This window comes from Mya arenaria, chromosome 17, assembly GCF_026914265.1.
Source record: "Mya arenaria isolate MELC-2E11 chromosome 17, ASM2691426v1".
Classification (NCBI taxonomy): Eukaryota; Metazoa; Mollusca; class Bivalvia; order Myida; family Myidae; genus Mya; species Mya arenaria.
Genome location: NC_069138.1, coordinates 55,963,235 through 56,035,323, shown reverse-complemented (window position 1 = coordinate 56,035,323; position 72,089 = coordinate 55,963,235). Strand labels below are relative to the sequence as shown.

Here is a 72,089-nt window from a genome sequence, read left to right as displayed (position 1 = left end):
TGTTGTAATGGAGGCATAAGCGGACATAGACACATCATACGTCAAAAGAAACTCGTCCTTATTTTACAAGCTAGCAAACTAAAGAACGCGGGTTCGATTCCTCAAACGAGCTAGAATTGTCTTTTTCTTCTATACATTTAGTAATTAATACTTCATATCTTACTTACTAAGTAGTTATCAACAACAGTGTTAATGATATAAGAGATATTCATCCTTTATGCACCAGTCAATTGTAACCACGCCCCCTCGGCCCAGGTCCGGGGAATAGCGGGGACTTTGACTTTCGCTCCAGCCAAGCCCGGGTAAGACGGGGACGAACTGTTGGTCAAATCCCCGCCAAATGCCCCCGAAAACCCAGGGACCATAGTAAAGGCCCATTCCCCGCTATTTATGGCATGAAGACAAAACCACCGCATTCACTCGGCACTGCGGGGCCACCTGGAAGGTAAAAACATTGCCCATTTTCCCGGCTATTCCCGGTATACCTCCGGACCTGGGAGTATTGTGGTTCAATTGACTGGTGCACTACATGTAATATGAAACCAAGTTCTGTCCATATAACTTCGAAATTTTAAATGGATGAATTACAAAACTCGCAAATGAAATGTTGAATACTTTTTTGTTGCATCAGATACAAAATTAATAAATATATTATAAATACACATCCATTGAATATGTTTGTTCTTCCTCTTGCAAAGTTTGTCTAGTCAGAAGTGTTTTGGTATTGAAAGAATCACGAGTACGCATTCTGATCGGTTGATACCTTTTCAATTGTTTGTAATTTTGAATTGCATTATTGAGTGTTGTCTGTGAACAAGTTCGAAAGTCAAGGGCCAGTAACATTTTTCCTCTCGCATCAAGTTCTAAAATATTTTTATTGAAATATACGTTGTCAATAAAGAAATTGATGTAATAAGATATTCTGAACTCTATAAATAACTGCGATGAATGACTTGTTAGTTGTTTATAGGGGAATACCTGTTCTTTCAGGTTTAATGTATGACTTGTATTCAAAACATGTAAAAATATTTCTTTAAAGTTGCTCTCTCACAGATTGAACGTTTTGACAAATTTTAATTGTTTGTCTTGGAACATGCCAATTTTTGCGAAAATCCATGGCAACCAGTTTTGAAGACTGCTGCCAAAAAAATAGATCCAAGATTTTTATATCTTGGTTCAAAAAATGATGTTTTATGCAATTTTCTTAAACCGTTAGCCATAAAACATTATTTTTTGAACGGAAATATGAAAATCTACGATCTGATTTTTTGCCAGCAATCTTATGTCTTTGGTTTGCAGATATTTATGCAACAATTTGCTCTTTCCAAGACAAAGGTTGTAAAAATTGTATATCTCTGAGAGTGCAGCTTTAAAGGGACACAATATATATTTACATTGGATGGATGCACAGAAGTAACGTATTAATTTTAAATGATTTATCATGTTTAACTCATTTGACTTTAATGATCAAAACGAAAAAAAAACAGCAAAGGATTTGTGTACAGATATTTATTTTATAAAAACAGTGCCAAAGTAACACTTATATATATATTCATCTGTACACAAAACGTATGTTTTAAAAAAAAAGTCAAATGAGTTATGCCTCAAAATTAGTACATTGCCTTTGTACATCTATCAATACTTTTAGTGTCTATATCGTCTGTACCTGAAAACCTACAAATGATTACATAAGGAGCAAAATAAAAATGTATTGTTAGTTTGAATAGAAGCAATGAGATTGTAATTTTAAGCCTGTATAATGGTATTTTGAAAAACATGGTTAAGTACCAAAAAACATCGACAATGCAGTGTAATTTGTTTGTTAAAATGAAGACACATCTAACCAGCATGAGCTGTTTGAAGAATTAAAAGCAGAAATATCAGATGTCAGCAAATTGTAGTTGGTATTTCCATTTAAAGATCCAGCCCTTTGCCCTAGCTAGCCCTACATCATTGCTTTTACAAAAAAATATTGGGCTGCTTTTAAACAATTGAGACTGCAAAATGCAAGTGAACAATGTGTTCTCAATGCCAAGTCTGTTTATATTTAATTTTAATATGTTTACTTTTTTTCATTTTCCCATGGATGTAGTTGAAGGAAAAAGAAGCGGGATCGAACTTCTCCGACCCTAAAAGGTTGCCCTGGTAATTTGGAGTATTACACAGACTTCAAGAAACCTTCTTCACCCAGTGTTACCTGGGGAACGATAACTGCATACGATGACAAGGATGGACATGTCAGGTGACCAATACTTCTATGACTATTTTTTTGCTTTTCATTGTGGTATGCTGCTGCTGCTGATGCTGATAATGAGGATGGCGATGGTGGTGGTGGTTGTCGTCGGGATAATGATGATGATGATGATGATGATGATAATGATGATGATGATAATGATGATGATGATGATGATGATGACGACGACGACGAAGACGACGACGACGATGATGATGATGATGATGATGATGATGATGATGATAATGATGATGATGCTGATGATGATGATGATGATGATGATGATGATGAAGACGATAATGATGATTATTATTATAATTATGTTGCTGCTGCTGCTGCTGATTGGTGATGATGATGATGATGATGATGATGATGATAATGATGATGATGATGATGATGATGATGATGATGATGATGATGATGATGATGATGATAATGATGGTGCTGGCGATGAAGATGCTGCTGCTGCTGCTGATGATGATGATGATGGTTGTGCCGGTGGAGGTGCCGGTGGAGGTGCTGGTTGTGCTGGCGTTGATGATGATGATGATGATGATTTTTTAAATTGTTATACAGTTTCTATTATGTTCTATAACTACCAAGTGCGGTGCGATCAATGGGCATTGGTCCAGTGTTTGTATGATCTAAAATTTACATATTTTGTTTTTACAGGATTGCACTGTTCCTTTAAAGTTGTAGCACTAAAATTGTGACAGTCACTTAAACCAGAGTCAAAATTTATGGTATTGCAAAGAAGATTTGAGTGATTGGTAAGAATACCATCTAGATTTGAAGGCTCAGCAATTTTTGTATAGCATGTTGAACCCTTGACAACATTTTTAAGGTTGTAAGTGTCACAGATTTGTGAAATTGGTTTACATTTAGCTGGCTTATTCAGGTCAAAATTCAGATCTCCAATAACTAATATATGGTCATAGTTTATTAACATTTTATCAAGTGAAATTGAGATTTCTTCTAAAAATATGGTGTCTTTCGTAGTAGGGGGCTTATACAGTGCTAAAATACCCCATTTTCTATTAGACATGGACATTTCAAAACACATATTCTAAATGTTAACATTCATAATCAGTTCTTCTTCTAAAAGGGAGATCAACTCTTATGTATAAAAAAAAATTCCCCCGCCAAACCTATTTCTGTCCTTTCTTTCCATTTTGAAACCTTTAAAAGTATACAAGTTATTGTTAAAAGATACATCTAACTTTGTTTCTGATAGTACAAGCATGTCTACAAGATTTTCACTCAAAATTTGATGTATTTCAGAAAATTTATTTTTCAGACTGTTGATATTTAAATGTCCAATCAGAGGTCGCTTGAGATTACCTTTTCGCAAAATTTTAAGTTCTTTATAAAAGTTGAAGTTCACTGAGCTGGTGTATGAAGTGTCCAAAGTGTCCGAAGATGACTGGTTGTTGCTGCATATGCTTTGGTCTGGAGAGTTGAAGCTATCCGTCAAGGCATCAGATATGTCCGAAATGTTGGAAAAAATCATCTGAAACTAGTACAGATAGGTGTTCATTTGTATTTGGAATGTTTTGCTGGGTGGTATCGCCAGATGAATTATTCGAATTGCTCTGTTTTGATATCAGTAGTCATTGAAGATTTCATGCAAGGATTGCAGTTGAAAGGTGAACAGCAACTGTCAATTTGTATTGTTTATAGAAACTTTCAGATAAGTTTGAACATTTTTATGTGTCCATTGTTTACATAAACCACAGAGTAAAACCTGGTGGTTTTTATACACAAGTCTGTCACACACACTGTTACTGTTACTGTTACTGAATGCTACAAGTACGTACATATATATATCAAACATTTAAACAAAATATTTAAGATAATTCCTGTACTGTAAGAATGTGTTGATGTTTGTTACCTTGTGCTTAAAATGCAAAAATGATTTGACTTGAAGGTAGCTTACGAAAAGCCAAACGGCCGCAAACTCGACTTTTGTCTGTTCAGTCATATTTTTCTTTACATTCTATTATGTCGTTCAATATTTAACAGTAGAGTTCATAAAATGTTTGTTACCAGATCAAAATCTTCAAACATCATCTATTTATTCTTTTTTCTCCATACACACATTCGAGAAACCAATTGTTACATAGCTATCTCTGTCACTAACACGCATATTTGGCAGTTAGACAATGCGACGAATTACAAATGATATCGAACGGTTGGTATACTTGCGAAGAAACACTCCGCATGTACGTTGGAACTCGCTGCACGTTCGATTGCCATGCAAGGTTTCAACTGAACACTGGTGAATGTAGAAGAGGGACGTTTCACAGACCTGAAAGTAACCGATGTGAAATTTGTCCTCGCGGCATGTTTCAGCCAATGCCAGGGCAAACTAAGTGTGATTATTGTCCTCTTAACAAAACAACAAAACGGACAGGAGCTGTGCACTTTGAAGAGTGCATCGGTATGATAATTATTATAGCCTAAATTTTATTAACAAAAACAGTATTACGAAGTGCCACTTATCAATTTTCTACAGATTTAGAGTATATATGTTTCAAAATATAATGGTAAAATAAGTCATTATATGAAATGTAAATAGCCAACCACAACAAAGCTTACTTACCTTATTCAAATGATATTGTCGAATGACAGCAAACGATTTGACATCAATATTTGCTTAATACATTTAGCATTAACCGTATTTATTTTCTAATGTCTTCGAAGGGACTTCAAAATGGTGGAGTACCACAAGGACTCTTAACCAATAATACAAAATAAGCAACATTAAGACAAAACGTATCCAGGCAAAACGGTTAACCACACAAGTTTAATAAAAAATATACTTAACAATATACGTAAGTATTTCAAGAAATAAAAAAAAAACATTTGTGCATCAGAGCTGTTTATGAAAAAGGACTGCTCAATGACTGTTTAATTTGAAATAGTGTGCATATCTAGAGACTGTTAACCTTTGATGTAAACAGTTTACGTCACATTATCACGTTGACTTCATAGTTTATTACTACTTTTAAATTTGCATTCATTATACGCGATACATGTAAGCATACATGTATTCTAAAAAGAGAAAGGTTATGTATTGCATTTTTGATCATGGAACTTGTTTTGTATTCAGTTGTTAGGTTGTTTTTGCTTATTTTTTAAAACTAGTCGACTTAAAAGTTTATCAATACAATACGTGTTAGGGAGGGGAATGAAAAGAAGGGGAGAATATTAACCACATACCTAACTAGTAAACCTCAGTTTTACTAAATTGTGTCTTTTTTCAGTGTTATAACTCTTAATGAAGACCTTATTTTGCTTATATTGTATTCGTTTGATTCAGCATCTATTTTAGAGTTTAAATGTATTTTCTTTTTATTAAATATTGATAAAGAAGTATTCCTATTATTTCACATATTTGCATTGTTTGTAGTTAGAATGAATTGGTGATTTAAACTTTAGTTAGATTTCTCTATAAGGATAGCTAGTTTAGTTATACAGAAGTTACTTTTATACTGCTGATTAATTGTGTTCATAAGCAATCATACTTTTGTGATTGGCCTAGTTTATCATCCTTTGGTAGATATCCAGCTTTTTTTGTTGATTGGACCCTGTGTACATTAACCATTTTACTGTTTGAGGTTAAGTTTATTTTCCTTGGAATGATGTATTTATTGAACTATTCATTTTGATGTCAATGTAGGTTCAAATAATAAAACATGAGTTAAGTTGGATTACTGTATTCTAAGAAACTGAAAAAAAGATATTTAATTGATCAAAATACACATGCACATGAACTATTTGAATACTAATTAATACTATTCATTATTTGAATTGGAAACATAAAATATTGGTTTGCTTTAATAGCTGAACATGCACGCTTACAGTGAGCTGTTGGGAGTGATCTTTGTCTGGTGTAGTGGTCACTTTGAAGTCTCTGACATTCATTTGTGATGACGTTTTGCTTTCATTTAAACCACGAGTCAGTTTGTGTTCCGAAATAAAGTAATGGTATTGTATAGACACTTTTTTATGTTCATGTGGCATTTGTGTCATGTTTAGATACAAATATATGTTGTGTTTTTACCAGATCACTTGTCGCTCGCTCCAATTCAGTAGGAAAATGAAACATTTTTTTTTGTTTTCGTTCGCTTGCCTCATGTCTTTTCTGAAAAAAATCCGATGTCCTAGAAATCCATTTGGTGTTGCTTTAGCTAGAAATGTTATGCTAGGTGGACTTAAATGTCCAAATCAAATTCGAACTCTGACATTACAATAGTATTCAACTGAATTTTCCGATCTTACGATTTTTGGTTTTATGCTCGTTGATAACATGACCCCACTATCAGTATGGTAAGATTTAGTAAGTTTCCGATATAGGGAGTTACAGATTTCTTCATGCCAAGTCTCATAACTATACTTCACTCTTAACTTAAGTTATTTAGCGTATACATTGTTTTCTATTTTAGGTAACAACGTCATTGACCCCACATACCCAAATTGAGTTCCAAACGTTAAATGTAATCTAAGCTTTGTACATTCGAAGCTTTATCATTAAAACGTTTTGGAAATTGTAATCACACATTCGGGTCAATGTTAATATGATTCATGGTCGAATAGACAACATTTCGATGTTCAATTTCTTTTTTTTTCTTTTCTTAATTGTCCTAAATTTATATATATGATATTTGTCGGTGTCGAGGATGACATTCTAAAATGGCCTCGGCCTATCGGCCTCGGGTAAATATACAAATGACATCCCTATCATCTCGGGATAACAGTTTTGACCGTTACAAAAATAACAATGATATAACTTATACTGTTACTATCACTTACCACAATCAATACCACACACGACTCTTACCTTCATGTACTACTTTTACTTCCACCTTTTACCATTTCAATAGTATATACATGTTTTACATCTTTCAATATATCTACTTTTATCATATTTATTTTTATTCAAAACAGACCAACTCTTACACCAGCAAAAGCTTAAAAGTATACCAGAAGTTAAACACAGGATACGCTTCTACAATTTTTATCTCAATTCTGTGGTCATCATTTTATTTTTTGCACGCATATACATAAATCATCTCGTTGTTGTCCATGTTAAACTACAATGTGATATCAAAATGATCAAAATTATATGTAAGCTTATTTTGAAAAAAAGTAAAATTTAAAACAAACGTTTACTAGATAATTGTATAAAATCGCCTCTTAAAAGTTTGATGCTCGGGCCGATTATCGTTTTGCATGTGCGCCTTAGTGCAATTTTAAATTTAAATCAAAATGGAGAGCGACGAAATCGTGAAGTGCAAAATTAACTTGAAAGGTTAACTGGCATCACTTAGTTGTTTGCGTTTTGTTTTTGTTTTCGACTCGGCTTACTCTCAAACTACTATATTTATTTTGAGAGTAGATAACTCAGTATCGTCAAGCTTAAAGGTGATAGAAATATAACAGACTGAAGTGGAGGTAGGCTTTAAAAAGTACAAAAGAGGAAAATCTATATGTATTAAATAGAGTTTAGTGCATGACAAAGCTGGGCGTACCGTGATAACTGGCCCGAGGTGAATTCAAGGGCCGTTGCTAGGGTCGGATTTCTTTTTAAAGATATTCTACGGTAAAATATCCGGATACCATTATAACTCTTATTAACATCGCAATTTCGTCTGGGTCAATGTTTACCAGTGTGATTTACTCTTCTGTCCGGTGTAATCGAAAAATGTACACGACTATTGAAATGAACTTCTTGAATTCAATAAAAAGCATTTCACATTGGCTTGAAAATGACAACAACACAACACATAACAACCTATTTAAAAAATAAATTTTATTACTAAGGTTTCCGTTTACAAATATTACACTCTTTAAATATAAGCAGCTCGAAATACGTATTTTCCTTTATTATTGTCCATTAGTCTTCATAATATGTCCAATATAATCATTGAGCTTTGGGAACAAGCGAAATCAATTTGTAACATTATCCTATCAATTTCCGGTGCCTGAACGTTTTTGTTAGCATACATCTACTTTATTAAACACTGCTAAAACTATACACTGCATAGCAAACATAAAAGTGAGTTCTTTCATTTTTACATAATACTTTTATTTAAAAAATATCTTTATTGTACAGGTGGAGGCGATCCATGTCTTTAAGTGATATCCCAGACACATCTGATCTGATCCTATTTTCCACAACATAAGTAGCTTGTATCTCTGGGCTGACTTGGTTGAGACTAGCCTTACTTCCTCTTTGTTCCGCCCTGCTCTTCCGCCTGTCAAAGGAAAAACGACTGAGGATTGAGTTTTGTGGGAATCTTTCTATGAATATACTGTTTAAAAAGGCAAACACAGACACACAGATTCATTCCAATAGGGTGACACATGTTAAGAATGTATTATGATATATGTTTTTGTAACAGTAACCTTGACATTGCAATCCTATGAAAGGCTTACATAAACTATTTCTATATACCACGTTTGGTAGCAATATGTCAACCGTAACTCAAGTTTCAGTACCAATCATTATTTTATTTGAACTAACAGTGACTTGACCTTGACACAAGGGGCCCAAAATGCACTCACATGGAAGGTTTCCATAAACTCTTCCTATAAACCCAGTTTGGTCGCAATCTGGCAACCCTAACTTACGTGTTTTAGTTTTAGCCGTTTGTCTTTTTTTTAGAAACGGAGACATTGACCTTGGTCCTAGGGGACACAAACACAATTCTACGAAAGGTCTCCATTAACCCTTCCCATATATCAAGTACGTCGTGAAAACATGGTTAATCAACAAACTATAGGTAAATATCAAAGAGGCATTACTCTAGTTTTACGCAGATTTTTCATTAGACGTCTGGCAAACTGGACTTAGACACTTCGCCCAAATACATTGTCACTAAGTGTCGTGGAGATTGGATAATTACTACTAAATTTAGTGTGTAGCTGATACCGATGACGCAGGACGCTACCGACAATAAAAACACTAACCCTGCATTGTTCTTGTAGAGAAAGCAGCTAGCAGCAACCACTGCGATAACCAGGACAAAACAGCTCAGCACAATCGCTACAATTACACCCCCTGTAATTTTGAACAAGAATAGAAATACGTTAAGTTTAGTTGAAACCGATGCTTTGAAAGACAATGAGAGAAATTCGAGTAAAACGATTCGGTGTATGCTTTAATAGTGTTTGATCGGTTAACTAGATATGTGTCTCTAAACGTTAAGCATACATGAACACATTGTTTTGCCAATAAATAAAGGACAGATATATGAACGGAGTTTCATAGGTAATGAAACTGATCTAAAAATGTCATTATCTATATGTAGTTAAAATACCTAAATTCGTTTGCTCGTCGTTGATACCAAAGACGCATGTAATGTGTATATGCATATAAATTGAATCATAATTGAATCATGTGGATGAAAACATACCAAGAAGTTGCTACTTATGCATAACCGCGTGAAAAGTAAAATTGCCCTAATGAAAAGAGTGTATACAAAGACAAACTGTCAGGTTGTGCATCGCTTTCAAAGCCTCAAGGACGTTCAATGGAATATTGTATACTGAGAAACATTCGCTGATAAGGTAGCACAGAGAAGATGGTAACAGCGATTATCGTCTATATTCTTAATTATAATGTGACATGCGTTGCATTGCGACTGATTTACTATAAGTTTTGGCCATTCCAATGTTTTCTTTTATGCTATTATGCTTTTATGTCATTACGTTTCCTTTTGATGCTGAATTTGAGACTTAGATCGTTGGAAGTATTAATGACGCACTTAGAATTTAAAAGGAATAAGGAATTGGTTTGTTATAATGGATGATGAAGTATTGCAAATAATGTTATCATTTTCAATATTATTATTTCTGATGAAAAAGGTTCCATTCTTTAAAATGTCTCTAAAGTTAAAGGTAAAAAATGTCTTTGGTAGAATGGTGTCGCATTGTAAGCATTCAAAACAAGTTTGAAATAAAGGTGAAAAACATTACATTAGGTCAATTAATTTGAAGCAGCTATTAAACAAATACAATCAAATGTTAAATGTATACACGATTGTGCATGCATCCGCAATAATAACCGTGGTTTAATTTAAGAAATACATAGCGATGTGCCAAACAACAAGAAAAAAATACTCGTATCCTTTTGTTGCATGGAAAGTTCATATGACGTTCAGAAAATATCACTGAACACTGGACACAATGGTTACGGTGACATATGTTGCCTTGTATCCAAACTTGTATTTATGTGACATTGTCTTTGTATTGACTTTGAAAACCATTTTCCTAATATAACGTTACGGTAATAAAACAAATTGCATTTGATGATTTCGAGGGGGTTTTGCCTAAATTGGAGTTATCATAAAACAAAATAAAAAGATGTATTTGATATATGGAATAAATATAATGGTTATTGTTTTTCTACACATTTAAAGATACACTCTTACTCTCAAATTAGATTTACCAGAATTATTATAATTGTTTTTATTTAACAAAAAGGATGAATAAATGTCGAAAACAATGGTTTACCGTGGATACCGTGTTTATTTGAAAGAAAGGTGCAGAAAACACTGTATATCTCCATTATGAGACGATAGTAGATCGCAGATAATTTTTTTAGCACTCACCAATCATTTAATATGTTTGCGCGTTCAGCTATTTAATACACGGTAACAATCTTGTTATGAGTAATTAATATTTTCCGTAAATGCATTATTTAGGAAGTAGTTACAGGTTTATCACTCAATTTCAATTAAACGTTCGAAGTATAATTGGAAATATAATGAAACATATAACAATTTTTACTTTTATTAAATGCTAATACTGAGATAAAATTAATCATGCACATTTTACCAGCATAACAAACAACGAAGAAACGAAAAGAGCAAAGATATACGCACATTTGACACTTTGCGGCTGACTGTGGAAATTGGTTTGATCATCACCTGTATCACCTGTATCAACGTTTGGGTTCACCTTTACTGTAACAGGATAAAATAAAATAGCAAACTACAGGTACAAGCATAGTACCAACACATTACGCTGTTTTCGGACACAATGCTCTAGATCCATCAAAAACAAGGCGTCATAATTCAATTGTGATATATGCAATGCTGAATGCGCCTCACAGCAAATAGCATAGCCACTATTCAATGCATTTAAACAAAAAGAAGAGTGTTTTCTTTGTATTCGTTTTTACATAAATAGAGTATGATACAAAACATGAACAATGGTTTTTGTGAATGCGTTGCATAGCAATACGTATAGCCAAAAGAAAATGAGCAATTTGTTTTCGTTTAAAAATTATTTATCATAATATCATAAAAACTGTTCCCAATTGGAGTAGCCTTACGTGCTAGCGTTCAATAAGTAGCGTGCAGTATATTAAACTAAAACTGTCATTTATCCACAAGTTAGGTACTACACCGTAGTTTTTCTTTGGTTTCTTTTTTTGCATAAGAGTTGGAAGGAAAACGAAATATTGTTTTGTATTCTATAAGGAGGAATACCAGTATACGGAAACAATACAAACACTTAAGCATATATACACTTGAAAGTAATGATCAACAAAAGACAAAACACACACACAAACCTTGAAGATCGAACGTCATTGTATCGATAAATAAACTAATATAAACAGTAACTTAAAAGAAACACGTCATAATTGTAAACAATACAAAACGCCGTTCACTGGAAAACCCTGAATTGTTTGAACTGGTATGGTGAGTAGTGCAGCCAGAAAGTAGTTTGAATAAGATTATTGCCAGTGAATCTAAACGGCCGGTTGTTTTAGTTCCTTTATGGCATTTAGACGCAACACTTCAGTAAGTTTTGGTACGTTGCGATCGTTCAAAAGATTCCCTCTGATGTTAATATTGTGTGGTCCTTCACCTTTAATTCTCGAGTGTGATCGTTCGTATATATTTTACGATTTCTTTCAAAAGCATAATTTTGCCCTGCAAAGGTTCTACTGAGCTTGTTTCTGTAGTTTTTCAAGTAAGTATTTAGGTTATTTTGTCCACCGAATTTTCTTATAAGCTATGTGATTGTAGTTTGTACAAGTACTTTTTCTAACCTGAACAGTCTGAGACATCCGTAGACATGTCGGTTGCGGTTGTGAAATCATCGGGACATACAATGCAATTTGTTTGACCTTTCGACGACTGATACATTCCAAGGTCACAGCTTCGACACACTGACAGGTGTTCGTAAGTGCCCTCCGAGCATTGGACTGGGTATACGAAAGAGAGTTATGTATATACTAATTTTGTATATTCATAATACAACATCACAAAGCATACATTTGGAGCAGTTCGTTTGACCTTTCTCTGACTGATGCGTTGCAACGTCACAGCTACGACAAAATTTATCTCGTATGCACACTCGGACCATTAAACTGTGTTTTGACTTAAAAAACGAAACAATAATTGGATAGAAAATGGTTAGTTTAAAAGCGAATGTTAAAGTTAAACAACTAGATTAGACAAATGCTTCTGCATTGATAATGTAATTTAGTTGTTGATTACTCTCTGTCCCTGTCTGATTTTGTTTAAATTCAATCTAATTTACAAACACATTTACGACTGACATTGAAAAAATAAAAATCATACCACACATTCCGTCCGTTGCAGCATAACCTGACGGGCACGTTACTGACAAGCGGGACTGAACGGAGCTCTCATCCAGTGAATAGACTGTTCCGTCTACATCGACAGTAAAAATGACGGCACTGTTGTTTTCGAGGCGTTCAGACAATTCTTGTAGGTCAGAAAATGTGGAAAGTAGTTCGTTTAGATCAGAGCTTACTGGAAATAAAAGTTTATCATTGAAATGGTGCATTAGTGTTGTTGCAAAATCATTGCATTATTAAAATTTGATGATCATAAGAAGTCGTCCAATAATTATACATATTTAAAAAGATACCACAGTTGAAAACAAAATAATACTTGTGAAAGTAAAATGCGTCTCTTTGGAAATATTGTTTTCTAAAATAGTTCGAGATCCCTTAAAGTATTTTGTTATTAAATTTAAATACTTTTCTTCATGAACTATAGGGCTTCGGTAAAATTTATACTTCACATATTTAACTCAACCAATCAAAATATTATCGTAAAGTAAGACATAGCAACGGGTTCAAGATGATTTGAAAACGCTTTTTGGTTTACGAAAAATAAACAAAATCCATGTTTTAATGACTTTGTGAATAAGTCGATCTCTTATATATTGCATTTTATCCACTTTGCTAATATTTTCCTTTTTATCAGAGTATAAGAGCATTGCAGAAATACACTTCAACAAAATGTTATACAATGCCACATCAATATGTTTATATGAATTCAAACTTTATAGATTATATACTGCATATAATGTTTATAATATTTCTTAAAGACGAAATTGGAAAAATGGAAATAAACTGTATGAGTAATTCAAAAATCTTTGTACAGTGGAACATGGTTAATTGATTGTATATTCAATTAATTGCACCATTTGCATATTAATTCTGCATAGTTTGGCTTTCCAACAAATGTGTAAACCTGTTCCGTCCGTCAGATACTGCGTGATATTCATGTCATCTAATCCTTCAAAAGAGCTTGAAAACACAAGTCTTAAAGATGTTCCCGTAGCTGCTCTTTCCTGCCTTTCAGATGCGTTGTTATCCCAGTCAACTGTCATCTGACACTTGCTTGTCTTAATGCAGTTAACCATATTTGTTTCAGATTCAATGTTTGATGCGACTGCATCTCTTCCTGTGATAGGTAAGTCACTATTGAATTCGCCTTCCAGCATAAATCCCAAAGTTGTTGGTGGATCGTAATCTGAAAACAGTGCTGGCATGTGTGAAAGTAATCCAAGTACTAATATATGGTAATCGACATCAACAAGATACCATGATGTTTTATGGTGTGTGTTACTATCAAATAATGTTGTCAGCTATTTTTCATCATTTATTCTTAAAAGACAATGACAATTACAGACACACGCACATAAGTCAAAACTAGAGGCAGAAGCCAAACAATGTGCATTATTTATGTTGTGTATTCCAAAACACAAACTACAACGGGTAGCTTCGTGCACATCGTACAACTCAAATAACTAAGGTGTACTCATACGTAAGGTAATATATAAATTGCCTTTGGTCTTATAGCTGGATAAATTGAACATCCTTACGTATATTGACAATGCTTAAGTATGACTGGAATATCTATAATGTTCTGTTAATAAGGGCTAATATGTATGTATGACAACGTCTAATATCGACCTTCACAATTAGGAAGTACGTCAAATGGTTCCCAAACGTAGCCTGTTGTCCTTCCGCAAGTATATGACTCATACGGTCTCTGGCCAGACGGAAATGTGGTCCCAATAACACAAGTAAGATTGCAGATTATCTCTTCTGTTACTTCATTTGTCTCACAGTGTTTTCGTGTTCCAGCCCCTCTTTTGAGCGAAGGACATTCTGCAAATAAACGTTAAAATTTAGTAATAAGCATTACACTACGATCTTTCAATGTAGCCATATCGAATAAGTATCGTGAATGGGGAAAAACTCCTCAGATACCGCTGTCAGATTGGACAATATTTTGCTTTGACAAGTAAACAAGAATATGTCTGAAGGCATGATGTCTATTTTCTGTAAAAAAATAATTAATATTTGATTATGTTAATACCTTTTGATCGAGACGGGAAATTAGATTTCTTGCTATATTAAGCCTTATTACACATAAACATTGTCTGCTAGTTATTTATTATATTAGAAATTAAAATCACGTTAAGGCAGTTTGTGACTAACTTAAAACGAGAGAGAGAGAGAGAGAGAGAGAGAGAGAGAGAGAGAGAGAGAGAGAGAGGGAGAGAGAGATGCAACAATTAAATCATAGAAAGTCAATAAACAAAATATTCAGCAATCATTTTAACTTTATGCTTTCTGCTTAAAAACTAACATGCCGTTTTCGAAACGGAAACGTATCCCGCTATCTATGTTTACCTGGACATTTTTCAGGATTACAATGCCTAGTTTCATTGGCCAGTCCAGGACAAAATGACCCAGGAATGCCGTCTCCTTGGTAAATACACTGCCGATGTCTTTGCTTCGTTCCACCACCGCATGTAGCATCACAGCTTGACCAATCATTCCACATTGACCATACTCCATTCACTTTACATAAAAAAAGATAAAATCAATAAATACACTTCCACAGCGCGTTTTTATACAAAACAAAACGCGTTGCCACCGCGGAAGGGATTGTGTCATCGCGGAAAATGACGTTGATACGCAGTGGTGCGCGTCATCGCCGCGTTTGTCTGCTACTTTCGCGTACGACTTCCGAAATCATGCACGCGATACCGCATACCGCGATATTCAGGGATTTTACCGGTAAAGATGGTACAGTTAGAAAACATAAGTATCTCAGTTATCATATGATACAATAACTTAATACTATCTGAAATACATTTGAAATTTGTATTGGTTTGATTGTTCTTTGAATCCCTGGTCCATCAAACTTCTGAACTTTCCAAACCATGTCATGAGCCAAACACAATGACTTACCTAATTAAAAAAATCAAAAGGTTATATGCAAAAGCTCAAACTTCAACATTAAATCAAACTTTTATATCACAGTTCTAACAGGACAGGCTTGTTTAAAATATCTTAAAGCTCTTCTACCTAGAGTACCAATCTGTCTCTAATATGGTGTATTGTTAACCAATTATTTAATACCTGGTGGTGTGTGGCAGAAGATTCCCGAGTAATTGTCAGTGCAGTTGCATTTGTATGAAGTGTGTATATTGACACAAACGCTGTGCGTTCCACATTCATGTTGATGACAAAAGTCTGGAGGAATCTTACAAGTATCTCCAGACCAACCCGCTTGGCAGATACATTCAAAATCATCCATTTTGTTGATACATGTGTGGTTTCCACACGGCAATTCACTGCATTCATCTATAGCTGAATGAAACGTAATCAAATAAGTAACGACACCATTAAATAATTGAATACAAGTATACAGCACAAACACAATCATGTACAATTTACGCTAATGTACGAACACCTTGGCGTATTGAATAGATCTGAGGCTCTGCTGGTGTTTTTTAAACTGACGTTGACTATGATACATTACGTGTTTTAACGAGGAAATGACGTTCGTTAACATGGAAATTAAAGTATCTTTTCAATCAAGAGTTTCAACTTACGATCACATTCAGATGGCATTACAACGCTTATACCATCAATAAAATCGTTTAACAGCGCGCTAAAAGAAGAAACCTGGTCATCGTTATGGACGGTACAAGATTTTGTAAGTTCTTCTCTTTCCTGAACTGATAATGTCCTGTTAAATACTTTAAAATTCGACAGTTGCATTTCTAGAATAAAGCAATATATAATGAGTAAGTAATTTTTAGTTATTATTTTAGAAAAGAAATCACACAAATAATGAGTACATGAATCTTGTCGAAAACAATATTTAAGACACAGTTTGTATGTAAAATAAATTTTAAACGTTTCCAATAACAACATGTCATACTTTGAGGTGAAATCCAAGCTTTTGTTTAATGATTTGCATGCTTATTGGGTTTAAGACGACACAACAGTAGATGCAAAACATATAAGGAATGAAATGGTTAGCAAATTACCAGAAAGTCAATGCCTAACGTTAGTTCTTATAGTATTTATCATCCGAAATACTTCTTATTTTAGATTTGGTATAGTAAATGATCAAGGCCAAAATTTTCATTGACTGGCTGCCATATTGAATGTCATTTTTGCTTTATAAGTTATTGAAGAAATTGCACGAATTATGTCATTTGCTTTGATTTTGAGGATAAGACATTGCTTAATGTCATGAATCAAAAGCCGTTTGTATACCACAGTGGTACACACAAGTGCAGTTTTTTAATTCTTTAAGTTTAGCTTTCTGGCTGCTCATAAACCGTTAATGCACTAAAACATCTTATTTCCAAAGCTTATAACCGTATTAGTATTTCTTTTCAAAACATCGGTGAGATATCCTTACTATTGTTAAAAATACACAAAACAATCCTAATATTAAACGGCTGATCGATAACTAGGTCATTCGAAATGAGATAACGTTTTTATTTGACCAAGGGCTTAACAAGTATCATTAATGTTCGTAATCTACATACTTTGCAGAATTTAATGACACTATGACAATGCGAATGCATTTGAACGTGTTCCTATGAATAAATACGACGATAACTATAATACGGGGCTTTCATGTGGACGCAATAAAAGGAATAATTTGAGCGATGAGTGTGAAATGTGCTGACCCTGATGCAATAGAAGGATTTAAGTTGGGAAGGAACACAAGCTGACAGGTTACTACATGTTCCAGTAAGTGTAGTTTCATTTGTAAAATAATTCTTATGAAAAATCTTTTATAAAGAAATTAAGAATTTATATTTTAAGCTAACCTCCAGATGATTCCAGAAACAGTTTTGTGTCACTTGACGTCATTGCTGTTAAAACTGTTTTTTGCACAATGGTGATATTGTTCACGTATGCTCTCATTTCGTAGGTGGAAAAGTCGAACTCAATCATGAAGTTTGTCCAATACCGGCTCGACAATTTTGAGGGTATTTCAATTTTAGTTGACCTAGTAATAAAAAGAAACAATAAGTCGATGTTTGTAAAATGCCACATTGAGCAAAACATAAGCCATGGTTCAAATGACATTTAAGCTAAATCAAACTAATGACTTTCCCTTAATCTTTTACATGGAGAAATTTGGCGTCGATACTGTATTTCCAGCAAAGGGTTATTTAGTCATATTTTTTAGCATAATAGCACTAAAGTTGATCAGCACGACGCCTTATTACCACTAGCACATCCTAATACAAATATCGTCTTCAATCGGCTTTATTTTCAAAAGACACAGACGAACGCTTGATGGGTGCTAAGGCTACCCCTCTTGTGCTAATATATCATGAACACTCGAACAACTGCGATTATTACTTAACATGTAAATAAGATTATGTTTCCTTAATGATAATAATGATAATATCTTTGTTTTGAAAAGGTATAAACACATTATGACATAATTACAGGTTCAGCCATAACAACATCATATTTACAATGTGGCCTTCTATGAAGAAAAAACAAACAAACAAAAACAAAATGAAATTGGTAAATCATAAAACATCTGCATCGCACTTATACATTCGTATACAAGAACTATTGATGTTTTGAATATAATTATTCTATACAAATCATGTTTAATTAACATAACAATTTAAGTTATTTCAATATACATCATGTGCACCCCGACAGACACTCAATAAAACACAACAATTTATAAAATAACAGTTATTTCAATCTTTAAGATAATGAAAAGATGAAAAACATTTTTGTAACTATTGATTGCACATTTCAAGAGGTGCAATTTGAATTTATGCTTAAATGTGTTTAACTTTTTTGCATTTCGTATTTCGTCGGGAATAAACCTTCATACTGTAGTACGAAAAAGAATCCATGAAATAGTTAGTTCGCGGTGTTTGTATCAAAACTAAATCTTGTTTTGAAGTTGATCTTAGAGAAAAGCGTTCATTATTTGCAAAGATTAGCAATTCAGACATATACCTCGGGGCTTTTCCATTGAGGGTATTATAGACAAGGGTTGCACAGTGATATTTACATCTGTCTGGAAACGTTAGCCACTGAAGTTCTTGTAACGATCAGTTTGAAAATGATCGTTTAGGAATTTTAAGAATGAGTTTTGCAGCCCTATTTTGCAAGGATTTAACTTTATGTAAGTAGCTTGAGTTTCCTTTGCCCCAAATATGACAACAATAATCTAAAATTGGAAGGATATATGCATTGTTAAACAAACGTTTCATCTCATCATTGAGGTAGAACAATAGACGATTCAAAAATGAGATTCTACAGTTGATTTTTTTGCAAACAATTTCTATTTGTGGGCGCTATTTTGGGTTATTATCTATATAGATTCCAAGTAGTTTTTGCACAGTCACATTTTCTCATGCTGTTCCATCGATTGTAAGAATTAATTTACTAACTTGTTTTATGTATAGTTCCGATACCCATACACTTGGATTTAGATGGATGCAATGACATGTTATTTATTTTGCACCAGTTGACAACGAGATTAAGATGTCGTTGTAGTTAACTTTCAATGTTGTCTATATTACTACCGGTTGCAATGTTGAGTCATATGCAAATATGTCGATGTTTATATTCGTATTATAAAGCGCAATGTCATTGATATATATAAGAAACAGTAGTGGACCAAGAATGGATCCCTGAGGTACTCCTGATGATATTGGAAGCAAGCTAGACTGTATATTTCCGACTTTTACTAATTGTTTTCTATTAGTTAAGTAGGAATTAAAAAACGTTATCGAATGTTCAGAAAAATGATACAAGTTTAATTTATGTAGTAGAATTTCATGATCCACTAAATCAAATACTTTTATTAGGTCTAGAAAGACAGCACCAACAATTTTGCCACTGTCAATATCTTTTTCCCATGTAACTATTAAATTTGTTAACGCTGTGCAACAGGAATGGTTTTTCCTTAATCCAGACTGTTTAGTGTGTATAATGTTTGTAGAATGGACGTAACCTTGAACTTGGTTTGCAATGTGCCTTTTAAATATTTTTGATATGGTTGGCAATATCGATATTGGACGATAATTACTTGGATCATTTTTGTATCCTAATTAAAACAATGGTAATACACGTGCAGAGAGTCTTGAAATATTCCGTTCATGATACTGTTATTTATAATAGACGCAATGCATGGTGTGATGAAGTCACCGCAATGTTTAATTACTCTTAGGCCAATCTCATTTATCCCGATTTACTTATATCAAGTTTATGAATAATCTGTTTTACCCCAAGTGGTGTTATATAATTCAATTCGAAAGTTTTGTGCCCTAATTTAACGTTTAGGTCATATTTAAGTTTACTAAAACTTTCAGGTTTAAAGTGCATTTTTTATATTATATTTGATATATTGGTAAAATGAGTGTTAAGTTCATTAACAAAATTGAGTCCTCCAGAAACTTCTATATCATCAACTTGTAGTTGCTCCGATAAAATTATCTTGCTATTCTTTTTCAAATGAGATAATATCCTTTAAATTCTTACAGATAAAGCTTGGATCCTTTTTATCCTTCACCGCTTGATTAAAAATTGCCTTCTTACTTTTTTAAATTAACGCGGTAATTTTATTTCTTAATGTCTTATATTTGTTGTGATTACCATTTCTATGGTACTAGTCTCTTTCAAATATCATTATTTTTATTTCATCAGTAAACCAGTTAGGTTGAAAATCATGTTTCACTCTTTTTTGCTTAATAGGAGCATGTTTAAGTAATACTTGATTTACAATAGAATAAAATACATTTAAAGCATCATTCGGATTGACTATTGTTTCAATCATATCAACTCCTGATAAAATAAGATCATTTTGAAATGATTGCTCATTGAAATTCTTAAAACATCGGTAAGATATCGATTTGAGATCAAATCAAAACATTCCTTCAAAATAGGTTTCAAATATAACACTTTATAATGCGATGCATGCGTGAATTTAAGATGCTGGGTGACCCCATATTATTTGGGTATCATTTTATAGAGCAAAAACAATAACATGTAAAACAAACCGAAACAAATATAATAAAAATGTATTTTTGACCTTAAGAATGCAAAATAAGTCATTTTACGTCCAATTTCATTTTAGTTTAGGAATTAATATACAAGCTGTAATAACTTTATGTACAATTCATTTTTAATAATTTATTTTACATAATAGCTATAAGCGAGCAATTTCCGTTCAAATAATGCCATATTAAATGATCAAAATTAAACACACATAACGGTTAATTAAACTATCACAGTACTAGCTTTGTTGTGGATTTGATTCTATAAAACAAAACAAAATATTCGATTGCTTAAACATGGAATATATGAAAATCATTAGTTTAGTCCCTATCGTCCTCGAGGTACTAAAATATTATTTGAGTGCAATATACAAGTATATTTTTTAGTGCAATTATAAATATAAGGAAATATATCGGAAGCATATATATGACTTGATAAAACATGAGGAAATGTTACGCATGCGTACTCTTCACTCATAAGAATGGTAACACATTAAATGCAAAAACTAGCATTTAAGCATAAACTACTTAGTATTATATACGCGGAAAATTGTTGAAAATCATACTGGGTTTGCACCACAACGGTTTCCTGCATATTCACATAAATGAAATCATTATCTCCATCCGATATTGCAAGCGACGTATTTGGACCTAACCCGTGAACCAGTTTCACCCAGAATGATAAAACAAACACTGGTTCTGCAATCCGAGAAGACCACTTTGAAACCTCATGTCGGCCGATAAATTGAGTTAACTGTAAAATTTGCAATGTGATAGTTAGCATATTATTACCTGTGATATATTATATCGTATTCTAATAAAGTCCAATTGTAACGTTCACGGTTCATATAACAACATCAATTATAAAATGCCAAACCTGTATATCATAGGGCTGACACACTGCCGATGATGTATTGTTTCTACTAGATGTCGTTGTTCCGGGTGGACATGGAACACAAGTCGTCTGCCCTTTGTCAGACTGGAAGGATCCCTGGGGGCAAGCAGTACAAGGTATCATCGTTGTTCCAGATACAAAACCAGGTTCGCATAATCCTGAAAACAAATGTATTCTTGCCTAACATAAATATGATATTATAAATATGTCGAGACTTCGCACCGTTTGATTTATGGAATGGACAACAAACTTGAAAGGGACGGGAAAAGGCAAATATATGCAAATAGACTAATCAATCGGGTATAACATTTGCATACAGTTCAAAAAGGGGGTATGTCTAAAAAGTTCGTATAAGTTCAATAATAACTTATGAGGTTTTTAAGGATTAAGATCATTGATGGGCAGGATAAACGACGAATTTCACCTAACATGAGCGAAATGTTATTAACTATATTCTCGGATAAAAACGGATAATTGATTTGTAAGCAAATTAACACAATTCTGGTGCGTGTTTGTGGTCAAAAGTTTAATTCACTGCTTATTTGCGTATAGGAAAATTATACTTTTAATATTTACTGCGCCGCCCAATCGTCCGATGGAAACCTTCTTTTGTTAACTTCTTTTAATGAAAACACTGTAAATTGCTTTCTTTCTTTTCCTTCAGTTAAACGTCTGGCACATTATTTTGCAACATATCTTGTCAAGATTATTTAACAATCGGACAACATCAAAACTGCCGTTAAAAGGCTTTTACATGTAATAGGAAACTATAATCCGATGCTAATGGACAGAGGTGACAAAGCTGTGAGTGATTTGTGATTAACAAACACGTTGTTGTGGGTTCTTATTTAGGCCTACGAACACCTCCAATAATAAATTTAAAATTTTGAAAAGAATGCTTTTCAGTCTTTGAAAAGTACATATTAGTTTGACGGCATCAGTGGATGCTCTACCTGGACTCACAAAATTTAAAAAAAAATGAACATCGGAAAAGGGAGTAGACAATTTGCCTTTGATTCATGTCTTTAAATAAAATTCCATCCAATATAAAGCTCATAAAAATATTAACGAACTTCTTGAACAGTCCTCAAAATTGTACAACGTTATGATTATTCTTTCCTTACCATTATTGTTCACCCCATGATGACAACAGTATAGAACTTCATCCATAGATTGTGATATTATAATGTAGTACATACATAAGCTTGCAGTTAAGAATGCATCGATACACTTACTTGTACAGTTTGAATGGAATTTTGATCCTGTCTTCAACGTGCTATGATCGGGAGGACATGAATCACATTCAGATTTCCCGGAATTTTCAACATACTTGCCGATCGGACAGAGTTCACAAGTCTTCGATGATGCATTAAAGTAAGTACCGGCAGGACAAGCCTCTAAAATATCGTTTTAAGTCAAGTAATTATTCTAATATTCTCCTTTAACGGCAATTATTATCTTTGACTACAATATTGGCCTTCATTTTGAACTCGCTATAAATTAGAATTAAGTTTAAAATGTAAATGATATTTGAAGATAAACAAAATTGCATAAGGGACTTTATACTATAGACTTACTGCAAATGAATCCATCCAGGATATATCCTTCGGGGCAAACCTTTGCAATTCCATTAGAAACTATAAACGCATCGTTATCCAGCACAAATCCTGTTATATCAAGACGTCCAGCAGCTACATCAGTTGTTATTCTGTTTCCGATCATTTGCAGCTTTGGTAGTAAATCCTCATACACCTCATTAACATCTCTGTTTGAAGTATTAAAGACAGCACCAATGTGGAAGCGAACCAGTGCGAACCCGAACTCCCGCTTTTTCCGTTCAGTCTCTCTCCGCTTTCGTGATTCACCACAAATCACCCCAAGATTGTCGACTGAGCAGCTTTCGCCGGGACATATCGAACTTTCAATATCTTCTTGAATCGATGCTAAGTATCCAAGCACTGCGTTCTTAATCATTTCTTTCGTAGCATCATCATTGCAGTCGCCTTCGTAATACAGTTCTGCTGGTAAGGCCATGGTGAAGAAACTAGGTTCTACAATCAAGAAATGAACAAATGCATGTTATGGTAAATGCATGCATTTATATTGCATTTGTCATTCTAAAGGTAACAGTGTTTAGAATAACATTTATAACGTTTATTGTATGTGGCATTGGAGATCCATCTATTCTTTATACTTTGGTATGATCATAAAAAATAAAGGTGTTGTTGCATACCGACGCAATCCGGAAATTCCTCCAAAGGAAACCACTGTCCACTGTCTTGGCAAGAAAGCCGACCGGTAAATACTTCAACGATGGGCACTTCTAAGCCTTTTTTACATGACATTACGTACAGCGGTCTGGCGTTTATCGTATCGTAGGTCAATGCTCCGTTTTTCGGCGGAGAAAGTGGCGGACAGCTAACAACTAATACAGTGTTGTTTAAGTTTAAGTGTCCCGGAACAATTATACCAAAATGGATTGACGTAGTTTGTACATGTTATAGGTTTGATTGATCATTATCGAGATATGGAAACATATTAATTATACTGTGCTTATTCAAAAAGTGTTTTTTTATCCTGTACATATTGCTATATATATATATATTTAGTTTGCTATAAATCCATACCTATACAGTGTGGCTCGAAAACAGATTGCCATTGCCAAACACCAACGTTTGTGTTTTCTTTTGTCTCACAAGTCATTATCGAGGAACCATTTCGGTCAAGGCTCAGCTCGCACCCAACTTCACATTGAACCCCATAATAATATGTCTCGCCAGAGCAGTTAAATGTCATAAATCTTGAATTGGATAGAGCATCGGCCGGACTTTTATCGCACCGAATCACTGCAATGATGGTTACACAAAATACCTTTTACTGTGAAATTTACATATGCTGTTTCTGTAGGCAATTTAGACAACAAACTTAGTTCATTACCTTTTACTTCGAGCACAACATTGCATTCGGAAAGGGCAAAATATGTGTTCCCAGCTGTATCGGTTGCTCGGTAACTCACTTCATATGTCCCCTGACTAAGGACATCTCCTTGGTTGATACCATTAGAGACTTTAGTTGCTTCAATATCCGTATCGACGTTGTCTGTTACTGTCGGCTCTTCCCAATACACATGTGTGGAAAAACTTCCTCTGTCGGCATAAAATGTTTGTCGGAGACATGTTATAACCGGTGGATCGTTGTCTGGAAAACAATGAAATAAAATATACATAAAGTATACGAAAAAGGTTACAGTTACATAACAATGTCTTGTAGTTCACATGAACTATAACAAGATATGTTCGTCAAACAAAATATTTCCTGAACGCGGCTTTGTCGGAAAGTTTGTAAGGTTGACTATTTGTGTCTCAAGATAAAAATGCATTAAGTATTAACTATTGCACAACATTTACAGGAAAGTGAATACAAATATCTCTAATCTGCAAGCAAAGTTTTCATATTACTGTAAAAAATAAAACTTAATTTTGGTCATAGGTTGCAACGTTTTTTTTTTTATAAAAGTGTTTACCTTAATGGTGACATTTAATCAACTCGCCTCAAAATGATGATCAACAGGTAAATAGTAACCTACCACTGAAGTTTAAATGTCCCATTTGAAAACCGTTCGGACAACGTTTTAATACGACTAAGTTTGACCATTGACCTACTAATCTCAAAATCATTAACGGTTATGTACTGGTCAAGACAAATCAACACTGAATTTTCATGGACCTTGGTCAATTTTATTTCTTGAGTTTATATGTGGACACAAGACTGTCTCACGACTGGTATACACCACCTACAGTTTGACTTACCTACCAACATGTGCGAAGCTAAACGACCTTTTCATTAGGGATAAAAAAAAAGAAATATACCTTCGCAGCTGATATCTGTTGGTGACTTCGACCAATTTTCATTTTCCATGCAGTACATAGATGAAGCTCCTTCTAGTTTATATCCTTCGTTACAAGTGAATACACACGTTTCATCGTACAAGTACTGTGCACTTATGCAGGAAACTTCACCGTTGACTAGTGCGAATGGCGGCTGACAATTTTTCTCTGTTAAAGACTTTATATATAAGTTTTTTTTCAATATCTCAAATATAATGTAATGCACAACTAATTATTACACTGAATGCATTTCAAATTTGAACATTAAACCTAGTATACTCTCACCGTATTTAGGGAAAAGCAATGTCATTAATGCTTAATTGTTTAACTATTTGTGTCACTTGTCGAGCTCTGTCATTAAATAGTTACATACTTATCTTGCCATTATCCCTATCTGCACCTTAAGTGACTTCATCTAGTACAAACAAATATTAAAACCCCACAATTCTCGTACTTTGGCATTTCGGAAACGTTGTCCAGTAAGCTTTCGATGCCTTAGAACGTAAGCATGTCGATTTAGTGGGTCCATTGGAACCAAATTTATACCCCTCAACACATCTGAAGTGGCAAATGCTTCCTTCGTTGTTTCCATCCGAGCAGTTGGTCTTCGTAGTATGATCGTCTACGTATGGTTCGGAGCAGGCTAAATCTTTTCAAATATATAATCTATTCTATAAATCGCAATCTATCAATTTATTTTTGCAGTGGAATGTTTTATGGTCAAATGTAAAAAAGTTTTTTTCTGCATTTTAGTTATGTCAAGTGATGAACAATCTGGGATAAGAATAATCCTCCAAGCTAGAACCTTATTTGAATTGTTCAGTATATGCATTGAAAATATATATGCGTCTAATATTTGTACAATCCCTTGCAATGGAAGAATGTTAACACTAAAATAATGCTATGAAATTATCAAAGGAAATACTATATAGGTCACCCTACCTTAGTGATATTTAGAGAATTGTCAGTGGGCTTTACATCTCGTATTTTATTCGTCCGAATATTTGCTTTACAACACGCTTTTAACACGTCTGAATTTGGTTGAAAATGTTAGTAATCATCAAGAAAAAATGTTTAAAGGTAGCACACCCCTAATGAAAACCTCCACTTGAAACTCTTCAATTTTAATGCTTTAGCCTATCTTGTTAAGCCAAGGACTACACATTTTGGGGGTTTCAAGGTAGTGGTTCGAATCCAGCCAGAAGCACAAATATTTTTGTTTCTTCTTTGTTTTCATTAGCTTACATGTTTTTACAGAAGTTGATATTTGATTTTCATTAAAAAGTCATACATTTCTACACATAAATATTAGCTTCTGTGAAGATTTTATAACTTGCAGGCATGGCTGAAAAAGGTGGTTGGGAATTACAAACTTTTTTTTAAATGAGACTGTAAAACATTTTGACTTTTGGCATAATGTTCCAAAAATATTAAAGGTAATCTAACGATGTATTATCTAGCACTCGATGACGAGACGACCCCTTTGTCCTTGTAACAACAACATTTATTGAAAATGCTATTTAAATATTTAGTAAGCCGTTAATTGTGAAGGCTCAAACACATTGTAAATAAGCAAATAAACAATATGATATCTTACAGAATACAGTAAATTTAAACGAGCATGAATCGATTCTGCCATTGTCATCTTTTACTGTGTACGTGATGTAGTGAGTGGTTCCATCGATAGATCCAGGAAACTTGTCCCCATTTTTATATGGTCCACAGCAGGTTTGAGAGCTGTAATATGGTAATTCATATTACAGTTACATCTGTGTAGGTACGTTCAATTGCGTTTTATTTAAATATTTTTTTTCAGTTTGGTCTTAGTTATCCAAAATGTTTATAGACTGTTCAATATACATATATGCAATGATTACAACTTGCCATTCAAATCGTATAGATTTTAACTTGTCAAAAGATAGCCTGTTGAAAACGTATCAACGTTTAATATAAATTGCCTGCTGGTATTAATCCAAGAAATGGTCTCAAGTGTGGTTTAAATCAGCTTTCATGTGTCTTCACAAGAAATAAATGAAATAAGCACAAACTAAATTAGGGTTTTAAGCATGTTTTATCCCCTGTTCAAATTCTGTTTCTCCTGTTAACACTTATTATTAAATATGGTTTGATGCGTATTGGGTCTGTCTGTGTTGTTTTGTCTATTGTGTGTCTCTTATTTTAGTGTTTGTTGGGTCTTAACCTTATGCCTTAAAACTTGGCATTCTTTTGATTGGTTTCAATTGTTGTGCACTGAAACTATATATTTTTTTCAATTCACACAACTATGGTCATTTAACAGCATCATGCATATTGTCAAACTTTTGCGTGTGAATGCAAACAAATTGAAGAAACATCTCTTACAGAAATATCGTAAAACTTGCTTAACTCAAAATCATAAAATCATTAGTAGAGAACGATAAATACATCATACGGTCTCTTAAACAAACAAAGACGTTCTGGAGAATGTTCCGAGTTTCTCAATGAACTTTGTGTTTTATGACAGTGGAAACGACGTAAAAAATTATATCGAATTAGCCATAACTTAGTCGAAGTAACTTGCTGTATAATACATTATATAAGCATCAACCAACCTTTTCTGATTGTCTACTTCTGAAACAATCGGTTCGGTCCACTGAACGAGAGCTTGTTTCTCTCCTTGGGGTGCTGTGTATTCATGTTTAATGTCCGAAGAGGGGCAGTAAGTGTATTCTGGAGGAGCCTTATTGTCATTGGCCTCGCTCCCGCTTCCGCACCACCACCAGCACCAGCCCCAAGCCCAGAACCGTTTTTTCCGTCGGCGTCCTGAAATTAAAAACAATGTTTTAGGTTCAAATCAATATATGATAAGTTGCAGTTACATACAAATTAAAAGATAGATTTTATATGACAATTTAAAATCCATTTACCGTGTCTACAACGCCAATGCCAAATGAAGACAACAAATTTGTGACATTCTGTATTAACATTGAATGTGCATCTTTAATTAGTAATACATGATTACTTATATGCATATATTTACTAATTCATGAAAAAGGACTATAATATACGTTGTTTAGGTATTCTTTAGTTCCAAATTATACATTAAATTATTTTTTTAATGCAATTATTTAAAAATAGCATACAAAATATATATTTAATTATTGCACCATTTCTATTCGTGTTATCTCGAAACCAGTGCGCATGGTGACAACGATAGTCAACACTTGTTACGACCCGATTCTGTGTAATCTTCATAGAGCATATATCTCCATCAAGCGCAGTTGTCCCTTCGTTAAAACCTCTCGCACAGTAGATAGTGGCACTGTCATCGTTTACCAGTTCCACACTGTCTAATAAAGCTGTTTTGTTACAAACCCCATTCAGAAGAAGCCTTGGCTGATTTGCGAATACCTGTAAGAGTAAGTGTCACATGCAGTTCCACCACCACTACTGCTACTGCTACTCTTACTACTAACTACTGCTACTGCTGCTGCCACTGTCACTGCTATTCCCACCACCACTGCCACTGCTATTCCCACCACCACCACCACCACCACCACCACCACCACCATCACCACCACCACTACTACTACTACTACTACTACTACTACTACTACTACTACTACTACTACTACTACTACTACTACTACTACTACTACTACTACTACTACTACTACTACTACTACTACAACAACAACATCCACCATACCACCACACCACTTCCACCACTACCTCTTCCACCACCACCACTGCCGCCGCCGCCATTGAAGATATAAAAGTCATATCTCAATTCCGATCTCGAATACTTTACCACATAACAGCGTATTAACATGATTTAAAATCATTATTTTTGAAATGGCACTTTCGATAGATTATATAACTAAAATAAATTATGAATACTCAAAAGAAATTTCTTGTACAGATACGGAACATTTGATTATGTATTGATATTGAGCCATTAATTGGCTGATAGAACAGTACAGAACCGAATATATTTTATTACACGTAAACTTAACAGTCTTTTTACATATACACATATAAATATATCAAAAATACACTATACTATACAGTGTGCGACTTATAGTATTGACATATAAGGGATCATCCTCAGCATCCCAGCGTATCATGACCTATATGATACCCTGGGCAAATCAGCTGTAAATATCTGGTACTCATGAATAATAATAAGGTGAAATCCAAAATTTGAGATCACGGCTTACAAATCGTTTTAGCCAGGATATTGTTAAATATGCCGATAGCTCTTCACAAATGAGTTGTTTTTTCATTTTGTAATCGGGTATTTCATTCGTCGGAAAATGCTTATGAACATTCAACATTTACGAAGTTTTCCTAGCAAATTTGCCCAGAGTATCATATAGGTTATAATACGCTGGGTGCCGAGGATGAACTAAAAATAGTATTTTTGCAAATCTAATTTGATTATCGTATACATAAACATGTTTTTTTTTATTATTTGACTGACTAACATGACACATAAAGTATTAAATATCTAAATATTAGGGTAAAACATGACTTAAATATTCTAAATGTTCGTAAAAAAACAAATTACGAGGCACAAGTTAATGACCTGGCTTATACGAGTATATTCATCAATTATAAAGAATAGCGAATCTTAAATGCTCCCGATATGTATTTACCTGACATAAATGCTGCAGATTTAGTTTGAGTATTAAACTTCTGTACAAGCTTAAACACACTAGGTCTTACTCTATGATCACGTTTAAAGGCCGGCCACAATCAAAAAGTGTATGGGAAAGGTCAAAAACCAAACTAAAACTTTTAAAGAGTTCATGTAATATTTAGTTTTGAGGAACGATCTGTTTTGGGGAGTGAAACTTTTATTCTTGGTGACATGTTTTAGGGTAGTAAGGAGTTAAACAGATTTTACAAAAGAAGATTTTATCAGATTTTGGATCAAAAAGCATCTACATTATTTCGGAAAAGTCTGTCGATATTATTATTTATGTCAACATGCCTTAGACTACATATTCAACGATGTCTTGAGAGTTCCTGGTGATATTTTGTCAAAAACGAAAGTTATTCAGAAAAATAATGAAAAATAGTGGATGGAAATTATTTCCGGCTAACAAAAATGCATATATCTTCTTCTTTTTTTAAATAGCTGCAATCAACACAAAACCCCAATGCATTGTTGATTGGTTAAGTGTTGTTAGCCGTTTTGATTAAGGACGTTTTGTCTTAAATATTCCTCCATTTGTTTTATTGTTGAAGCATTCATGGTGTTCCACCATAGTCTAAGTCCCTTCGAAGACTTTTCAAAGATTCCAAAGGCACACGTTGTATGTATTATGCAAATATTGATGTATTTTGAATATACAATACAACTAATTAGTGAATAGCTAAGTGTTATTCTTTACAATATTGTTAATCAGCATAAATTTTGGTTCTAAAGATTGTTTCCTTTGTTCTTAATGTTACGTAATTTCTCCCACGTGTTTAGATCTGATAGAAAACTTCATTGTACATGCTATATTTTATATTTTAGTCTTTCTGTTTTTTTACAATCAGCTTTATTGTTAATTTCAGCTTTTTACCATACTCACACTTCATGATACAAAGAAATAAAAGTGTTCACGGTTATACTGCTGTCTGTTCATTTATGAAACGAAGACATAACAGGTTAGTTCCGATAAATTTGATTCATAAACATATTCTTTTTGTATAAAGACATTTCCGGGAACACGTAAATGCTTTTGGAATGGAAATCTGATAAAATATTCTTTCGTAAAAATTGCTCATCTCCTAATAACAGCTTTTCATGTTGCAACGGATATATGAATCATGCTTGTTAAATATTGAACCTCTAACATAGATGGAAATTGATTTTTTTAAACTTCTTAAATTTTGGTCCTTCAATCGACTATTGCATCGCTCCCGGCCCTTTAATAGTGTGTCTTAACAGAACATTTGGTGTACATTTAAACATAAAGTTATTCTCGTCCTCTAATTCATTAGAATCACCTATTTGACAATGAAGTAAGTGTCTTTCTTGTCTATAATATCTACCAGTATGTATTCTTAAATAATGAGAACAAATACGTAAGTTTGTAATTTAGCAATTTTAAGATTTCTTGACGCGATATTGTCTTAATCCGAATTCAAATGAGATTTTAGTTCTCTATACGCAGTTTAGACACCATTTTATTGACAATTATTTGCCTTTGTTGTAAAAAATCATCAAAGACATTGTTTACAAATAAAAATAGAATGTTTTTCGTTTATTTTTGAATCACCACATCATACATAACAAAAACCATATCGTAAGAGAAGGTACTTAACATTACTAAACCAGTTTGATTTATCGTTATCAATATTTAAAAGCTCAGTTACTGAGTCATAAATTTATAAGTATATTTTCTGTAGATACCCATTACATATAAATAGATAGGTACGTTTTATAAAATACTGGTTTAAACCTGGGACCAATAATATATGTAATCTTACTCCCAGTTTAAACTTAAGAAAAGTGATAATATAGTTATTCAATCGGTCATTTAAGATGCTATATGAAAATAGTTGTTCGAAATGTAGTATACTTAAAGATGCACTCTTAATTTTACTCCTAAAAAAGATGCACCACACAAAATCATGTTAATACAACTGTTTTAATATATCGAAAGATGAAAAAGTATAGAAAAGAAATGGTTCTTATGAAGGATACCGTGTTTAATTTGAAAGAAAGGTGCTGAAAACAAACTGTTTCTACCTTATGAGACGATAGTTAATCACTGTTAATATTTTAGGACCCACCAGTAATTTAATGATTTTCACCTATTGAATACACGGTTATCTTGTTATCAGTAATTAATATTGTCCATAAATGGTTTATTTAGTAATAAGTTAAAGGTTTATCACTCAAAATTTATGATTGTTATACTTGTAACAGTGAATTATTTGAATCTGGAAAAAAACTTTAAATCGAGAATGCTTAGTCCAAGTTGAGATTGAGATCTTCGATGTCAACGCATTGCATCGGCTCTATACACTATATGGATATGCACGATATACCGTGACAGAATGTATACTGGCGTTATATTCTATACCAGTAAATACTGTGCACAGTATATATTCTTTTCATTCTCAGAGGTGTTGAAGCAGTGTTTCAACACCCCTGTTCTCTATACAATGTATACAGCCAGAGATTTTGAAGATATACTTCAACTCCTCTGTTATAGTCTATATACATTGTGGAAGCGTGCACTATACTCTATTCATTCTCAGAGGTGATGAAGCAGTGTTTCAACACCCCTGTTCTCTATACAATGTATACAGCCAGAGATTTTGAAGATATACTTCAACTCCTCTGTTATAGTCTATATACATTGTGGAAGCCTGCACTATACTCTATTCATTCTCAAAGGTGTTGAAGCAGTGCTTCAACACCCTTGTTCTCTATACAATTTATACAGCCAGTGAGTTTGAAGATTTACTTCAACTCCTCTGTTATAGTCTATATACATTGTGGAAACGTGCACTATACTCTGTTCATTCTCAGAGGTGTTGAAGCAGTGCTTCAACACCCCTGTTCTCTATACAATGTATACAGCCAGAGATTTTGAAGATTTACTTCAACTCCTCTGTTATAGTCTATATACATCGTGGTAGCGTGCACTATACTTTATTCTATTATTCCTCAGAGGTGTTGAAGCAGTGCTTCAACACCTCTGTTCTCTATACAATGTATACAGCCAGAGATTACTTCAACTCCTCTGTTATAGTCTATATACATTGTGGAAACGTGCACTAAACTCTGTTCATTCTCAGAGGTGTTGAAGCAGTGCTTCAACACCCCTGTTCTCTATGCAATGTATCAACCAGAGATTTTGAAACTTTACATCAATTCCTCTGTTATAGTATATATACATTGTGGAAGCGTGCACTATATTCTATTATTCCTCAGAGGTGTTGAAGCAGTGCTTCAACACCTCTGTTCTCTATGCAATGTATACAGCCAGAGATTTTGAAACTTTACTTCAACTCCTCTGTTATAGTCTATATACATTGTGGTAGCGTGGACTATTCTCTATCTGTAGATTTGAACCTCTGTTATAGTCTATATACATTGTGGTGACGTGCACTATTCTTTATTCTCACCTCTATTTATTCTTTGTCCAGTGAAAATGAAAAATGGGAGAAAATGCTTAGAATTTTTTCTGTTGGTTTTGTGTTATATCAGACACCACATTTAATATACTATAATTATAATACAATCACATTGTACAAAATATAAATTTTTGGGCAAAATGTTTTAAAAGTTAAATGAAAATGAGAATTTCTGGACTTAGCATCAACTCTGCCAAATTTTGCAATAAAATTACCAAAATAACTATTTAAAACAGATATTATATAACATAATAAGATATTTGAAATATGCAAACTATGTATTTTGTAAAATATGATTTTTAGTTAAATTTGTTCGAAAAAAATTGAAAATTTCTACATTTTGACAATAACTTTGTCAAATTTCGCAATAAAATTACCAGATTTACTGTTTTTAAATATATTTTATATTACAGTATAATAGACCTTAAGTAAAGAAACTATATACTTATGTGAAATGTGCTTTTGGGGCACAATGTTTGACAATGATTTTTTTTGAAAGTTGGTCACCTAGGTGTCAATGATATTTAAGGGTTTTTTTTTGCAGATATTTACCAGTCGCGCAAATGCACAATTGCAAACAACATGCAAAAGCACTTTGTAACCAATATAATGAGACAGGCACTTTGGTTTGCCAATCCTTGTCTTGCAAACGTCTACATAAGCCTAAAAATGTCTGTCTGAGCTACTAGGCGTGTAGCTACATATAACACTAGTACGCGGATGAATCCACATGATTATGACAAAAACATAAACAAAAATCAGCCAAAGTTGCAGTATATATATTCGTACTTGACTACATGATCCTTAAACTGTAATTTTTATTTTCCAGTACAAAATAAAGCACCTCAGAACGCCCAGAATGCACCATGTTTTTCAAAATATTCTGAGGGGGCATGCGCCGAGACCCACCTAGCAATTATGAATCCATATATAAAGCGCTAGCTAAGCCCCTTACTACTGTATGCAAAACAAGACTACATGCTCATCTTTTCTTTATCTATTCTGCCTGTTAATTTGCTTGTAAGCTTATGTTAATCAACAATATAATAACATCAGCTGGGCCAAAATACAAAAATCTCTTCTTAATGATGAGCAAAAATTCGAAAAATTCCGTCATTGTTAAATTTCCGTCATTGTTTATTATTCTTTTGCAAAGAGGTATGCAATTATGATTGCTGGGTGTATATAAAAAAAAGACATCCGAAATGCCTTAAATGAAACAAACATAATATTAAAGAGGATTGGAGTACTGTCTATAAAACATACACATATGTAGTAATTTTCCTTATAACACAATCTATAAACAGTTTTTGCCAATGTCTCTTATAAAAAAGCTACAACAAGAATATCGCAGGAAGTGATGGTACTCCCAAATTCAATGTGATAGTAGAAGGTAAATTGTTGTAGCATTATATTATACACAGTTGGAAATACTATTTTCAATAATTGTTTTCATTGTTCAAGCTGCACTCTCACAGATATATGACTTTTTATTATTTTTAACTTGGAATGAAAAACTTTTGTGCACATGTCTGATAACAGTTATATGAGACTGCAAACAAAATCACAGTTTTTCCTATTACTATTTATAAATCTATGTTTAATGGTTAGTAATGCTTGAGGAGAAATGAAAATTTTGGCAGTTTTTCAGACAATTGAGTTCTGTTTCATTGAGAGTTATCTTAAATGACTGGATTGAAGGCATTAGTGCAAAAATCAGCCTATTTTAATTAAATTTTTCAAAGCAAATGCGAAAACTCTTAATCAGTGACAGTGCAGCTTTAACATCCTTTTAGATTTAATCACTATGATTTCAAAATTATCAGACAAACATGATACTAGATGTATACTGTCTTGTTTGGAATTCTTGCCCTAATTCAGTATTGGTTCAATCATAGCAGTATTTATTTGAACTGCCTCTAGGTTGAAGTATGATGAAATTCATAAGACATCAAATACATAATTATATAAGATTCACAATTTTTTGAAGGAATGAACTCCTGCTTACATGTCATATGACAAATTATGGACAAATACAGAACCTAATCCTAATAGTTTTGCTCCAGAATTATCAAAGGGGTCACTCTTAACAAAGATCTAGTATAAACTTAATAATAATTTCTTTAGTTTAACAATGTTATAAATCTTGAAAGGCCTTAGGCAGGTAGTTCTGACGTTCATACCCTTCAAAAACATTGACAAGAGGCATGTCTATCAAATATAAATATGAATTACTGGTGTAAATGGGTAGTGGGTAATGCACATGTCAATTGTAACCACCACCACCCCCACCACCCCCGTCCGGGGGTATACTGGGGAAATGGGTGTGAATGCGGTGGTTTTGTCTTACCTAAGGTCTGTTGGGTGCGGGGGAATTTGGCAGGGATTTTACCATCAGTTCACGGAATTTAACCTGGGGTAGGCGTGACCGAAAGTCAAAAGTCCCCGCTATTCCCCGGACCTGGTGCGGGGGTGTGGTTACAATTGACTGGTGCATTATGCAATTCATTTTGTTGCCCCATCTTTTGTTTTTCTTTGATAATCCATTGCACACAACTATAGATCAGGATCTCAAATACCATATATGTTGAAAATTGACAACTTTTGACATCAATGTTTTATTTATAGTTATGAATAATGAGCGTTCATTCATTGCTTTTTTATCAAATCAAATCATAGGTGTTAGCAAAGCACACCACTTTGGGCAGTAATTTTTAATGCTGTGGCTCCTCTTATCAACCAAGCACTTGGGCTGTTGGTGGATCATACCATTTCCCTAGTTTTCTCCCTGTCTTGTCACCTGTTTGAAAATAAAATCATATTCATACATTATTCCAGAAGTCATTGCCTGAATTGAATGTGTATCAATTTTTTTTCTAGAAGCCTATCAGTAACATGGGAACACTGGTTGGGACAACTTTGACCCCAAGGACGAAACTTGAACAACATTCATAAAGGACCACTTAACAACAATCAGTGATTTTTTTATGAATTCTTTTTACTGCCTATACAATGTACTTTGCAAATTCGGTAAAAAGTCAACTTAGGGAAAAATACAAAATCAGGCCAAAATAGCCTAATATATTTAATGGCAAATATACATTTTTTAACTTTTTTATGCATACCTTATGCTGTGAAAGAGTATGACTTGTCAAGATTTTGTTTATATATCAAGAAATTTATTGCTATTTTAATCCAGAATGAAATGTATTTTTTTTTAATTTTGGGGAAGATGGACAGTTTTTCACAAGGGGAAACAACCATAAAAAATCACTGACAATGAACAACAAACTCCAACATATAAACACCACATACACAAAACAAATTGATTACATATATAAATTACTGAATATTCACATGGTCTTATGATAATATTGATGAATATTATAATGTTATTTTTAGATACCGGTAGTAGTAATGAAGAATACCGGATTACAATATCAAAGTGGAAATTGGAATTATTAGAGAATCACTTTATTTGTGGGTAGGTCACTTAAATATCCATTGAGGTGAAAAGAAATTACCATATGATTTATTGCATATGTTTAACCGCTGTTGCACAATCATCATTTCCAAGTGACTGTCTCCATGTCCAGTACTAGCTTACAAAATCCCTTTCTAGGTAGTCAAAAACTTCATCTGATGCATCTTAAAAAGGAAGAATACAACACAATCGTGAACACAACAAATGCAAATAATGTTGGGTATGCTTTAAACATTCAAATGCAAAACATCTTAGCAATTATTTCTAGAGCAATCTAAATGTCCTACATGAGATTTATTCTCTTATGAAAAAGTGATGATATATGTACAAGCCAAATAAACTAGAAATGTGTCAAGTGGACATTAAGTCTTGTGTTGCTTGGTGAATTGCATATGTGAATGAACATAAATAACAAAACAACAGGGATTTCTCATAATATGACAAAGGTTTTTTTTACCAAGTTTGGTGAAGATTATTGAGCCGTACAATGTTTTGTCTGGACTGCATCGCCTTTTATTTTGGGCAGCATAATATGGAAATCCATGCCATGTATACATCTGGGTTTTATCTGTAATGGACAACATTGTCCAAAATGTATGATGGGTTTATACAAAAAAAATGAAATTATATATAATTAGGTTAATGATAAATCAAGCAAATTTAAACTAACACAAACAATTATATGTATATATTTACAATATTTCACAGTAAAATATAATAGAAATTTATAAACAGTGGCATTATGCTTAAATGAGGTATCTATTTCAAGGCAGTCCTCATTAAATCATAAAACATTTAAAGCTTCACTATCACAGATATATCATTTTTACAACTTTTTTTTATTTTTTGTCTTGGAAATAGCAAATTTTTGCATAAATATATGCAAACCAATGATATATGATTGCTGCCAAAAAATCAGATCGTAGATTTTCATATTTCCGTTCGAAAATTAATGTTTTATGGCTTAATTAAACCGTTACTAACGTTTTAAGAAAGATGCATAAAACATTACTGTTTAAACTTAAATATAAAAAACTGCTATCTAATTTTTTGTCAGCTGTCTTAAATAACTGGATATAATTCCATGGATTTTCGCAAAAATTGCCTCGTTCTAAGACAAAAAATAAAAAAGTTGTCAAAACGTTCAATCTGTGAGAGTGCAGCTTTAAGGTCCAAACAACTAGAAAATGGAACTTTAAACAATAAACTTAAAAACCATTACTTATGATAAATTATGGTACAAGTATTTCCACAATCTCAATATAACCATAAACTTGACGATCAGACTAACCGAGCGGCTGGTTCTTACACACTGACAGTGACACACAATACACTCCACTCCCCTCCATTAACCTTTATACATATATTAGTTTAAAGCTGACGGAGGAACTCCTGCCATTTACCGCTGCCACCATTTCAGTTAACCTGGGAGGAGAAGTGCCCCACACTTGAACTAACAACAACTGCTGGAACACTACCATGGCACTGTAGCCAACTGAGCTAACCAAACGGCTGGTTCTCATCGACACGATCTACATCTACAGTAGATTCTCTTGTTTGTTAAATTTAAGTGCATGAAATTTGCATTCATACTTTTGTTATTTATGTATTCATGTACATTGTAAAGTCGATGTCTACTGTTCTACTTTAAAAGACACATGCATGTACGCCAAAATTAGTTTTGACAGGCATGAGTTACTAATGCCAGTTGTGAGCTTGTTCCTAGCTTCCATTAAGATATTTCTGTCTGAAAATGACATTGAATACACTCTAAAGCCTAAAAGGCTGTAAAATATGCATTAAACATTTTGATAAGCAACTATCTTAAATAAATTAAAACATTAGGATACAGAATGATTTAAAAGAGACTTTAAAAATATCGCTGCATTGTTGGAGGTTGGTGCTGTCATCTGATGATCTGTCAGCGGCAATGATTGAGGCAAGCATCAAGTATATTTAAATAAAAATTGCACTCTAACAGATTAAATGTTTTGACAACTGTTTTATTTTTTGTCTTTATACAAGCCAATTAATGCAAAAGTGCAAGAAAACCAGTGACACAAGACTGCTTAAAAAATATCGGATTGCATATATATTTAAGTTAAAGCTTCACTCTCACAGATATACCATTTTTACAATTAATTTATTTTTTGTCTTGGAAAGAGCAAATTTTTGTATAAATATCTGAAAACCAATGATATAGGAATAAGGATTGCTTACAATAAATCAGATCATAGATTTTCATATTTCCGTTCGAAAATTAATGTTTTATGGCTAAAACCGTTAATAAACGTTTTAGAAAAATGAACAAAACATCAATTTTTGAACTTGTATATATAAAATCTGCGATCTAATTTTTGTCAGCAGTCTTATATAAATGGTTTCCATGGATTTTCGCAAAAATTAGTACATTCCAAGACAAAAAATAAAAAGTTGCCAAAATGTTCAATCTGTGAGAGAGCTTTAAGAAAATGTTTTATGCATTTTTCTTCCAACTTACTGTTAGTAGCACTTTTAGCCATAAAACACATTTTTTGAACGATATGTAAATCTGCGATCTGATCTTTTGTCAGCAGGCTTATATCACTTATTTGCATATATTTACACAGAAACTGGCTCACTCCAAGGCAAGACAAAAATAAAACAATATATAACTTTTGTTGTCAAAATATGTGTTAGTGCAGCTTTAAGGAGTACTTCAATATATCAATAAAATAGACTCGTTAAACTGTCAATTATTTACGTATCTGCATAAATTCAATTACCTTTTGAACTAGAAAGTGTTATATTTTCAAAGAAAATAGCCATTTACCTCTGTTCAGTGTCGGTCAAATTCGATGTTTTGAACCACTCTCGCGCGTGCTAAATACTAAATGACGCAATGTTTGGACTGGTTTTCATTTTCTTCGATACAGGCACAACCGAGCGTAAATATTAAGCGAGAAAGTCTAGTGGAGCGAGGTTCATGGGGTTTGTTTACAAAAATTCAAGCATCCGGTTAAGAAGACGACAATTTGTCACAAATATGAATGGTATTTAGTTGGTAGAATGGAACTCCTTCCTGATTCCTGCACATGTAAGTTGTAAGTATTGACTATACCATACAGGACACTCAAGTGTTATTTTATATTTTCTTAGTTATCATGCAAATGAAAGTAATCACTATCATTTAGAGGTTGTTCAGGGATAGTTTGCAAATGGTTTGTTTACGTTAATTGGTAATATGAATTTAATTGAATACACCAATTTTTATTAGAGCTTTGCACCAAATTAAATTGAGTTCATTTTACGGGAGTTACCCACACTAGCGGATCCAGAAAGGGGGTGGGACATCTCCCCGCCAATTTTTTTTTAAATGAAATCTCCTGAAAACTTCTACAACCTGCCAAATTAAATTGAGTTCATTTTATGGCAGTAACCCACACTAGCGGATCCAAAAAGGGGGTGGGACCCCCCCCCCTCCCCAATTTATTTTTTTAATAAAAATGAAATCGCCTGAAAATTTTTACTATCAATAACGTTAAATCTTTATTTATTCATTATTTATTCTTTTATATTTTTTTATTAATCTACCTCTGAAGTTGTAATATAACATATAATATATATATATAGCGGATCCAGAAAGGGGGTGGGACCCCCCCCCCTCCAAAAAAATATAAAAATGAAATCGCCTGAAAACTTCTACAACCTGCCAAATTAAATTGAGTTCATTTTATGGGAGTAACCCATACTAACAGATCCAAAAAGGGGGTGGGACCCCCCCCCCCCCCAAAAAAAAAAAGAAGAAGAAAGAAATGAAATCGCCTGAAAACTTTTACAACCTCAATAACGTTAAATCATTATTTATTCTTTTATAGTTTTTTATTAATTTACCTCTGAAGTTGTCATATAAACAGGGTTGAGCGTTTAAAGGGACTGTACACCAGATTGGCACCATTTTTTTTTTCTGTAAAGAATCTCGGGACAATTATTCAATAAAATCTTTTACTCTTTGATATCATAATGGTAATTTTTTTTTTATCAAAATGTAAAAAAAAAAAATCAAATCGGAGAATGGGTTGGAACTGGTGTCGCCAAAATTGCAGTCCAGTGTTGTATCCACTGTGCTATGAAGGCTTATCCTAAACAGTTGGAATATTTAATCTATATACCTAACTTGGTAATATTACGTGATAACATCGACTAGCCAATCACGCATAAGGAATGAATTCTTCTAGTTAGACATACCTAGTAATCTTTTTTAATGGCAAAATACGAAAAAAATGTGAATTTTTTTATTGTTAATTATGTGGTACTTCAGTTAATAAGTTTTAATAGATTTGTACAAGTAAGTTTTAATGCATTGTACACATAGGAGTACAGCCCCTTTTAAACAAGTCTTTGGGAGAAAGACTTGTCTTCGACAACTGTTGGGGATTGTTATTAAAGCTGCATTTTCACAGACTTACCATTCTGACAAAAAAAAAATTCATCATGGAATGAACCAGGCAATGTTAGTGCATATGTCTGCGAAACATGATTTAAAACTGTTGAAAAAAGATCAGATCGCTCTTTTTCATATGTACGTTCATAATTGTTGTTCTGTGACTTAAATTTTACAAACACTTTCAGAAAAATGAAATAATAAGCAGATTTCTCAATACATGACATCTGTTTTATTGTGATTTATGTCTTATTATAAGGAAATTTAAGGTATTGATTCTCTGAGATAATAATAATGTCAAAACAGTCCATCTGTGAGAGTGCAGCTTTAAGACTCATTCTTCCTAAGATCAGTCAAGTTAGTATTATAGCTAATTCTAGCTTAAAAGTAGGTGAATTTTATATTTATTTCAGACCAGATACTCTTGAGGGACCAATTTAAGGGCAAACAGACAAACGTTTTGATGCAAAGAAAGCATTGGATTTGAAAGGTAGATTTTTAACACATATTTACATGTACTCAATGTCATTTACTAGTATAACATAATGTATTCAAGTATAAGATATTTCAAGTATTTGGTCAGGTTGTTAGGTTTAATTGAAACTGTTAAGCAAATAAATAAAAATCCATGCAATTTTGCATGCACATGTTTGTTGCATGCAGATTTTACTCAGATGGCACAGGGTACAGTTACTCTTGTAACTTGCTTAAAATAAATGCAAATAATTCTGCATGTGTCTAAAGTCATGTTTTATTTTTCTCTACAAATTGTTTTGAAAAATGCAATTGTTTGATTTCCTTTCTTATGTGTTCTGTATTGCAGTTCCCATGGAGAAGAAAAATGGAGAGATTTTAAAAGTATGAAGATTCTCCTGTGTATATAATGAGGAAATCTTGTCAGTGAATGGTAAGTTCTATTTGGATTAATTCTATGTATAACAATATAAATATGAGTTAAGCCAAGAAATAAGAATTAACATAATTATTCTGTTCAAATTACAATTGATCTACAGAACTTTGTTCCATAGTTTTATGTACATTCAACAATTTTTGACAAAAGTTTCTCACCCAGCCCACTGTTTGAGATTCTAATCATAATCAACAATTAACATATATGTGATACATTGACATATTGAATATAAAGACATATGATTTGTCTCTGCTATTATACTGGAGAAGTGCTGTGCAAAAAAACGTTTTTGTTTATGGTATTTTAGAGTTGTTGGTCTTTGATTATTTTTCTTTCACTTTTCTATATTTTGAGGTATTAACTTCAAATTGTTATGCACATATTGGACGTGATAAGAAAAATAGCTGTGCATATGAATCAATAAATTGTGTATGGTAGTCAAAGAGTTGTAAACCTTTGATTATTATTTTTATATTTTTTTTTATTTTTTTTTACTTCTCTTCATAACTTTTTTCATTTTTTACTTTAATTTAACAAAACACTATTCTGTTTTTGGTATATTAAGAAATATATATGTACAAAAGTATTCAATACTTCTAAGTAATTAAATTAAATAAACTAATATATATATCAGAGGATGAACATTAAATAGAATTATGTTCTAACATTAATCAAAGCGGATCTTTCTTTGAGAGCATTTTTAACAAACAGACATAAGTTAATCAGTTCAGCTCTATTGTTAGATTTCAACAGCTGCATATATTGCTAAAGGATTTACAAACACAAATAAAATGATATTCATCTTCGATGTCATTAGAGTTACAACACAAACAATATCTTTGGTTGCGTACAACGTTATTTCTATTGTATCTACCAGTTTGAATATGGAGTGGGTGCACGGACAGCCGTAGTCTACAAAAGAAAAAAACGTAAGCTTTTTGGTAAAATATCTAAATAAGGTTCATATTCCAGACAGGTTTTAAAATGTATATACACATCTAACACCGTGCTATTTTCTATAGTAATATACCAATCTTGTTTAAAAGTATCGATAATTCTACATTTGATTTTTTTTATGAATGATTTAACATCAATATTGTAAATATCATCAAACACATAGGTGATAGCTGTAGTTTTTCATGGTAACAAAAGTGTTTGACAGTATGAGTCATTTTTTAGTAGCAGTATATTATGTAAATTAGGTATAAGTTCTCTTCTGCTAATTGTTCAGTTGTTTTTCAGTTGTTGCAATTGTGGACCAGGCCAGGGTTGTACTAAACCCAATAATACACAATGAGAGACAGGAATGACACAATGAGAAACAGGAAAGTGATGACTGATCGCCACCTGTTGCAAATTCATCTAGGTACAGTTTTTATTCCAGATTTGATACGTTCTGTAAAATGTTTTATGTGGTTGTTAATTTCCATACTGACTTAGTCAATTATGGCTACTTTGTCTAATTATATTCTTACTTCTAACCTAAATGTTTCATTGTACTTTTGAGTGTTCTGTTAAATATATTGCACAATTACCCTATATGCCAGTATAAATTCAATGAAACCATGGTCATTAAGTTCCATACATATTGGAGCACAATCATGGTAAGCCTCTAGAAATGTCACTTCTTAAACCTAGATTCTTGATCTGTTCACCACATTGTTTTGCTAAAATTCTTTTTTATAATAACAAATGATTGTTTAATGTCAAGGAAACCTTTTTTAAGTTAAAATGTAGATGTACATAGGTAACTGTCAAATATTATTTACCATTTAGTAACTGTCTAAAGGCACAATTTCCTTTCCTTTTCATATTTGATTTGGGCCCCTAGGGTCATGGTCACTGTAACTAAAAATAGAAAAATGCTTGGTACTGAATAACATCAGCTTTAATACATTTGAAACTGAATCTCACAATAAAGGCTGAAGTTCTTGTTGCATTGCAGCATTTCTAGTTGACTTTTTAATTTGACTCTTTTTATTGCTTTCGACAGGCAAATATTACATCATTATTGTATTCATTTTTAGACAAAGCCTCACTTAATTGAGCGTGCTGTCCAAAGACAGCTCTTGTTGACATAATTATAAGACACCTTTTGTTATGGTTTATATGAACAATAGCTGTTTCTGTGTATGTTTTAGAAGAAACTTCCATTTCTTATTATATTGATGGACATAGATATACATTCATGTACGGGATTATTGACATCAGATTCTTAGGATTAAATTTACTAATGTTCTGTTTATGTTCAAAATAGATACAAATATGGTAAATGCGTAGTCTTGTTTGTTTATAACATAGACAACCATGTCTTTTGGTTGTCCTGTCCTGTTATGTGAATTGGGTTTTATGGACATCTTCCGATATTGTTGGTCAAATTCTAGTGACTCACACCCAAGTGACTGTCGCATTATATTCGTGATAAGGTGCCTTGGGCTTTTGGTTTGTTATAAATTTTGCGAGTCTGGCAAATATCTGCATTATAAAATTCATCGACATACAGGTGACAGAGAAAAAGGTCAATTTTCAATGATTTCAAAAGATTTATTTACTAAAAGGGGATCATCATAAATGAATACAGAGAACAACGTTAATTGATTTGTCAGAGGAGGTGATGCAGAGCTTCAAAAATTAAGGAGACAATTTCATTAAAATGCACATAAATGATTTTTGTTTATTTGTGTTGTTTGATAACTGCTGTGTGTCGATTTTTATTTAATTTCACCTCCAACATCACATTTCACACAATACATGGTTTCTACACTTTAGGATTGTTATACTGTAGTATAGTATCTATTGAATACAGTAAAATTTCTGGTCATTGTATTGCAAAATTTGTGCAAATAATTGGCGAATTTCAGAAATTCTCATTTTTATTTAATTTTTCAAACATTTTCCCCAAAATTCACATTTCACAAAATTACCTAGTTTCTATACTTTTGATATATTAAACTGTAAGATAATATTTATGAAATACAGTAATTCTGGTCATTATATTGCAATATTTGAAAGTTATTGGCAAATTCAGGAAATTTTCATTTCCATTTAATTTTTCATGCATTTTACCCCGAAAATCATATTTATAAAAAAACTGTGTTTCCATATGTTTATATATAATACTGTTAAATGATATATATTAGCTGCAGTAGTTCTGGTTATTTTATTGCAAAATAAGGCAGAGTTATTGGCAAAATCCATAAATTGCCATTTTCATTTAATTTTTCCAACATTTTACCCCAAAAATCATTTTTTGCGCCATGTAATTGTGATTTAAATGATTTAAGTATATTAAATATGTTGCCTAATATGACATAAATTAATCAAAATTATTTTTGTGCATTTTTCTCCATTTTTTGTTCAAAAATCTCCGTTTGTATACATTGATTAGAGAACAGAGGTGTTGAAGCACTGCTTCAACACCTCTGAGAATGAGTATAGTATAGTGCACGCTACCACAATGTATATAGACTATAACAGAGGTTCAAATTTACAGATAGAGAATAGTGCATGCCATCACAATGTATATAGACTATAACAGAGGAGTTGAAGTAAATCTTCAAAATCTCTGGAGGTATACATTGAATAGAGAACAGGGGTGTTGAAGCACTGCTTCAACACCTCCGAGAATGAATAGAATATAGTGCACAGTATATACTGATATAGAATATAACACCAGTGTATGTACTGTCACGGTATATCGTGCATATCCATATAGTGTATAGAGTCGATGCACTGCGTGGACACCTCGGATCTAAATCTCATCTTGGACTAAGCATTCTAGATGTAATGTTTTTTTTCTAGATTCAAATAATTCACTGTTCTGTGTATGTATTGATTTTAAATAAGCATGTCACTTTAAAAGACAAAAGATTTGCTAAAACCTGATAACAGAGCACTGCGAAGCGTGAAATTTATAACTGATGTGATATTTTATTCAGAGTTATGCTTATATGTTAACACTTTTGCAAATGGCCAAGGCACAACGAGGACTCCGCCGATGATGAAGACGCCAACAACGACACCCAGGTTAAAACAAAAAAAACTCGCAACAGTTTATAAAATATCGATGTCTAACAATAGTAACGTGCAAGCTTATGAAGACAAGCAGGTGTTACTGTTGTTGGATATCAACACAATTCAATTCAACTAAAATGCGTTTAATATAATAAACAATTACACGTGTTGAGCAAGTATGCTAAATAAACGAGCTAAATTTTTAAAAGCTCTGCCAAAGAGTACATGCATATAGCAGTGAAACTAACCCCGTCAAAGCGGTCTAGTGATTATGGCGATGAACTGGCTATCAAGCGACCGAATTCGATCAAGGCAATGACACTGCGAATATTCTACATATATTTATAAGATATAGACATACCAATAGTTATCAAGCAAATAAGTGACTTTCCGATTCAAACTTAAACAAAACGAAACGTTGTTTTTCCTGTGTATACGTATTTAAATATCACGATTTATAAACAACTTTTATTTGGTCCGAAATCTGGGTAAAATACAGACACAAACGCTGATTAATATTAGTATAATAACAATACTAGTATACTTATAATAATTATGATAATAATAATATAACTTTAATACATAAATTATGTAGGATACGCATTTGACGTATTGTTGATGCATGCATGCCAGGCAATTCGAGCCTTGTATACACAATTACATCAAAACGCTTACCTGCATGAACACTTTCATACATTTGTAAAGGAAATAATTATACAAATAGTGAAGTTTAATCGTTGATAAATAATTCAATGTAAATAAAGTACCTTCAGTGCCTCCTCCTCTGACGAACGAAAAGTTAAAACGGATACTAAACAAAATGCGAATAGAAAAGCGTGAAAAAACAGCGAGATCGCCATTATTTCACAACTACTTTTCAACGGTTATAAGTCGTACAGTCCTTTTTAATGCGACGAAATACTTCATTGCATAAATCTATCCAATGAAAAGCACACTCATTCCCTGACGCGATCAGACACTCATGAGCTTATAAATAATTGAACTATAAATCGAAATCACGGTGCTTAATGTGTTTGAACTGATTTATTTTGTATTTTCAGATCGGAGAGCTAAGTGCGTAACGAATAAAAGCATACTTCTTTTTTGAAGTACGAGGACATCAAATAATCATATATCACTTACATTTCCAGGAGAAACATTGATTTTAATTGTGATTAGTATGCTCAAAATAGGCATGTGTGCTGTTTGGATAATACTTTTCGCATACCTTTTAAGGGTAAGTATTTACAAGATTTTATTTTACAAAACATACTATATTTTCTGACCATCCGCCTCCGCTTACAACAACAAAAACAACAACAACAACAACAACAACTTCTACAACTACTACTACTACCTATACTACCACTACTTCTATATGTACTAATACAGATAATCACATTTACTGAAAAACATTAATTACAGGTATCTTCTGCTAAAAACGGATGCGATGTTGTGTTTTTTAAACAAAGTTATGTGGACACGTGTATTGACAACACTGGCCAATCATTGTCCACAAAACATTCATCGTCGCCGGTACATCCTCATCATACGATATGCTCCGTAGAACGTTGCGGTATCCTGCGCATGTTAGAATGTGTTGATGGCGTTTGGTTAGATGAAGAGCAACGAAGTTATCAATCGTATAAGGATGAAAAATGTAATACATTTATTTGCATCCATTTGCCTGCGATAAAAAGCTACTCACTCGTTTAATTTTGATAAAAGTCTTGACCGTTTATTCATAATGTTTTTTTTTTATATTTCAACTAAAATACAGACACATACAATTGATAATACGAGATTGTTATTGTTGTTTATAGGTTTTGTTCCACTGGAAAAACCGGAAAAGACTAAAAGGAAGAAACGTTCCTTCTGGAGACGACGTAGATCAGGAGGTGGATCGAGTCCACCGACACGTGCGCAGTTCTTTGTTCATGCTATTTTGTTTAGCTCAATTGTGACAAAAGCTGATAGCTTAAATAATCACTCTCGACTCCGCTGTATGGGTTGAAATGAGTAATGTGGTACATTTGGAGAGGCCATGAGATAGAACCTCTGATGGGGATCGAACCACAGCCTCATGGACGAGAGGTGGATTCCAATACCTCTTGACCACTCTCACACTCGATAGTAGTACTTCCTATTACAGTTTATATACGCAATGTAGTTTCGTGTAGCTTTATGTTTTGTTTTCTTTAAACTAGTGCATAACTAAATAACTCTTACAAATACCGATTTTAAAGAACTCGCGATTGTTATTAAACATATCTAATACCACACAGCTAACTGTGGGAAGCCCGGAGCAGTCGCTGGCGCGTCAATTACTACAACAACGACTAATCAAGGCGGTGTTGCAACATACACCTGTTTTTCGACTCATTTGCACACATCGGGAGATCTGAGGAGAACATGTCAATCAAATTCACAATGGAGTGGAGTTGAACCTGTTTGCGCATGTATGTATATAATAGTTTTGTCAGACATTAACAATCAAGTTCATCTTGGACATTCCTTTTATCGTTGTAAGCTTCTAGTCTATTGAGTTTCCCTTTGGATAACATGTTAAGTCTACTTCTTGGAAAGAAAGGGACTGCGTAAATCTAACTTTATTTCAAGTATATTGCCTTTCTATCTCAATAAGTAACCATACGACACTAAAATGACTACTCCGTATCACAATGCTGTCTTACCAGACAACTATGTAATGCTTTTACTAAGATGCATATCATTTGTTTTTAGTTTGCTCGTGTGAAACTTCCAAACCTGTCTTAAACATTGAAATTATATTTTGGTACAATCACCGTGTCAAACAGTGACTCAAGTAATAGCTTTAACCTTTTGGAAAATCAAACATAACAAGCGCAAAGCGCAATTATTGTGGACTTTCAATCACGTGGGTTAATTTAAGTCAGTATGTGTTTATTTACAGCTTTCTGTACAAAAAGTACCAGCGGTATATTTAAGGAATGAATTGCGTGATTGATGTCATTATCGGGATATGAACGCAGTTGGGCTGGATAAGGACTCCAAACGTACTTCAACCAGCCTAACTGCATTCATATCCCCGAAAATGACACTAATAATGCAATTTAGTACTTATATTTACACCAATAGTTCATTATTTCCTTCCAGAATTGCTAAAAAATACTTCATTGCATTTAAGAAAATGTTACATTAATTATTTCTGTCCCATTCTGTAAGTTGAGGTGTAAATATTGAAATATGGCTGTCATTTTACGGCACGCTTCGTTTTACACAGCTTCTGATATCAGGGCAGAATTCAGAACAACCACTCTCACTCACACTCAACGGTTCAGATATGTTAGAGTTAAATGTCTAACCGTATTGACAGGTGTGAGTGAGACTCAAGTGTTTTTGCTTGAGTGGGACATTTGTGAGTGCTGGGCTGGGCTAAGCCACTTGAACCGTCCTCGATGACTGATTGTAAATACAGAAACAATTTATCAAAGATAAGATAATTTCATACACTCTCCAATGCGGTACGATCATATATAAAACACGTTAAATTTCAATAAACCACCAAAGTACAAGAACGAAATAACTTCCACTGTAGATATGAGATCGTGCGACAGCAGCCCATGCTTGAATGAAGGCAGATGTACAAATATCCAGGAGAGTTATACATGCAGCTGCCCCGTTATATGGACAGGATCCCGTTGTGAAAATGGTTACAATTTGTTTTTTTACTTCTGACAATTTGTCGCTCAAATAAAACCACACGCGCGCACACGCACACACGCACCCACACACAGGCACACATACGCGCACACGCACACATAAAACCCACACACACCCACACGCACACGCACACACACACGCGCACACTCACACACACTCACACACACACACACACGCACACACGCATACACGCGCGCACACGCACATACACGCACGCACGCACGCGCGCGCACGCGCGCACGCACGCACGCACGCAAATTTTTCAAGTGTGAAATCTACCATTCATTTAATTACTATTAAAAAATATGACGGTCTGTTAAATTTGTTTGCCCAGTAAAATACCCTGTAAAGAGAACGCGAAACTCAGCATTTCAAAGAAGCAAGACTATTTTAGTCCAGCACATGACACTTTGATTGATCTGTTTAATGTTAAAATGTTAATGTTAAGGTTGTATTGTGTTTGCTTTGTCAGTCGCGCATGTATGTGCACGCGATCCATGTGTCAATTATGACAGTTGCGAGGATGGAGCTGACATGTACACTTGTAACTGTCTTCCCGGTTGGAGCGGACAAGTCTGCAACATTCGTAAGTAAAGTTGTAATGGAATCAGTGTTGTTTGCATTATATTATAGTGTGCGTTTGAAATGCCGCTTTTACTCAACTATGTCGTAACAAGGGTATTAAAAAAGTGTTTGCATTTGCAGCTGTCGAATGTGGTCATCCGAATAAAGCTGCCAATGCGTCAGTGTCATTCACGCATACGACTCTTGGTGGCATTGCAACTTATGCATGTGATCAGGACTTCAATATGACGTCAGGGGATCAGACGAGAATGTGTTTGTTTAACGGGTTATGGAGCGGAAAAAAACCAATATGCAAATGTAATGCACCAGTCATTTGTAAGCACGCCCCCCCTCCCCCCTCGGTCCAGGGCGATAGCGGGGGAAATGGGCCGTGTTTTTACGTTCCTGGTGGCCCCGCAGTGCTGGGTGAATGCGATGTTTTGTCTTCGCAAAAATATAGCGGGGAATGGGCCTAACCTAGGGTCCCTGGGGTGCGGGGGCATTTGGCGGGGGATTTACCATATGTTCGTCTCCGCAGAACGGGGATTTAATCCGGGGTTGGCTGGACCGAAAGTCAAAGTCCCCGCTATTCCCCGGACCTGGGGGTGGGGGCGTGATTACAAATAACTGGTGCATAATTAAATGCTGATATTCCACTTCAATCATGCTTACTGAAAAACGGAAAGAAATCATCCATCGCATAATTCCAAATAAACACGTTTTTAACTTCCTTTTTTTAAAAGTCATTTATATTTATTATATGTTCACGCTTTCGAGAAAATCTGTCTGAAGGAATTACTGTTCAATGCAAAAGTGATGTAAACTTAACATAAAGTTACTATAAAACTGTCTTCCTCCAACAAGAGATAGGGCTTTTTCTACGAGAACAGTGAAATCAATTTTTGTTAGAATAAGGCAACGATTTGTAATCATGGTTCATCAAGTACATGTCCGTCATGGTTATATATACATAAGAGATAACATTGAATTGTTTTTTCGAAAACAAATTGAACAATTATACAAAAGTCAGTTGTTAGATCTATAATGATTCATTAAACATAGCAGCCATAATGTGAAGCTTGATTTTCATTTTTGATTATAATAAAACAAAATTAGTGTCCTGAACCATGGCCCTATTATAGTATGATCTAACAAGGAAGATCTTTGGATGACTTTCCTTAAAAATTGTTGAAGTCATCCCGTATTGTCAAATGAAAATTCCCCATGCAAAGTGATTGACGATTCGGAACATACTCGTAAATTCAAACCACAAACACTTAAAACAAGAGATTTATAGACTGAATAATTCTCTTCTATCTTAAGATCAATGTAAACATGTCAAATGCATATTTATGATACAAAAGTAGCTGTTTTGAATTATTTAGTGGTCGCGTCCTGCAAAAGTTCGCCCTGCCAAAATGGAGGACAGTGCCAAAATAAAATAGAAGATTTTGAATGTTACTGTCCTACTGGATGGGACGGAACGACCTGCGAAAAGGGTATTTAGTATAAAAATATCCGCTTAGTTCAAATCACATTTTTTTAATTTCCGTTTAAAGCTAATCCTCACTAATCGACATTGGATCTGAAAGTCTTAAATGATACGTTGTCTTTGTGATAGTTAGTTGTTTCATGTTTAATATTGATAATTCAAACTTAAATCATAATTCTTGTAATTAATGTTCCATTATAACATGTTCAGAATATTGCAAATAATGTATCTCATTAAACTAATGTTTTCAGATGTCCAACCACCAATTTTGGAAAACTGTTCCACCAGTTTGATAGTGAACGCCACTGAAAATACAAAACTTGTTTCCTGGACACAGCCGGTGTTTAGCGATCCTATGAATACAGAATTGAGACTTTCCAGCAACTATGAAAATCCACAATCCGTTTTTCCCTGGGGAGACTTTACTATAACCTACGCAGCGACAAAAGTAAAGAATGGGTTGCGAACGGAATGTACCTTCAATGTTTCTGTTCGACGTAAGTTGTATTATTCCAAAACTGTATCACTTCGTATTACTTTACGCAGTCGTTTCGATGTACATGTACATACTTTATAAGACGTGTTATAAACGCAGTTATGTTTTATATTGTCAGGCAAAATCAATTTGAAATAAGAAAATAAAGAATATAAACAATTGACTCACCTTTGATACTATTTATTCTTGTTACAGCAACGCCATGTGAACCGTTAAACCAGCCTATGAATGGCGCACTCCTTTGCAATGGATGGGGCAGCCAATATGGGATATTTTGCCTGGTCGGTTGTAGGAGCAACTTCACAATTACACCACCAAACCGTTACGGCCATTGGCTTATATGCGGCGCATCGGGAAACTGGTCTAGCAAAGCCCCAGAATGCTCACGTAAAGACAGCTGTAATCATAAAACCATATGAGTGTGCTATGTTTTATTTTGAAAAGAAAAAAAAAAACATTTAAAAAGCCCTATTCATGGAAAAACATGATATTGACATTGTGTAATACATGACACGTAACAAAACAAGCATTATCAGCCCATTATATTTGCATGTTGTGGCTCTTAGCTTTTCGAGGATTTGCAGTTAAACTTTATAGGAATTTCTTTCAGCTTTACATTTCTAGAATCCTTTCCTCATGCGTCTTAGTGTTTATGGGAAAAAAGCAATAATACCTGTTACAATGGTATATGTTCAAATCTTTCTTGTGTCGAGCAAGTATGGTATCGCTTACAACAAGTAAATGCTGGAATTGAAGTATGTAATTATTAGCATAGTTGCTGTTAGCTAAAACTTATTTATTTTACAACGGTTGTTAAGATATTACAACATTATATTTTTCTCTCGCGTTGACCCGATATTACGCGAGAGTGTGGACTTGTGTTGTGGGGAAAAACCGGAGTATCCGGGGAAAACTTACTTGTCCGACTTGGTGACAACAAATCAAACACAAATGCGATCTGGCCGGGAATCGAACCCCGTTAGCACAGGTTGGGAGCGAGTTCGCTAACCACTGAGCTAACCGGACAGATACATGTTAAGAAAGGAACATCTAAGTATAATTCATAAAAGACGCACACATTTTTACCAAATTATGTATTAGCTCATATATCATTTGTCCACATTTTCTTCTTGCCACAGATGAATGTCCTTCTGTTTTACATAGTTAGATGCTGTTATTGTTTCAAATAACGCCATCGTTGAAGTTATTTTGAGCATACTTTACATATGAGTTCCAAATTAAGGTATATGTAAGAAACTTTTTAATAGGAGTGCACATAGTATCTCATTATTTTTTAATTACTGTAAGTTTCAATTCTTTTTACAGTGAAAATGGAGACCGTCAACGACATACTGCTGTTCCATCCGTCATATAAAGACTTCTCCTTCGATGAATGCCATGCCTCATTGAAACTAAGACAAACATTTATATCAGAAATGGCCGTACACTCGGATCTGTCCGAGTTTTGCAAAAAATACCCGCCGTGTAACGACGTAAACAATGTGACTGTTGTTTGCTAGTTCATCTGATTAAATAAGTTAATTACATTATGGCTTAATGAACTGACTTATAGCTTAATATTAAAATGTCAAACCATATTTTATAATGTGTTGAAGGACAAGTTGAAATTATTCGTGTAATTACCTTTAGATATCGGGTGAAAATGAAAAGCTTTTCCGACCATGTTCTATAATACGCGCTGTAAAGTTAATTTGTAACATAGAAATCATTAATATAACAGTTGAACTTTAATGAAATATTCATCTCTGGTCATAGCCACATAGCTATTCGCGTAATTGACTTTTATACCTTAACTATTGTTGTCTACTTTGTTTGTACGTTTTTTTGTGTGTTTTTTGTTGTTGATTGTCTGTTTGGCTTTAGTTGTTTTTAATTTTATGCCCTTAAATATGAGGTCAGTTATTGTTTGGCGGCTTGTCTTGACTCTGAATATACCATTGCGTTACTTTAAACATATTTTTAATACATATCTTTCAAAGCATTTATATAATTTCATATGTCTGTGAACTGAGTTTTAAGTCGCGATGCACAACCCCTTACATTAGTCAAAAATGGTCAGACGATTGAAGACCGAACGATCGTGGTTCTTGTTGCTAAGCGTGACACATTGTTATGTGAACAGCCTGTTTGGAGAAGGAAGTATGTGCAAACAATCACTGTTGACAAATGTCTTTTAAGAGTTTAATAAATTTTCTGATATCAGCGTTCTTCAAACAAACAAAATAGGCAATGTTTATTGCCAGCAGTAAATAAACCACAACATGCACTCATTTAATAGGTTTTTGATTACAGTAAAACGAACCACTTCCTATATGTTTTCGATAGCAAAGTGACATGAAGTATATGAAATAAGGAATAGTTCGGTCCAAATTACGTGCACTCAATCAAAAGGACATAAATATTTAAGACATCGCAATGTCTCCTTCGTGGAAAGACCAACCCAATGCTCAGTTAAGTACCGCTTATTATTTACTACCACTTAATATTTACCGCAAAAGCTGTCGTATGCTGTTTGAAATATTATAAGACAACTATTTGACATCCGCACATACAATTTCGTATTTTTAATTTATTGTTCACTTTCGTTTAAATCTAAACTCTATAACATGTTTCAAGTTTTACTTTGTTATAAATTTCAATACTCTTATCAAGTTTTACAAATCCTGACTTTTTGTGAAAGCTTAGAGATGCTTTCTTACAGCAACACATTCAATTATTTATTTCTTTCATATGTACTATTTTACTCTCTTTGCAATGGGTGTAGTAGAAGAAGAAAACCGAAAGATAGAACGGCTCCCACCCTTAGTGGCTGCCCCGGAAATATGGATTTTAATACAGATTATAAGAAACTTTATTCATCCAGAGTTACATGGGGATCGGTAACAGCCTGGGATGACAGAGATGGTCACGTAAGGTAAAGAATATTTATTTTACTGCTGCAACTACTGCTGTTGCTTGTTTCTGCTAACGCCACTGCTGCTGCTGCTGCTACTGATGATGATGATGATGATGATGATGATGATGATGATGATGATGATGATGATGATGTATACAATAAATATTACTGAAACATCAAAGTGATATCAAACTGTGATATTTTTTGTAATATATCTTGTTTCATGTATATATAATGTCTTGCTCCTACGACTGCTGCTGCTGGTGGTAATGAATATGATGACGATATTGAAATTAAATAACGTCACTCATAATATTATTAGCTTCTTGAAATAAATTTCATAATATCATTAGCTTCTTGAGATAAATTCAAATAACGACGAAACTTCTTTTAACCTTAAAAGGAATTGTTTTATAGAACAATATGATTGCTTCTGTAAAGAACTATATTTTGTACCTGTATTTGGTAAGTGCTGTTCGGTCAAAGGGCATTGGACCAGGTCAGTACTTTTACTATGGCGTGCATTCCATCAAATATGTCGCAAAAGATAGATCTGGAAATACGAGGAGCTGCTCGTTCATAGTCAATATACAATGTAAGTATGACTTATTGTTTCTGTTATTTTCATTGTATTCTAAATGTACATATTATAATGATAACCTTTAAATTAGTGTATTAAATGGGGTATTAATTAGAATATTAAGCAAATGAATTTCTTTCTTTATAAACGACTGTAACGATTTGTTTCATATGATTTGAACTAAAATTATGCGTTAGGCTACAAAGTTACGTGTCTTTACAGTACGACAGTGTAACAAGTTAAGTCCTGTAGCCAACGGTTGGTTTTCATGTGAGGAAACACTCCACATGTATGTTGGCACTCGCTGTAAGTTTGGCTGCTATGAAGGTTTTGAACTTGACACTGGAGGTGCAAATACTATGGAGTGTATCGGGCATAAGCGATGGAGTTCAGAGCGGAAACCGAAATGCATGCGTGCGTAAGGTTTTGTTTATCAACTTTCGAATGTTTCCGGACGTTTAAATAATAGTTTATTTGGTGTATTTGCTTTGTTTACTAAACACAAGTGTTAACATGAAATCATTTATACGGACACTTAATTGACCGCAAATCTTTGACTAGTCATTGATAGTAACTGACAAAACAATTAATTCTACAATAAATGAGGGTTTAAAGTAAGTATTTAAATTTTCATTATATTAAGTATAATTGTTCATTTTGAGAAAAAGAATCGAAAAAATAGTATACTAGAGCGATATTGAATTAAGTGATTTGGAATTCTGTTTAATACTTGGCTGTGTTTGTTTTTTATAATACAAATTAACAGATGTGATTAGGAGTCCAACAATTGAAATTTCTGCTTTTTGTATCTCTTTTCAGCAATAAAATGCCCTTCACTTCGACCTTCTATTCATGCAAATGTTTCATGTTCAAAAGAGAACGATTACCAAAGTGCGTGCCATTATAGTTGTAGTGGAGGTTATGGTATATTACCAGGGCATTCACGAGTTCGAACTTGTACCAAAACTGGTGTTTGGACTAGCGGGGAGCCCCAGTGTGTAGGTAGGCATTGTTGAAATTCAAGTATATATATATCCATATTATTTGCATAAGACTACAGAGATGAGCTATCTGGTAGTTATTCACCATGAATATACTTCAGGCAGAGTAAGAAGTTAATAATTCGCTCATAGCCAAGTGAATACAATTCCAGGGACGGCGACCAAGGTGTCTGTATTTTATGTTTCGATACATTTGTTGTTCGCTGCAAAATGTTCATGTAAATATATATCCATAGGCAAAATGAATACGTTTATCAATTCGAATATAAAATATAAATTAAGAGATGATTGTCAGACATTATGCCCCCCCCCCCCTGAGCGCCATGTTGTCAGATTTATTTGGACAATTGAATGAAAAAATGCGCATGGACCTTAGACTAAAGGAGTCATCTACAGTTAAGGCCCAACCTCCTAGTCAAGTTTGATGATCATAGGTCCAGGCTTTGTTGAGATATGGGAGAAGCTTTGTTAACATTTTCTTTTTAAAGGTCACCGTGACCTTGACCTTTGACCCGCTGAAACCCAATATCAAGAGGAATCATCTGCTGGTCAGGCCCAACCTTCGTGTCAAGTTTGATGACCATAGGTCCTGGAATTGTTGAGTTTGTCTTCAAGGTCACTCTGACCTTGACTTTTGACATAATGACCCCAAAGTAAATAGGGGTCATCAACTGATCAGGCCCAAACCACAATTCAAGTTTGAGGGCCATGGGTGCAGGCATTGTTGAGTTATCACTCGGACAACCGTTTATCATTTAAGGTCACTGTGACCTTGACCTTTGGCCTGATGACCCCCAAAATAAAAAGGTATCAACTAGTGGTCAGGCCGAACTTCCAAGTCAATTTTGAGGGCCATGGGTGCAGGCATTGTCGAGTTATTACTCAGACAATTTTTATCATTCAAGGTCAATGTGACCTTGACCTTTGGGTCGATAAACCCAAAAATCAGTAGGTGTCATCTACTGGTCAGACCCAACCTCCAAGACAAGATTGAGGACCATGGGTGCAGGCATTGACAAATTACCAATCGGACAAACTTATATCGTTCAAGGTCACTGTGACCTTGATCTTTGACCTGAAGACCCCTAAAATCAATAGAGGTCATCTTTTGGTTAGGTCCAGCCTCCATGGCAAGTTTGATGACCATATAGGTATATGCATTGTTAATAAATCATTCGGACCAGCTTTGAAATCTTTCTACCATTAAAGGTCTCTGTGACCTTGACCTTTACCCGATGACCCTAGGGATCATCTACTAGTCAGGTTCGGGTTTCTAATATCCTCATGTCAAGTTTGATGACCATACGTCAAGGAATTGTTGAGTTATCACTCGGGCAAGCTTTGGTCTACCGACGGACCGACCAACCGACCGACCTACCGACTGACATGTGCAAAGCAAAATACCCCTCTTCTTTGAAGGGGAGCATTAAAAATGCAAATGTAATCAGAAATAACTTATAATTACTTGATATTACGGAAACGAAACTAAACGCATGAAATTTTATTCCGGGTTAAATTTTGGCCAACTATTCAAAGGTTTCGAGAATACATACAAATGTGTCACTTATTCATATATCCTTTAGATATAACGTCCCCAACGTACACAAACTGTCCCGCGATGGTTACGGTATATGCGGATGAATCCAAACACACGGGTACTCCTAGATGGAACGATCCAAAGTTTACGGACAATGAGGGTATCGGAGGTGTAAACTCAGAGCAAGTACAAGGGCCAAGGTCGGCTACAGAACTGGGCGTAGGCGACTACACTGCTGTATACGAAGCTTCAGACAGAGCCGGCAATACGGCTAGATGCGAGTTTACAGTCGTTGTAAAACGTAATGTATAATAAAGTATGTTAACATGTATGTGTCGAGGAATAAAGGATGTGCTAAACGATTGTCTTACTGTATGTACTTACATATAATCACATTTGTGCATATTCAGCATTTTGATATTATTTTGTTTTATCTGCAATAATTTATTAATGTTTTAGAGATAACATGTCAGTCTGTGTACCCAAGACCTTATACGTCGCTTATTTGCCCCAGTGGAAAGATATACGGGTCATCATGTTTCTTCTCTTGTGCGAATGGAACTGAGCTTACAGGACCTGGAGAAATTAAGTGCGAAAAGTTTGAAAATGGTCAAACCAGCCTTGCTTATGGTCTTTGGTCATTTGGAACAACGCAACCATTCTGCGAACGTAATTGACTTTACCTGTCATTACCATATTGTTTTTATACATTAGAGCTTAGCGTATGAACAAAACTCACTGTTCTTATATCTTCTTTCAATTGTTCCAAGATAAAAGGTTTAGTTATCTAGATCTTCACCATAGTGCGAATTTTTATATGCAAGAAGGTTTCTTGTATTTTCATAAAGTGACGGATACATGCCAAAAGCCTGACCCTCCGGAAAATGGCGCACTGGCTTGCGATACTTGGGCAGGCGGGAAATATTGCATTGTTCAGTGCAGAGAAGGTTTCGTCATTGAAGACAATACCTTTGAAAGTCTATTGACGTGCAGTGATCATAGTGGAACGTTTTCGGGAATTGGAGAAGATCAGATTATACCAAGTTGCACAGGTAGTTTTTCGTCTTAAATGTGGAATAATTTGAATGTAAATGACTTATCACATTATATATTGAATGTATGCTCGAAAAGTAAATAACTTCGTACCGTCCAAACTCTTTAGAATTTGAAATAATTTGTCATTCGTAATAGGTGTCTAGTTCAAATGACAAAAAATGCTTCTATTTTAACGAATTTCGTTAATGAAAAACGGAATGCGCAAATAGACTCAAGTCAATGTTATGATTATTGGATGTCGTATTAACATGAACAACGGACAGATCAACATACGCTATGGAAATCACTTTGCCGGCAGTATTATATAGTATACATTTTACCCCCTAAGGCTTTCACTTCAGTGGAGTCATCAAACCCATTTTTCGACTACAAGATTGAGGAATTCTACTACTTCGATGGAAATTGCATCACATCGACAAAAGAAATACAGGAACACTTCATTGAAGTATTGCTAGCTGTGCTAGGAAACGTTTGTTCAGCAAATGTCTGTGATGTCGAGAGTGTTGAGGTAGAAGGTTTAAATCTTTTAAGACTTAGGAAATCATTTTTGTGATGAAAGTCATACTGAGAGAAAATAACCTTTTTTCGATCGTTTTTAAGTTGATATTAATTGAAATTCTGAAACATGTTCTGGCTTTAAAATAGTACCGTGAATATCGATGTAGTTTTTACTGGAGGTACATGAGTCCGCTTCTCTCTAATGCGGTCTTGAACACCACAATTGACACGTTCACTGGCCTCTAAATAAAAGGACATTAGATATGACAGCTTTGTTAGCATACTACTGCCTTAACAGTCTATAACAATAATATTGGATACCACAGAAACTATTCGTAGTTTGCTTATTGCAGGTTATATGTCCAGATTCAGACGAAGCTAGAAGAAGGCGTTCTTCAGACTCAGCAACAGTCATTGTGTGTGACCTTGCTGTATCCTTACGACAAAATAGCCAATCAAATGTGGAAACCGCTTTTGATATCAAGACTAAACTTTTCGAAGGCAGCCCAAACAAAGGCCTAAATATTAGTTCAGGTTCTCTGATATTTGAAGGAAGGACGGTTTCCAATCCTGAATTATCATGTCCTTTGGGCTCATATAAAGACAATTTTACCCTAACATGTGGTGAGTGATTTTGTTTAACGTTCAAACGTTATTATGTTGATTTGTGGTGATGATGTTTAAACATACACTATTTTTAATGAACATAAGCTTAATGTTTTACATTATAATGATGATGTCATAGAATGTCTCTTGAGCGTGTACTCGTTTCATCGCTATGTGTTTCGGGATAATTCAGCATAAAAGTGTTTACTTTCTTTTTATTAAATACAGTTGAGTGTAGAAGAGGGACGTTTCACAGACCTGAAAACAACCGATGTGAAATCTGTCCTCGCGGCATGTTTCAGCCATTGCCAGGGCAAACTAAGTGTGATTATTGTCCTCTTAACAAAACAACAGAAAGGATGGGAGCTGTGCACTTCGACGAGTGTATTGGTATGATGATTGTTCTTAACTAAATTCTAATAAACAATAATAATATACTTTACCAGAAGCCATAATTTATCAATCACATTTTAAATGACAAATGAAAGGATGTTAAGTTGCATATATTTGTAAAATACATCCCATTTACAAGTAATCAAAGCCCATTATTCTACAGACCTATTAAATAATATATGTGGTTAAATACAATAGTAAAATAAATCATAAAATTTAACGTAAAAAGCCAACCAGGAAAAGGCTTACAAACCTTATTAAAGTAATATTGTCGAAAGGAAATAAGGGTTATATCTGGCTTCCTATCAATGAATCTTTCCGCGGAGTTTGTGATTGTCATGATTTAATATTATAATGAGAACTACAGGGAAAAGCCTAGTAATTCATTTAACAAAGACCCTGTTGAATTGAATATTCAAACACACCCAAATATATCAGGTTTAACACTTATTATATGCACATGGAAACAGGTCATGCTTTAAACGAAAGCTTATTTTTGTAGGCACGTTTTACCTATACCTCTAAACGTTTTAGACGAACGTAAAACTATCAACAGGAAAAACATAATCACACTCTGATTTACTCCTTACAGATGCTTGTCCGCTGGGATATGTCTCAGCCAACGGGGCTCCTCCATGTTCTCCATGCGACACAGGCAACTTTGCGTCCACCTTTGGTTCTGTAGACTGCTCAGTCTGTCCTGGACCCAAAACAACCAAACCTGGTGAAATAGCAATATCTGCTGATGATTGTTATGGTACTGATTTTGGTATCATTCTTGAAATGTATAATGTATATGTTAAATATGACTGTTATTCGATAGCATTGGTATTCTGCGTTCGAATGTGATGGATGCAAATAGATGGAAATAGTATGAGATAGAAGTGATATAAATGCTTATTCGTTGTCAACTAAATACACATCATTGCTTATTTCATAATTGTCATATTTCCATTAGATTTCGACCTTCACTTTCCATCGGATTCCGTTCAGAGTGCTGATGCTACGACCAAGCAAGAAGTAATTGTTGGAACAAATATTTATCTCCGTTTCTGGTTAAAGTGTTCAACCTGCCACAATATATTTAAAATATATGGAGAAAATGATGAAACGATAGCCTTTCTGGGACATGCAAATAACACTGTTGAACTGAAGTGGAAAGGGTATGAATTTCTGTTGACATATGTGCATTATTTATATATTCGTACGGCATAATCATACAAAAAATAGGACAGTATGAAAATTACATAACTAAATTACCATTCATTGATTTAGCTGTGTATTCATGGAGCATTTAGAATCATCCGAATTCACCAAACAGTGGCAAAACCTGGTCCTTGAAGTAAACGAAGATGCACTGACACTAATCTTGAACGCACACCCGATAATATCAGGGCTGAACTGCTCTACCTCACACGTGGCAGCTACGAATTTGACTCTACAAGTAGGAGGTAAAATTAATTGAGTAAAAAAATGTACTAGTTTGTATACTAGTAATCCAACTCATTCAAAGTGCATCTTAGTTTTATCATAATTTAGTGAGAGAAAAAAACACTTACTGTGATATTGTGCCTTAACATATATTGACCAAATGCACTTAATTAACGGGCCAACATCTGTTAACTAATGTTTCTAAACTTTCTTGTCCGTTTTTTTTGTCTTTTGAATTGCTGTGTTTTTGTACAATCCAGGAAGAGACGAGATGTTTCCTTCAACCATTGTACAATTCTATTATTAGTGACAATGATAAGAGAATCCAGACTGATCGCTGAGTTTAAAATTCTAATTCTGTTTAAAAACAAACAACTATTGAATACATTTCTCATGAAACCATCCTGCTTATTTATGTTTTCTTTAATACAAGGCGACGGTTTTAGTGGACGATTGACCTCCTTTAACGTTTGGGACTACAAACCCATTAGTGGAGATAACAGAAACTGCTTCTCGGAAAATGAAGGAAACATCTTTTCTTGGAAACAGTTTGCTGATGCAGAGGGTCATTTTGCTGTCACGAATAGTCAGTGCGACGGTAAGTGTTGACATACCAAACTATGTGTCATTTATCTTATTTCTGGGTGACATAAAATTATGTTCATTCGTTTTAGCATTATACGACCACACTATAAAAGCTGTATTAACCAACATAACCATGCGGCGTGAAGAGCTAAAAAGCATGATTTATACAAAGGACACGATTGACATTAGTCTAATGTGTTTTTCTTTGTCAAATAATTACAGACTACGATAACTGTCAAAGTGAACCATGTTTAAACGGGGGATCCTGTTACGACCGGATCAATTTATTCACTTGTGCATGTATAAGAGGTTTCGACGGAGTGACATGCGAACAGAACATTGATGATTGCGATATGAATTCCTGCCAAAATGAAGCTACATGTGTAGACGGGATTGACACATACACATGTAGTTGTGGTGTCCATTACACAGGCGATTTTTGTGAAATTTTGGTCGGTGAGTATAATATTTAAATGAAAGCTATAACTTTATTGCTTTAATATAGTTCAAGTCGTAAATGTTTCAACTGATCTGTGTAAATATGGACGCGGCATATCTACTGTATTGTATGGTAAAAAACCTGATCAGACAAACACAGGTGATAAGAGTTTTCAATAGCGAAACTACGAGTAGATGCGGTAAAATTATGAAATAGGTTCAAGAACTACTAACAAATGTTGATTTTACCAACAAAGATATGCTATGCTTGCAAAGGATGTCATTTCCAGATTTAACTTACATATACATTAGTAACCATATAAACCAAACATTCTACATTACTATGGCGTTAACATTCAAAGAAGCAAATACGTTAGTTTTCTACTGAATATTCTACAGTGAATGGATCGTGGTCGGCCTGGGGTGATTGGGGAGAATGTTCAGTAACCTGCGGTAGCGGACAACGTTCACGTTACCGTCAGTGTGACAATCCAGTACCGGCAAATGGCGGCTTTGACTGTGTCGGTGAGAATAAGGAAGTGGGGCCATGTGCTTTGCCTGATGACTGCATTAACGGTAAATTTGTGTTTTTTAAGAAAGCATTCTAAGAAAAACTTCATTTACGGTTAAATACAATCTTTTTTGACGACAAGATTATAGTCACTTAAACATTGTCACTAAAGGGTGAAGATGAATATATTCAAATGCTACCACATTTAGAAAACCAGAAGTTCCACAAACTGCGTGTATAATATTTTGGTACATGTTTGGTGCTCACTATGGGAAAGATATTGCGCAAATAAATACGCTCCATATATGTCCGTAGTTAGACCCGGACATTGCCAATCTGCATTTTATATTTTGTTTTACAACAGAATGTAACGAGGACCCTGAAGATCCGGAGAATGGCGCGTTAAATTGCTCATGGACAAGCAAGGAAACCAAGGAGTGCTTTCCCTTTTGCCAGGAGGGTTTTGCCTTTGATTCCGATGAATTCATAGATCATATTGAGTGTGGACCAAACACAGGATTTACCTGGAATATACGGAATGAAGATAATCCGAAGGCACAAATACCATCTTGTACAGGTACATTAGGTTTATCTTATTTTATGTTTCCTTGCGAAAAACATTATAAGTAAACATGCATTTAAACAAACACAAGCAAACCATACAAAAAAAAACAAACAATTTCAGCCGTCTCGGTCCGTGTTCAGTTATACATATTTCCTATATTTTTACAAGTAATGTTGTCATCGGGTGATGACTATTATAGCTGGTCCATGACCTACTTTGATCATTTAAACAAGGTGAATGCATGTATATGTAGTTCCGATGAAACACTTTCGTATAACATTTCCTTATTTTTTATTTGTAGAAGAGTGTTAAGGCGTTATCTCGTATTCCTCTTTTATGCAGCTATATGTTAATCGACACACAAAAAAATCGTGCACAGAAATAACAAGTTTAAACAATATGTTAAGAATCTAATATATAGCAATACGCATTCACTATTACTTTATAAGATACTATGAAATACAAGGCTTGTGTCCGCAAATAATATATTATCTATCACAAACTAAATTCCTCTTGAAAATAAATAGTTAAACAGAATTATCATCAGTTGGTGATTTCGTCTATATTTTCATTACCTACTTTATAATCTAAAACAATTCATGGCTGTTTATGTAGTTCCAATAGAACATATTCAGCTTTAAATGCACGACCACGACAAATCATGTAAAGTAATCCAATTATACACTACGTCATTTCTTATTAAACAGTATGTACAAAATGAACTCTTTATGAATTATACGCAACATCTGAATTTCAGAAGCCAAACTTGCTGAGGATAACATAATGGTGTATGCTGGTGAATATGAAATTGTAAATGGCGACCCCAGCAGTGCCGGCAGCAGCAGCTTAAGACATGCAGTTAAACTGAAAGTAGAGAACCTTGTTGAGGAGTTAGAGTGTGTGGCATCAGGAACTTGCAACTTCAAAGGTTTAGAAGTAGTATCAGAGACGGATACGGCATCTATCAGAAAGAGGTCATTGACAGGCATAATGTTTGTGTTAAGGCTTTCGTGTTCGCCAAATGCAGGTAAGTAATTTTATTGATAAAATTAAAATGAAATGACACGACCTTTTAAAAGTGAAACTTTTTTGAAGATTAACCCAATGACTTTAATACCAAACGGTCATCAAACAAATCCTAAGGAATTTTCGATATAAATTTAACATACATGTGTGTGTACATGGCTTTATCATAAAGCATAAGGATTAACACGTAAAGAGGTTCGTTGAAAAAGATAAGGGAAACCGGTTTGGAGCATGAGTTGCATTTGTTGGTAAAAGACTTGATACTGTTTTCTTTCTTTGCAACAACTCTTTTATTTACTGCACGTTTTAACTTTTTTTAGAATTTCGGGAATGCTACGATATCTTAGAACAAGCTTATTACACTCTTCAAAATTACGTCAATCAGACGTTGTTTACAGTCAACGTTAATGGAGTTACGTTAGACATAGTACACAATGGAACGTTTGTAGACGGTGAAGTGAACTGTTCACCTGGCACCGTACAGATTGACTACTTCTGTGGTAAAATTACAACTTTTCTCAAAGTTTTAACGACACCATGCTTTTAGTGTGTAAATGGCTGCATACAAGTTGTTTTAAGGGAACGATTAATGAAACCAAAATCAAATAAAATGGCGAGGGTTTTTATGGTTCAGAAAATTTCTTTTCAGTAGTTTGCTTAAACTTAACACTTCTTAATACGTATTACACAGAAAAGGGTTATCAATTATCGGAGCTAGTTTTCCAAACATTACAATTGGTGTCAATTTCAGTGCCCTGCGGGTCAGGAAACTATCCCGAGGGTTTCTTCTGTGAGCGTTGCCCACGTGGAACGTACCAGGATGAGATTGGAAAGTTGGACTGTAAGCCTTGTCCCGATAGCTGGACGACTGCTGGGATGCAAACTAGACACGTCTCACTTTGCAACGGTAAACCAAATATGCATTCTAAGTGAAAAGGCGGGGGAAGGGAAGGTCAAAGTAGTGGAACACTCTCAGAATGGATTGTGATGCGAGGATTATTTTAAGTAATTGATTAAAACATTCCGTCGGAAGCATAAAGTATATACAAAGTATCGACACACTCGTATCGGTTTTATTTGTTCATTGACAGTTATAAGAAGTGCAATATCGTTAATGCTCATATTCATTGGACTATTTTTAAGATACTTGACATATCCGTTGGTCCCAAAGGAACAAAAGAAAGCACTGAAAACTTGATAAGCTGTTTCTGTAACTAGGTCTGAGCCGTGATCCAATAAATAAACACGTAATGAATTTGCTCGAAATTCATTTTTTTGCCAAGAGCAATATAATATTATTTCAAAAAGGTCTCTGATATGTATGCCTTTGTATTTGACTATGTAATGTATTTGCTTGAGTATTCATATTGTCTATGTCTTTGTAATAGCTTATTGTTTTTTACATTTTGAGCTAACATTTATATGTTTTACGTTATTTTAGTGCCACTGGAAAAGACTACATATCGTGGAAAACCTTTAATATGTAAGTGCATTTCAGTTTCTCTGATAAGTGATTACGTAAAATTCAATGGCTGCAATGGCCAAAACCTTTACCTTTAACACAACCGTATACATTTGTGTTTAAACCAAAGTTTTTATTTTATTAATTGCCATTAACACCTGAAGGCAATGCAATACAAAGCTTATGTAAAACAACTAGATTAAACAATAAGTACTTGCATAGTTTGCATGTATGGGATCATTACTCATTCACAATTTGAATAACAATTAAAGTAGGCTTGGAGTGAGGTTTGTGCACGTAAATTTGCTTTACTGACCGTCCCAAGGCTGTACCTAACACTCCTTGATAAACACACCTAGTTTGTAAATAGTATGTCGCTCGTTTAGTATCTACTGAGTGACCTGGATCCTTATGTCTCTGGTTGAGTGTCTACTGAGTGACTTGATCCTTAAGTCTCTGGTTGAGTGTCTACTGGGTGATTTGATCCTTATGTCTCTCGTTGCGCGTCTTCAGGGCGTCACATTGATCATTATAGCTCTCGTTGAGTGTCTACTTGGTGTCGCATTAATTCGTATGCCTCTTGTTGAATGTAAACTAGGCGAACTTGATCCGTATATCTCTCGTTGAGGGACCTTGATCCTTATGGCTCTCGTTAAGTATCTACTAGGCGACCTTGCTCCGTATGTAACTTGTTGAATGTCTAATGGGCGACCTTGATCCGTATGTCTGTCGTTGAGTGTCTACTTGGCGACCATGATCCGTATGTCTGTCGTTGAGTGTGTACTTGGTGACCCTGATCCGTATGTCTCCCGTTGAGTGTCTACTGGGCGACCTTGATCCATATGTCTGTCGTTGAGTGTCTACTGGGCGACCTTGCTCCGTGTGTCTCTCGTTAATTGTCTATTGGGCGCCCTTGCTCCGTATGTCTCCCGTTGAGTGTCTACTGGGCGACCTTGATCCGTATGTCTGTCGTTGAGTGTCTACTGGGCGACCTTGACCCGTATGTCTCCTGTTGAGTGTCTACTGGGCGCCCTTGATCAGTATGTCTGTCGTTGAGTGTCTACTGGGCGACCTTGATCCGTATGTCTGTCGTTGAGTGTCTACTGGACGCCCTTGATCCATATGTCTGTCGTTGTGTGTCCACTGGGCGACCTTGATCCGTATGTCTCTCGTAAGTGTCTACTGGGCGATCTTGCTCCGTATGTCTCCCGTTGAGTGTCTACTGTGCGACCTTGCTCCGTTTGTCTGTCGTTGAGTGTCTACTGGGCGACCTTGATCCGTATGTCTGTCGTTGAGCGTCTAGTGGGCGACCTTGATCCGTATGTCTGTCGTTGTGTGTCTACTGGGCGACCTTGCTCCTTATGTCTCACGTTGAGTGTATACTGGGCGCCCTTGCTCCGTACGTTTCCCGTTCAGTGTCTACTGGGCGCCCTTGCTCCTTATGTCTCCCGTTGAGTGTGTACTGGGCGACCTTGCTCCGTATGTCTCTCGTTAATTGTCTACTGGGCGCCCTTGCTCCGTATGTCTCCTGTTGAGTGTCTACTGGGCGACCTTGCTCCTCATGTCTCACGTCGAGTGTCTACTGGGCGCCCTTGCTCCGTATGTCTCCCGTTAAGTGTCTACTGCGTGCCCTTGCTCCGTATGTCTCCCGTTGAGTGTGTACTGGGCGGCCTTGATCCGTATGTTTCCCGTTGAGTGTCTAGTGGGCGACCTTGATCCGTATGTCTGTCGTTGAGTGTCCACTGGGCGACCTTGCTCCATAATTCTTTCGTTGAGTGTCTACTGGGCGACCTTGCTCCGTATGTCTCCCGTTGAGTGTATACTGGGCGACCTTGATCCGTATGTCTGTCGTTATGTGTCTACTGGACGACCTTGGTCCGTATGTCTCCCGTTAAGTGTCTACTGGACGACCTTGATCCGTATGTCTCCCGTTGAGTGTCTACTTGGCGACCTTGATCCGTATGATTCCCGTTGAGTGTCTACTGGGCAACCTTGCTCCATAATTCGTTCGTTGAGTGTCTACAGGGCGAACTTGATGCATATGTTTCTCGTTTAACGTCTAACTAGGCGACCTTGATCCGTGTGCCTCTCGTGGAGTGATTACTGAACAACCTAGAGCCACATGTCTCCCGTTGAGCACTCGTTGAGTGTCTACTATAATATCTGGATCCGTACGCCCTTCACAGGATCTTCATTATACATTTAGCTACTTTGTTCGATGTTGTATCTGTTATTGTACCAATTGTTTCACCAAATTTTACTAAATGAATAAAATTGTGTTCATTTTCTTATTTATTTGTTTCAGATATCTTGATAATTTCGGCGTCGGTTGCGAGTTTTTCAGTTGTGGTTTTAATTGGAGTTTGGTGTTATTGTAAATTGGGAAAGTAAGTTCTTAATAAGTTTTTTACTTTGAAAAATACGATTCTTATCTGCATCCGAAAATACTAAACAACTTTAGATTACTTTTTATTTCCTGCCTTCGGACAATTTCGCAAGCTTTTTAATTAGCGACACGATCAAAGTACTATCATTATCTCTCGATTCAATACAAACAGTATAACAAAACACTACTGTTGTTTTATTTGTTAGTAATAGCTATCTTTTATGCTTTATCAAAAGTAAGAAACAATCGGTTGTCCAAATTAAAAAGCTTTATGTTAAATGATACCAAAAATTCTAAAACCTATCCAAGTTGCTACGGTAGTCCTTGTCTTGTGCCTCTGAACAAGGATAATGTTTTAATTTTCGACTTCATGGCTTGTCCCTGTAGTTATCGTTGTGTAATTGATAATGATAAATTTTATTTCTTCAACAGATGCAATAAGTACGATGGAAAACGACCAAATAAAGTCGGTGACTATCCACGCAGCAACGGTCATCCCCCAGTGATTGGGTATTGAGTTTAATATTTATGCAAAAAGCTACAGAAACAAGCTCAGTAGCAAAAAGTTTAAACATAAACTTAACCCTTAACTTTTCATGTGCAAGAGGCTAAATAATGATGTTACATGCATACACTTTATAGTTTGAACTTTTATAAAGCTCATAACTAATTTGATACTACACAGATTTACTAAAAATGTATGCATACATAATTAGTCCTTTAATACAGTTTACCTATTTAAACAGAATATGCAAATGAAATTGAGAAACGTGCATATATTGTTAGAAAACAATCATCGCACATGTTACCTGTATTTTATATATATATATATATATATATATATATATATATATATATATATACTTAAAAGCATTAGAATTTAAAAAATATAAGTATAGCTACACTTTGGAAAGGCTACTCTCTGGTTAAAAAAAATAAAACAAGCGTACGGAAATAACAGTCTCTGGGTTATTCAGAATGTCCAAGGGTGGTAATTTTAAATGCAACACTGGAAACTCCACATTAAGTGTTTAAACTGGGACATATTTTTTGCGATATACTAGACGGGAGTTCACATGTTATGTTTGTCTTTTTTCAGGAATATCAAATATGCATGGGGCGAAAGACATCATGGGCATAAAAATGCTGATGTGAATGGACCTAAAAATGACTATGTTGAAAGACTGAATGTGAAAGTCTTGAAGAAAACAGCTGACGTGAAGAACGAATTTCCGCCTCCATATTCAAAATGACATTTTACAATTTCAGACGTCAAAACAACGGGAGATATAAAATCAAAAGTTTGAAAAAGGTGAAGACATAAACTCAAAAGCTTTTCAGAAAAAAGCTTCATAAGGAAAGCATTGGAGGCTGTTAAAGGGACTGAACGAATTTCACAATAGAAATAACGTGATTATGTTTCATATATCCAAACCTATTTTTGGTCATATATTATAATAAAAATACGTCAAATCTAATATTTATATGATTTTTAAAAGCGTTTTATTGGTCCAAGGAATTGTAATCGACGACATTTCATTAAAAATCCATCACCATTTTATTCGACCCCATCCTTTGTATCGTTGAATTAAAACAACAAATTGAATGTGAAGCTCGAAAGAGAGATCTAATTTTATTATGAGACTTGTGAATTCATAGTATTTGTTTGGATCCCCTGCTGTTTTCGGTTAGAGACAAGTTAATTTCATCGATAGAAGTTGTTTTACAATCATGTCAAGTATCGCGCATATTCGATAATGAAATATTTACGAGATTTAGTTTATCAATACCGTTTTGGCACAACTCTGGGTTGTGTCCCAGGGCATCAGTTGATACCAAATTGGAAGCGGGTTTGATTGAGTACGACCCAATTCACTAGAGGACTGCATCCTGGGTATTGTTTAAACGTCAATATGTTAAGAATAATAATAATGTATTGCCAAAACTCTTAAAGCGTTGAAATGCTGTCGGCCTTCACCGTCTTGTGAGTGTAGTCATGTAATGCCGAATGGAACAGAAAGTGTGTAAAGATTTCTCAGTGTGTCTCAGTAATTTCAGCTCAGAGTCTTAAGCAAGATGCATGTGCATATTTGTAAACAACTGATATAGATATCTTTATTTTGTCCACAAGTGACACTTTATTTAAAACATGTACGTTCATAAGATTGCAACGTTAATGTGACTTTGAAAGCAAGTCAAAAAATCTTGTTGGAGAACTTACAAACACCGACGAAATA

The 72,089-nt window shown here is 34.4% G+C and overlaps 4 protein-coding genes and 1 long non-coding RNA gene across 6 annotated transcripts; 3 read left to right on the top strand and 2 right to left on the bottom strand.

The window, feature by feature from the left end:
* Positions 1 to 8,123: 8,123 nt before the first annotated feature.
* LOC128222829 (uncharacterized) lies at positions 8,124 to 23,517 on the bottom strand. Its single transcript, XM_052931961.1, has 15 exons — positions 23,342 to 23,517; positions 23,000 to 23,161; positions 21,747 to 21,922; positions 21,436 to 21,623; positions 17,660 to 17,841; positions 16,421 to 16,591; positions 15,945 to 16,175; positions 15,210 to 15,380; positions 14,484 to 14,681; positions 13,759 to 14,040; positions 12,835 to 13,029; positions 12,300 to 12,455; positions 11,125 to 11,205; positions 9,209 to 9,299; positions 8,124 to 8,493 (listed from the first exon to the last, which is right to left on the bottom strand). Exons 1-15 carry the CDS (start codon positions 23,484 to 23,486, stop codon positions 8,328 to 8,330), a joined length of 2,595 nt encoding a protein of 864 aa, XP_052787921.1. The 5' UTR covers positions 23,487 to 23,517; the 3' UTR covers positions 8,124 to 8,327.
* A 1,133-nt stretch (positions 23,518 to 24,650) lies between these two features.
* Positions 24,651 to 29,395, bottom strand: LOC128223634 (sushi, von Willebrand factor type A, EGF and pentraxin domain-containing protein 1-like). Its single transcript, XM_052932909.1, has 7 exons — positions 29,335 to 29,395; positions 28,243 to 28,453; positions 27,249 to 27,388; positions 26,106 to 26,300; positions 25,634 to 25,819; positions 24,781 to 24,962; positions 24,651 to 24,665 (listed from the first exon to the last, which is right to left on the bottom strand). Exons 1-7 carry the CDS (start codon positions 29,393 to 29,395, stop codon positions 24,651 to 24,653), a joined length of 990 nt encoding a protein of 329 aa, XP_052788869.1.
* Positions 29,396 to 40,301: 10,906 nt separating this feature from the next.
* LOC128223729 (uncharacterized) lies at positions 40,302 to 42,548 on the top strand. 2 transcript variants are annotated; one of them, XR_008259337.1, is made up of 3 exons: positions 40,302 to 40,335; positions 42,096 to 42,172; positions 42,506 to 42,532. It is a non-coding gene; the product is annotated as an uncharacterized LOC128223729 (long non-coding RNA). The 2 variants fall into 2 exon arrangements; XR_008259338.1 differs by having other exon boundaries at positions 40,309 to 40,342; positions 42,506 to 42,548.
* A 5,202-nt stretch (positions 42,549 to 47,750) lies between these two features.
* Positions 47,751 to 54,681, top strand: LOC128222806 (sushi, von Willebrand factor type A, EGF and pentraxin domain-containing protein 1-like). The gene is made up of 11 exons (XM_052931931.1): positions 47,751 to 47,843; positions 48,032 to 48,266; positions 48,430 to 48,525; positions 48,892 to 49,065; positions 50,184 to 50,297; positions 50,781 to 50,894; positions 51,014 to 51,190; positions 52,258 to 52,371; positions 52,616 to 52,861; positions 53,056 to 53,247; positions 54,187 to 54,681. Exons 1-11 carry the CDS (start codon positions 47,787 to 47,789, stop codon positions 54,378 to 54,380), a joined length of 1,713 nt encoding a protein of 570 aa, XP_052787891.1. The 5' UTR covers positions 47,751 to 47,786; the 3' UTR covers positions 54,381 to 54,681.
* Positions 54,682 to 57,280: 2,599 nt separating this feature from the next.
* Positions 57,281 to 71,285, top strand: LOC128224944 (sushi, von Willebrand factor type A, EGF and pentraxin domain-containing protein 1-like). The gene is made up of 21 exons (XM_052935053.1): positions 57,281 to 57,359; positions 58,942 to 59,196; positions 59,355 to 59,564; positions 59,744 to 59,947; positions 60,293 to 60,459; positions 60,803 to 61,073; positions 61,284 to 61,445; positions 62,041 to 62,205; positions 62,407 to 62,611; positions 62,724 to 62,899; positions 63,313 to 63,477; positions 63,687 to 63,920; positions 64,302 to 64,478; positions 64,778 to 64,990; positions 65,736 to 66,005; positions 66,325 to 66,504; positions 66,756 to 66,911; positions 67,446 to 67,487; positions 69,772 to 69,853; positions 70,285 to 70,362; positions 70,952 to 71,285. Exons 2-21 carry the CDS (start codon positions 58,977 to 58,979, stop codon positions 71,103 to 71,105), a joined length of 3,531 nt encoding a protein of 1,176 aa, XP_052791013.1. The 5' UTR covers positions 57,281 to 57,359; positions 58,942 to 58,976; the 3' UTR covers positions 71,106 to 71,285.
* Positions 71,286 to 72,089: the final 804 nt, after the last annotated feature.

What these genes read in the sequence shown, in the direction of transcription:
- LOC128223634 (XM_052932909.1), bottom strand. Translation starts at nt 29,395, where the DNA reads ATGGCGGCGGCGGCAGTGGTGGTGGTGGAAGAGGTAGTGGTGGAAGTG. An exon ending in GGAAGTGGTGTGGTGGTATG is followed by an intron (nt 28,454 to 29,334) that starts GTGGATGTTGTT and finishes TTTTAATTTCAG; the next exon opens with GACGCCGACGGAAAAAACGG. An exon ending in AACGTTTCCGAAATGCCAAA is followed by an intron (nt 25,820 to 26,105) that starts GTACGAGAATTG and finishes AGTCTTTAACAG; the next exon opens with AGAAAAATTGTCAGCCGCCA.
- LOC128222829 (XM_052931961.1), bottom strand. Translation starts at nt 23,486, where the DNA reads ATGATCGGAAACAGAATAACAACTGATGTAGCTGCTGGACGTCTTGAT. An exon ending in GTTTCTGGAATCATCTGGAG is followed by an intron (nt 16,592 to 17,659) that starts GTTAGCTTAAAA and finishes GCTTTATTCTAG; the next exon opens with AAATGCAACTGTCGAATTTT. An exon ending in TCAGCCGCAAAGTGTCAAAT is followed by an intron (nt 9,300 to 11,124) that starts GTGCGTATATCT and finishes TCAAAATTACAG; the next exon opens with GGGGTGTAATTGTAGCGATT.
- LOC128224944 (XM_052935053.1), top strand. Translation starts at nt 58,977, where the DNA reads ATGGTTACGGTATATGCGGATGAATCCAAACACACGGGTACTCCTAGA. An exon ending in GTTGAACTGAAGTGGAAAGG is followed by an intron (nt 62,612 to 62,723) that starts GTATGAATTTCT and finishes TCATTGATTTAG; the next exon opens with CTGTGTATTCATGGAGCATT. An exon ending in CACGAATAGTCAGTGCGACG is followed by an intron (nt 63,478 to 63,686) that starts GTAAGTGTTGAC and finishes AAATAATTACAG; the next exon opens with ACTACGATAACTGTCAAAGT.
- LOC128222806 (XM_052931931.1), top strand. Translation starts at nt 47,787, where the DNA reads ATGCTCAAAATAGGCATGTGTGCTGTTTGGATAATACTTTTCGCATAC. An exon ending in CTTCAATGTTTCTGTTCGAC is followed by an intron (nt 52,862 to 53,055) that starts GTAAGTTGTATT and finishes TTCTTGTTACAG; the next exon opens with CAACGCCATGTGAACCGTTA. An exon ending in CAAAGCCCCAGAATGCTCAC is followed by an intron (nt 53,248 to 54,186) that starts GTAAAGACAGCT and finishes TTCTTTTTACAG; the next exon opens with TGAAAATGGAGACCGTCAAC.